This window comes from Centruroides sculpturatus, unplaced genomic scaffold (genome assembly GCF_000671375.1).
Source record: "Centruroides sculpturatus isolate CEXI.00-Female unplaced genomic scaffold, Cexi_2.0 scaffold896, whole genome shotgun sequence".
Lineage (NCBI taxonomy): Eukaryota > Metazoa > Arthropoda > Arachnida > Scorpiones > Buthidae > Centruroides > Centruroides sculpturatus.
In genome coordinates this window covers 190,875-262,963 of record NW_019385166.1, presented here as the reverse complement: position 1 = coordinate 262,963, position 72,089 = coordinate 190,875, and the positions used below count along the sequence as shown (strand labels likewise).

Genomic DNA, 72,089 nt, shown 5'->3' with positions numbered 1-72,089 from the left:
ATAAGCAACGGAATATCCTAAGTACCGAGCTGACATTGCTGCTTCGTTGATAGAATTTAACGAGTCACGCACGATCGGGCAAACTGATCACCATGATTATTCAGCTGTCAAAAGATTGTGAAAAATGTTTTGAGCCTCTTTTTATATTCGAAATTCGTTAGAAAACGTAGACAACACACACATTAATTAAAAGGACACCAGCGCCAAATTTCATCCTAGGAGTAAATTTTATACTAACAATTTTCCCCCAAAATTGAAACTATATACTAGTTGCCCAATAAGCTCAATATTATTGGTCAAATCTATACGTGACTCACTATTGGCCATATAGATAAAACCACCGAATACTGGTGGTCGTGACACGTGAAGTTCTTATTTAATACCTAAGAAGGGGCCANAGCATTTATTTCGGTTTCATACACGTGGTATTTGAAATTGATATAAATCAATTTCAAATACCACGTGTATGAAATTGACACATTTCATTATATCAATTTCAAGGCAGATTTGCACGTGTTAAAAATTAACACAAACGTTTCAGTTTCAAACACGAGGCATTTTATTATTAAAAATTTAATCTGTTTCAAACACGTGTTTAATGTTTATTACATTGTAAAATTTGAATTAAATAAATGAAATTTACAAAGTTTTTATATCTGAAACGGTAATTAAAGGGTGAAACCAAATATATTTATTGATTTTAATGTAAATTTAACAAATTTAATCAACGAATTTCGTGAAAATTTGAAGGTACAAAACGATAATAATAGAAACGCTTGCAATTCTACAGGGTAATACTTTTATTCATCAAGTGTTCGTGTTCAGAAATATGTATTATCCTCCAGAGTGGTCCGAATGCGTCAGGAAACGTCTTTTAATAAAAGTTATGTATCAAAATATTTTAAATAAATTTGAAAATATTAACATAATTCAAATAAATTTAACGCTCAACACACCACAGTGTTTGTAATTAAAAGCAATTTTCCTCTTTTAGAAACTAGCAACAATTTTGTATATAGATATTTGCTAATTTTTAATAAAACTAAAAAGTAATTTACTGCCATCTGTTGAGGGTTTCTGTTACTAAAATTAAGTTTGCTGATCCTTTCTAAACAACTGAAAACAGACTTTTACCGAACAGTACAAACGTAACTTAATGCCATCTGTTGAGCGTTATAGTTACTAAAGATAATTTTACTTCCTAAAACAATTTTGCTCCCTTCTAGTAATCTGTAGTTTGCTGTTTATTATAATTTATTTTAATTAAAAAATAATTGTTAATATACGAAACGGGTAAGGGGCTGCCCAAAATTACATAGACGAGTGAGTAAAGTAATCGTCACGAGGCGTTACAAGGTGGGTGAACAAAATCATGTCCCTTCATACAGGAAAAAAAAATCCCCAAATTTTGCATTTCCCCACGTTTCAAGGTCCCCAGTCCAAACATCGAGAGCTTCATTATAAACATTAATTTCATCGCGTAATATCCCGTTTCACAGCGCAATAAACTATTAAATTTTTGCTTGTTATGGTCCATTATTCCAACTTTATTAATGTGCAGCTTTAATGTAAGCCACACCACCGATAAATATATTATTTAAGAGCAACGATAACGAAATTAGATAAGTTGAAGTGCATTAAGTTAAAAGGTGATACTCGCTCCTAAAATAAAAATCTTAAAATGGTTTTAGTGGACTATCAGTTCGTTGCTATTTTAATTCGATTTTATGCAAATATTTGATGGGATTAATTACTACTTTTAAAACAGTTTTCCTGAAGTTAATCGCTAGTTACTTTTGTGAAATGGAATTTAAAGCTTCCTATGAACGTAGTTATAAAAATTCACGTTCCTATGTCCTATAGAAACGTTAATTTTTCCTATTTTCTGTGGCGCGTTTTCATTATCCATATTTCATCTGTTGTTATTCTGTATTTTCGTATCCTTCAAAGATCATCTTTCCAAGTTCCTCCAATATCTCTTGGTATTCAGAATCCAACTTTCTCTGTCTTTTCTTTCTTTTTTTATGTTCCCAATTGTCAATTTTCTTCGTCCCGTTTTCTTTTTCTTTTTCTCCAGTGGCAATCTATTGTTTTAGTTTCTATTCTCCAGTGACTCGCTTTTTATGTTCTCTAGTGATTGGTTTTTCTCTATTGCTTTCTTTTTCATATTCTATTCCATGACCTATTCTAATTTTTTATATTCTCCCATGAATACTTTTCCTTGTCTGTGTGTTCTGCTGTGACGTTTTCATTTCGTTCCGTTCACAGTGAGCATCTTTCCCTCCACGTGGATAAGTATGAAGAAGTTTTTTTTTCCTATTTATTCTATTTTTCCTTTACCGTTTCATATTTCAAAAGTCATGGTCGTACCATAATACTTTAGTTAAGGGACAGAGATTTTCCCGAAATTTTTCACAAACAAAATCATTAGTAGTAATTTTTTATCTGTTAACCAGTTTGCTTTCATCGAGTGTTTTTTCCCCTCGCTTTCTCCAAAATCTGGGAAGGGAATTGTCCGATCCCCCAATTCGTATAATATGCCGAATGCCGACTTTTCTGTTCTTTATTTTCCAGGGAACAGTTCCCTAATTGTTTCTTTTTTTTCTCTCTCTCTCTATTTTCCGGTAGCCAGCTTTCTCTGACGAATAGCTCTCCTGTTCCTTACTCTCTTTGATGACCAGCTTTCCTCTTCCGATTTTGTATTCACCCATCTTTTCTCCTTTTCCTTTGTGCTCTACACTAACCAAGTTTTCCAATTCGTTTTATTTTTCTGTGACTACCTTCCCTATTTTCTTGCTTTTTTTTATCTACTCATTACTTTTCTCCTATTCCCATTTTAAAAGCAGACTTGCTCCATTGCTATTTTCTTTTTCGTGTTCTCCTCTTGGCCATTTTTTTCAATTCACTTTCCAGATTTTCTCACAATGTAATGACCAATTCACCCGTTATTCCCCAATTTTATGGATTCTCACGTTCTGTAATTCCTCTATTTTTTCAAGTTTTCCTATTTACCATTGACCAAATTTTCTCCACTAACCAATTCTCTAGTTATAGCTCTTCTGCTTCGTATTTTTCATACCTAAAAGATTAAAAAATGTTATTAACCAACAACCTGAAAAGATTTACTATGAGAAGTTTAATCCCTTATAGATTTAAGGTATTATTGAATAAGTAAATAAAATAAACCTTGATTGTCTTTCATTGATTATCCCCAAGATAGTAATTTGCATAATTTTGTTTTATAGAATTTTGTTGTTTCTTCCATTCCAAATGAATCGTTGTAACTCTTTACCCGACCAGTTTTTTTGTTTAGAATCTAACAAATTAAGATAATTACATTTCTCTTGAGCAATTTTGTCTTGTTGTGCTATTTCTTTTCCAAATTAACTTAACAAATAAGCAATTTATATATAAATTAATGAAAATTTTATATTGAAATCACTTTTCATATGATCAGAAATATATATTTTGTATGAAAAACGTTCCTTAAGATAAGAATTTTGCTTGCTCCCAACACTTAGATTGATTTCTCTTTGAATATTCCTGGCATTATCACCATTCCCAAGACAGATTTAAATTACGTATGCATTCGTTTTATCCAATCAGGAATTTGAATATGTAAATGAACTTTATGTAACACTGAGTTGCTAATTTAAGTGAAAGATGAAAGTTCAAGTTTTTGACATTTTCTGTGGGGTGAATATTTGTTTGATGACATTTTCACTAGAATTAAAGGGTAAAGATCCAATTAGAAAATCATTATCTGAACATATCTGGGCATTTATAAAAATTTTTATAAAAATAGCCATTAAAGGCTATTTTTATAAAAATTAAATGGTAAAAACAATTGATATTTAGAAAATCTGGCTTTAAAGATTGAAATTCTGAAAAAAAATAACATATTTCACATAAACAATTCATGTTATGAATATACACTCTTATAAAGCTAGATGTAATGATACCACTCCAACATTGGGAAAAATAGTGATAGAGATGTACTAATTTCCTGTGCGCGTAAAGTCATATTGAACAAATGAAACTATAGATTTCGGACCACTCTATTCATGTTTGATACTCCCGAATCAATGTGATTTCAGATTCTAATAACATTGCAGAATCATGAATCAAATCTGATTCATAACTTCATGATTTTTGGATTGAATTGATGGATTAAGATAATGTAACACTTGAATGAAATGCCAACAGGGGTGGGTGCCTTCTAAAATAAACTTCTGTAAAAAAAATAGATTCCTATGTGTGCTACATGTGAAGAAAACCTAGAAAATTTCATGCAGCCAGTCCATTGATGAGGTGTAAATCTGGTGTTCAACAGTTTTATCCCATCTGCCTCCCGTTGGCTCTTTACAACAGGATCAGATCGGTTTTGTCTGGCTTCCCACCATGCAAATAAACCTTGCCGAGAATCAACCCACTTCTAATGGGCAAAAATAAATGAGAAACACCGTGCGACACATGCCGCTGCTTTACGTAACAAATCCTTTGGTCTCATAGAAAAACTTGTTTTCTCGAAATTCCAAAAGAAAGTCTTCTCTTTTCTCATCTTTGTAAACTTGTCATTACACAAATCAAATGAGATTAAGATTGCATAAATCTGGATTAAATTATTAAGAACAAATGTGAAGAAGTAATCCTGCTCAGTACAAGAGGAACCGCAGGTTCGGACACTTGGTACATGTGCTTGGTTGAGCGGCCAGTGGTGCGAAGCTACCATCCGTGGGATTATGACTGAACGCCTCTAAGTCAGAATCCTCCTAGCCGCGGCAATGATAGAATGTCAAAGTGAAGGAAATAAAATTTTGTATAGAAAAAATATAAATAAAAACTTCAATACATCACATTAATATTTTATTCTTTTTCCATGATGAACATGCACATGACTAGATACAATGATAACAAGAAATGTTGCATCAATGAATTAAATTAAAAAAATTTTCTAAAAATCTTTTTGTTTTCAATAAAATTTTGACACTGCTTGTGCGATTCTTAAAAGATTTCAAGCTTTGTGTAATATAGCTACAAACGTTTTCTTCCCTCTTAACAGCCTTTGTCTGACATTCAATTCTTTATTTTCAGATTAAATTCATTATCTCTGCATTTATTTTAATAAATGCATTCCCAAATCAATTGTGGAATATGGAGATGTCACTGGCAAAAGAATTTTTAACATTCCGTTTTTACTTATTTAATAAAACGCTTATTTGGTAAGCGTTTCATTAAATAACTGGGGTGTGTCGGCCATTGAATGACCCAGAATGCAACCAAAAATTGTCATTCTAACTTTCGGAATGGGAAACTTTTGCTTACGTACATGAAAAAATGCTACTAAAAACAGTAAAAAACTGTTGGGGTGATGAACTGTACAAATTTTTCTGATATATACAAGATATTTAATGATAAAATGAATGTTTCAGTGATTAATTAATGACATGTATCTGGATAATGTCTTATTCAGTCTTCGTTCAGCCTACATTCAAAAGAGAATTAATATGTAATTAAATACACTACGGATAAAACTTTCGTAGCTCGTATCACTAGTTACCTGTGTCTTGCCTTCTTTGCCGTCTTCTTTATCCTTTGACCTGTTTTGGGTATTTTTGAAGGAGGCTGACTATTAGAACCGACCGGATGTAACTGGTTACCATTTTGAGTTGTCGCGTTTGTATTACCGTTTGACGTGACTGCCGTGACTGGCGTCGAACTGCCTTGACTGGAAGTGTTGTCTTCGCTTTCACTGTTGGCATTCTGAGATTCGACTTCGCTCGTATGATCTACAATAAGAAAGAATAGGTTATTTGCAGAGAAGTGACTTATAAGTGAGATAAAGAGCATAAAATGCAGTAGAGAATTGTATTGACTAATTGATAACATGAGATATGATACACTATGGGTCTCAATTAATTCCTAACTTATGCAAATATTACCTATAATGAGTGAGGATGGGAAATAACATTCTGATAGAAATGTGGCTGGATATTAGCAACAGCAATATTGATATTTACTACCATAAGAGAAATTAAAGTTCTAAATATACCATTTTTATGGTACATTTATAGTATGTTTATGTTTATTTAAGTAGAGGTTTTGACTATTATCCACTTAAATAATTCTTGAAAATTCTGTAATCCTGCATCTGCAGGTGTATAGGGATGCTACCAGTAATTCAATTACATATATATGTAATTGTCTGAAATGCATCTATTAATGTATGTAATCAAGGTTGATTACATACATTAATAGACACATTTCAGACAATTACATTTTACAGCCCCTCATCAGTAACTAAAATTATTAACAGCTAGCATGAGGTTCTAGACAGAGTCCAAACCTCTTATTAATCACACTAAAAATATTTTAAAATAGAAAAAAGAAATTTTAAAAATTAAACATGACATGAAAGTAAACAAAGTCAGTCTCAAGTGTGACTCCAACATGTGTTAAGCAATAGATCACTGTGAGGCTGGAGAGTTTGAACTTTGACATTGACGCTCATATCCAAATGATCAAAGTTAAACTGAGTTGGAAAATGGACAGGTTTGACAAAAGGAAAATGTTGCATTCGACAGTTAACATTCCAAAATGTCAGAATACAGAACATAACGATCAAAAAGGTAAGTGTAGGTTTCAAAGTTCCACCATCTCCCAGTCAGAGTTGAGAGACAGTGTCAGGTTAAACACCTATGATCAACCTTTCTTGTGAATCGATTTAATCTTATTTCCATCTGGAAACAAAGGAAGAGAACAATCAGGAAATGATGAAAGGGAATCAGAACAAATCAGAGAAGGATATTCGGGGATGAAATCCCTTAAATACCCCCAAATTTCTGTCATTTGTGTACCTTCCAAAGTGACCCATCCAAAGTGACTCCTCATCTTTGTGTGCCATTAATCCTAATGAAGTTTCATCGTTCCTGCCTGTACTTCACTGTCGGCCTCCGTCCGCTGAACTATTCAGGACACCACCCCAAGGCTCCAACGACTCAACAAGATTCCAACAGCTACAAATTAGCATTCGTGGACATTATTGATTGTCAGAGAAGATCATCACCCGAAACACTCTGTAAGCTCTTCTTATAGAAAATAAACAAGTTTCATTTGTAAAAGTACCTGAGTCAGTGTGTGTCCACTACTACCCACATACAGTTCTAAATCCCTTGTACATCCTAATGCGAGTTTAAATAACTCTGTTTCCGTGTCAGCAAACCTCACACTAGGTACAGTACAAGTACAAAATTAATTAAAAAAAATAATAATAGTAACATCTTATACTGTATTGAATCAACCGTCTCCTTAAATACAAAAGTACAAGAAATTAACATTAATATATCAGTGTGAAATATGTTTCAACAAATAATAAGAACTGGTACTTTAGATTATAGATGTTTCATTCTATTGTAACAGACTTTAAAAATAAAATTCATTTATTCTTCTATTGATTAGTTCTATTCTATTATTCTATGTTTTATTTTCTTATTGATTAGGAATCCTATACCTATGCTTTTCTTAATATCACATTCTTCACAAATCACGGTTACTCTTAAATTGTATTAATTCATCTTCTTTGTCTCAGAGAGTCGTGTAATGTCCCATTTTATATTTTTTAATTTGTTCTCTATTTCTATTATTTCATCTTCTCCTTGTATAGTGAGAGTTGTAGGTAACAATATAAAGTTCCAGTCCAGGTTTTGCCTTAAGATTTAGTTCTGGCTTTATCCTCTTTTGCAGGTTTGAGAACGATGCCTTCATTTTCTTGGGGTCTATTTATCAATTCCAGGACGTTATATCTATTTTGGCCTTGGTTAATATGATCCTTCTTTCTTCGAACAGTCATAGGTGGTTGTGTGATCTAATCTTCTATAGGCATATTGGAAGATACATTGTATACTTTCTGCCAGTATTATGGAATTATCAAGAATTAACTAATTGAAATATAGGCAATGATCCCAACAACAAAGGAAATATTATCAAGTTGTTAATGGCTGATACTGAGACAATAAAGGTACAGCTTGTTGCTTGTGATGCTCATTTTTGACCAGGCCTAACCATGGAGGTTATGATAAAAAGCACTCTTACACATCTTTTCCATTCAGCAGAGGTATGCTTAATGGAAAAGATACTTCAATAGAACTCTCATATATTAGTTATAAATAAATAAAATAAATTAATTTGATTGAAATTATTCAGATACATGTTAATTTATCAAAGAAACTAAGCCCAGAATACAATTTCTGAATATAAAACACAAATATAATGCTGAATTAATCAATGCACCTTTAACAGTAATAGAGACGTTAATCCAAATGAGTAATTACAGCAGTTAGTTCATCTTTATTGAGCATATAATATTTTTGTAAACAACAATGTTTCTAAATACAAATTAGCATCATAATGAAAGGACAAAAGCCATAGGCTGAGGAAGCAAAGAGAACGAGGAGGACCTTACAGCGAAGTCGAACTTTTTCTCTATATATGTTAATTAATTTTTATGATTGTGTAGAAGCCAGAGAATATTTTTACTGTTTTTACATATTGAGGCAAGGAAAGTAACCCATAAAGGAAGGTCGACTCCGCGATATGTACTGTTCGTTCCCGAGAAGTTTAAAGGATGCTAGAAATTAAGACAACACTTTTTCGATACCTCTGTGCATTAAATTTATAATGTATCTATTGTTCCACTTTCTTCAGATTCTATGCCCTCTATTCAGATTCCTCGTTATTCCTTACTTTAGTTATTTTCACAGAATCACATGTCTAAACTATATATTGAGTGCAAGCATACATACCTACTGATGAACAGGCAGATTTTTTAGTTCAAAGTTAATGATTAGTCAGATCCTACATCTAGATAAGTATATTAAAACAGTTGCAATGCTTATTCAATCTGAAAACGTGTGGCAACAAGTGACGCACATGCTCAAGACTACAAACTGTACTGCATTATTCACCAAATACAGTAAAGAAAAACTCAGCTGCACTTTATTTATATAAATATTTTTAAGAATTATTTTACAATTTAATTTCTGATTTGTTTATAGAATTAAAAAAAAAAAACTTACACTTACCACGTTCTTCCTTCTCGATGATTCCACTCACGGCCTAAATTAATAAAAATATTATTATTAACTGTTCGAAAATCATAATTTAATTTATACAAAATTAATTTAATCTAAACTAACAGTACTAAAAGAGTATTTAACCTTTTCCTGTATAACTTATTAATTTTTGACAAGATACCTTTGCACTAAAATACAGTTGACCCCCCTAAACACTGTTGATAATCCTGTTTTATATGAATTCCATGTTGTACGAGTCACATAGATTTTACAAATACGTGAGCCGTTGACAGCCTGGCACACGTATTTGTAAAATCTAAGTGACTCATACAACATGGAATTCATATAAAACGGAATTATCAAGTGTTATAGGGGGGCCGACTTGTAATAATAAATCTCTGACTTATCGACAAGCCACTTTTTCATCACTTTTATCCAATTTTTAAGTGAAATTTTCTAAAATCCTTATAAAACCATTAAAAATTACCATAGTTTTATAATTTTTTAAATTTAAAATAGAATATTATTCACTTAATTCTAATCTTCTACAAGTATTTATTTCTATTGTTATTCTGGAATGAATATTGTTGTTGAAGTCCAGTATTTGTACATTATCTATGTCTATTCTACAATTATTTACTATACAATGTGCATAAAATACTGTATTTATTCCTTGTTGTAGTGTGTCGTTTAAATCCACAATTAGCCATTGTTATGTTTTTCAACAAACAAAACAACAGCTAAATTCAGTATTTGCAGAAATTGTACAGTAAATAATTGTAGAGTAGATTGAGATAATGTAAAAATACTGAAATGTGATGGGATATTTCACTACTTTGGGAATGATTTTATTTATTATTTTTTAAAAATTACATTTAAAAATCAGATACAAGTGTAGAAAAAGCCAAGCCAAAAGAGTTTTATGTAATCCAGTCAACAGTATATTGTAACATTGTTTAAAATGAGGGAAAAATACCATGCTCTGAGGGACATTGTATACAATAGAAGGGCATTTCCAATTACTTTACATTCTCGTTATATAGATACAGAGTAATACAAATGTAAAGAATATTAGATTTATACATAGATGCATTTCTCAATTCTATAATGGTCAATTTTTTAAAAAAAAGTATATAAAAATAACGAGAAATAAGAGACGAATGATTCCAAATATTTGAAATTTAGGCTGTAGCATACTGCAAGCCCTATTACATTTAATTAAAACGCTGTCTGCCAAGAATAGGGTAACTGGATTGGTGAGGGTAAATTTATTATTTTTGCACTGTTACAATCTGGCATAAAACCTCCTAAAGGTGTTAATCATGCCTTATGTTCACTGACACAGAGGTCTAGCAGTGGCTCTGATGTAAACTATAGTATTGTGACTTTTGCCAAGTACACTGTACATACTACATTTTTCTTTTGTGACCCATGTATCTATCATTAGAAAGGACCATTTGTAGTAATGGAGATGGAGAAACAGCTAGTTTTAACCGATAAGAAAGTAACATTCCAGCTAAACAATACATGAAATACAGGCACCATATGCATTCACACAAGCATTACCTTACTTCTGAATGCAAAGAGAGAAGTTTAATTTGCAGGAATGCATTTCTAATTGCATTTTTGTTCTCTAGATAATGAAATTTGGAACTGGTAAAGCCACTATTAATAATTGACCCTTGATAATATGCAGCTCTTATTGTAGATGACGCAGTGTAGAACAGCACAAAGTTCTTCAAAAATGTGAGGTAATAGTTAAATTAATATACGGACCATACTGAAAACAATTTCTTATTGGTAATACAATAGATTTTGACTGTAAACACTCCCAGACCATGCACCAATTCTGCATACCATTATTGGATGACTGGTCTCAAAGTTTAAGAGGATTGAATCATGCTTGGTTCAGTGTATTTGGGTCAAAACAACAAAAAAAGGCAATTGAGCCATATGAATAAAAACAAGCATTTACTTTCAATTATAAACATGTCCTTCGAAATACACACATCTAGTCAAATGTAGACTCAACTGCAAGAAGTGTAGTTTATTGTTGCTTTTATCTAAATTTAACTTTAACAGATTAAATTTTATCTAAATTTAATCTGTTAATGTTTAACCATGGCTGTAGTTAATCTAAGGAAGATTAAATATTATAAGCTTCATCTTCTTCACAAGTCAGTGATTTGAAGGAGTTATTTAGATTTGAGAAAGAAAGTGTTGAATGGTTGGCGCACAATTTTTTTTAGGAGTAATGACAATCACGTGGTGGTGCCCTAACTTCTTTACAAAAAATGAAAATATGTTTATGACATTTAACTGATCCTGGATTCCAAAAAGGCATAGAACTGGGTATTTTCATATTAACTTCATATTTGATTAACATTTTTTGATGGTTTTATGTTAGGTGTTTAGGATTCGGATAAAACTCCCAGATACGAGGCCAACTTGTCTACGATAAACTTTAGTTCATCTCCCACTGCTAACTTCAAGTTACATTTCTTCTCATTTAATAAATTGCAAAATATGGATATATACACTAATTAGCAAATACCAACATGAGTACGATTACTATGAATTGAATATAGCTAACAAAATAGAATATAGGAATGAGATTAAATGCGTCGTAACCTTCGCATCAAGAACCATTTACTCGTTTACCAAAAGCATTTGCTCGAAAGTATAAGGTAATCATTATTCATACCAAATAGAAAAAATGCTTTTGCTTCTACCTTATGCTTATTAGCATTTACTTCATTTTAAATCATGTATTAAAATATAATTGCTCCGTGCATTACATTATTCTAAGAACTGCATGTATTTTGAAGAGTTATGTAGTAACAAGCCAAAGCAATATAGAGCATGTTACTATAGAATAATATAATAAAAACAATCTCTCTATGAAATTAACATTCATTAGATGACAAAAATAGATTATAAACAAGACTTTGGACAGAGTTTTAGAGGCCCAAAATACATAAAAAAAACTTCAAATTAACAAAAGCTATGCTACAAACACATTAAAAGTAAAGTTTTAAATGCTACTCAATAATCCTAAACAACGTTTTAAGCGTGTGAAATTTCATTTTATTTCTCGCCTTACAATTTTACATACATTCAAAACAAACAATGGTGGATATTTCTTAAAAATTACACGTGTTTAACGTTAACATTGCTGTTAACTTACTGCCATAGAGGTGATAGAAGACTTAGAAAATAGGCGTTCAGCTTCTTTGAATTTCCGATTCCTTTTGTCCGCTTTGCTGTTTGTACTCCTGAAAAGAAATGTTTATTAATCACTTTTACATTCTTAATTCTAACAGAATGTTGCATTTAATGCTTTTAAAAGAGAAATCATTTTCTAAATAAAAAATTAGCTATAGAAATTTCACATAATGAGCAAAATAAATAAATATACACTGTCTTTTCATTCATCATAAACAACCAGCCAGCTTTACGCTTAAAGAAAAACCATTTCTGAAGTTAAAATTGAGGATAAGATTCAGTAATCTTATCTTTATGAGAAAATAAGGAAGCGTTAATTACAGATATTCTATTATCCATAACCAAGATGATCGAATAAATCTGCATCAAAGTTTCTTATGACGACTAATTTGGTAATTGATATACATAGAAGACATGTTTCTATGGGGAAAAAAAGTTGCTTATGTGCTGAATTGTACTGTACAGTGTTTTCCAAAAAGAATGCTACCATTTTAAATTACTGTAATTATGATAATTATTATCTGAGAATGCTGTAACATTCATTAAAACGTTGGAAAATTGTCCAAGTTTTACATTTGCCCATTACAATTTCTCAGTATAACTCGCATCGCACAGCATGTATCTAACTGATGCTCGAATTCTTTCTAAGCTCACCTCAGTAAATCCAATCACTCCTCCAATGGCAGCCACAATTCTACAACTCCTGCAGATGACACCTTTTGCACAATGACAAGGTGATTCCGACTTTGTGAAGAGCAGAACACAAAATGCCTTCTCTGTTGCAAGTGGCCATTTTTGTTTACGACACTTCCTAGAGATGAGATGTTTGAATGCAGATGAGAGAAAAAACTTTGACACTTGTTTTATTTATTAATTTATGTTACATACTTCTGTGATAATAATTAACATAATTTAAAATGGTAGTATTCATTTTCAAAGATCCTGTATAATGACAATCTTCATTTGCATTCTTATTTATTTAAACAGTTATTCAAAGGATTTGAAAAGCCTCTTCTGGAGGCTTATCTATTCTTTTTTATAATCCTTTATATAGTCCATCCTGTAATATTTTAGATGAATAAGACACATGCGTGCAGTACAACAGCAAAAAATGGAAACCACGGACACTTTGCTTCAATTGCAAAGTGTTTTACACCTGCAATTCTTATATCCACCGTGTTCGTTTTAAGATAATATCCTTAAATTCTTACTTTTTCTTGTTATAAAGATGATCATAGAATTATATCATTTAAATACATGTTACCATATTAAATGACATTGGACAAATCATTTTCTTTTTTGTGTTCAGATGACTGATATTCTCTCATTGAAGCTTTCACTATCAAAGTAGCGTGCAACTGTAATTTAGCACATAGATAAACGACAGCTCGTTATTGGCCGTTATAAACATGGCTCGGCAGCAAATGCTACAAAAGACAGTCAATTCTTGGTTAAAATGGCACGGAATTGAGTTTTAAGGCAAAAATCAATGCCATTGTCTTGCCACTTTTTGTGACACAACACATGCATGTTGTCACTAACTGAAGTAAATGGGATCGCATACAAATCATCTCCACGTTGAGTGGAGACAGTCATTATGCAATTCGCCATAAACAACCATTGACTTATATACATAAGAAACAATACTTTCTCCCACAGAAATGGATCCTATGAGGAGGTCAACTACTAAATTGCATTTAAAAGTTAGCACATTTATGATGGCTTCAAAGCAATATTTCTTAACATTTGGTGATAAAATCCATAACAAACTTTTTATAATTGTGGTACACTTGACTTTGGTTTTGTCTACACAAAAATAAGTATGAGAATTTGAAATAAAGTTTGCAATTCATTAGACGATGAACTACATGGTATGAGTTTTGATACCACATGATATCAGCACAGTCGGGACATACATTCGGTCTCAATTTTACCTATTTTCAGTAGGCACAACTCCAATAGTGTGCCGAATTTCAGGAATAAGTCAGGTCAGTGAAATGTTCCATTAAAACAGATTTGTTCCTAGAAACTGTTGTTAAACTAGTAATCATGTTTTCCATATAATCAGAATTATAAAATTATTATATTCTATGAAATTCTTCATTATGGGCCTGGTCAATAGGGGAATTACAAAGGATATATCCTGTCCATCTCATACTTTTTCATTTCCATTCCTCATTATCTGACTCATACAGGGCGGTTCATGATATTCAGACATTGAAAATAATTTATAAAATTCATACTTTGAGTTCTGAACTTTAAAATTTTTCAACAAGCAGCTTTAGTTCATGTGTGATAGATGGCAACACTCATTGATGTTGTGTGTAAGCAACACAACAGACTTTTGTTTGTGAAACATGAAGAGTTGTCTATGTTTGAAAATAAAGGTAAAAACAGCGTTATTTTACATGGAAACAAAAAGTGTAGCCAGGACTTAAAAACGTTTTTCTGTTTATTTTGTTACACAGTAGGTTTTCTACAGACTGACCAGAAAATCTGAAACTGACAGAAGTATTTTGGACAGAAAACAATCATAAGTTGCCATAATCCATACACTAGAGAATATCAAGGCTGTGAGAGTTCAATCTAAATCCATTAGAACTACATCTGTCAAGCTGGGCATCTCCCATTCTCTTCAGAGAATATACTCCATTCAGATATGCACTTGCTCCCAAATAAAGTTACAATGCTTCACAAACTAATAGCAAATGACAAAAAATAGTAGGTAAATAATGCTTCTTGGACTACTGAAGATTATGATGCTTTGCCAAACATGTGGTTCTCTGATGAGGTATATGTTTACCTGAACAGTTTTACGAACAAGCAGAATGTTAGATTTTGGGCAGAAGAACCTCATTATAATGTGGTTGAGATTGAAAGTTATAGTGAAGAAAGTGAGTGAGTGAGTGTTTAATAGTGTGAGTTACATTAACATATTGCAAAACAGTTTCCTGGATTCTACAACTGTTGGCAACAGGAGTATCAATAGAAACACATGGGTTCATGCAATATGAAGCTTGTTATCATGCAGCAAACTCTATTCTGGATTTTGTGCATGATCAATACTCAGAATATTTTCAAGGCAGTTCAATATGGCCATTACACAGCCTTTGCATTAATTCCTGTGACTTTTTCTTTTGGTGGTATCCAAAGGAAAAAGTCTATCTTGAGAAACCAGTGAATGCAGTATAACTGCAATGGCCAGTGTCTTTTGCCTGAGAATTAACAAACGATTTGTAACTGTCCACAAAAATCCTTTATCAGTGTTGTGTTCCTTACAATATCCACTAACATTTTCAACTCCACCAAGGTCTTCTGCAGGAGCTGACTAAGTGTTGTCTCTCCTTGACTGTTAGAATGATGTCATCCGAGATGTAAATATTGTGAGTGTCACATTTCACCCTTCCACTTGTCCCCATTTGAATTCCTCGAATAGTTATCTCTATGCCTGCGCAATCGTCTCTCTGTCTAAAGTTGATGCAGGTGCTCCCAACACTTAATGGCGTATGTTAGCGACCCTAAAATTCGGGCAGACTTCCCAAACACTAAATTAATCAGACAGACATTTCAAATTGCTCACATCTTTCACCTTGAGGCCTGGGAGATATACAAAGCCAACGTTGGAGGCACCTGCATCAACTTTAAAGATGGAGAGACGATCATGCAGGCATGGAGATACCTATTTGAGGAATTCAAACGGGGACAAGTGGAGAGGTGAAATGTGACATGCGCAATATTTACATCTTGGACGGCATCATTCTAACAATCAAGGAGAGACAACGCTTAGTCAGCATTTGAAGAAGACCTCGGTGGAGGTCGAAAATGTTAGTGGATATTGTAACGAACACAACACTGATAAAGGTTTTTTTGTGGACAGTTATTACTCAACACAGTGTTATAATTAGAAGATGTTTGTGTCAGATGATTTGTGTCGTAAACTTATCAAAAATGTAAGAGTGTTTCAAAGAGGTTAGATACCAAGAAGGTGCATAAACTGGCTAGCCATGCACATTCCACTGAGTATTTTAATTAATACTAATTTTTCTGGAATATTTTGACCATTAAAGATCTTAAAAGACATTGTTACAGTATATTTCACATCTATCCTATATGAAGATTTCCTAAATACACAAGCATTTGGCCAAATGCAAATAAAGAGAGGACATATCTAGGTCAAATATCAAAATTTTTGAATGTCTGAATTATATATGGAGTCAAATGCATAAGAATGACAGGTATACCCAATAAAACCTCTGGACCTCTCATCCCTCTAACCATATTTCTGCAGCCATCCCATCCGAACCAAATTCCCTCATCTCAACACAATATGTCCTTGCAAAGAAACAAAGAAATTTGTTTAAATATAGCTTCTTGAGCTCCTCTAAAAGTCAAGCCCCATGCTACAGCAATGTTTCCCCCTCTTGACAGGGCTAGTGATGGGTCAATGTCTTTCTCACATTGGCCATCCACATCACCGAAAGCAGGATCCAATATATTTCAATTAATTCACACTTATTAACTATATTTTATACAACTATCACTAGAGTAAATAAATACACAACTTACTTATTTGCAGTTAGATATCTGTCCCATCCTCTGATGATGTTTCCATAGAGCTGCGTATCTTCTAGATAACTTCCTTCGAAAGCATAGATCTGTCTTTCTAAGTTGGCTAACGTTTCCTAAATAAAATAAGAGAAGTTCAAGGACTCTAATTTGTGGCTATTGGAGATCATTTATCTAACTTAATTCTGTCAAAAATCAAATATAGAACTGTATTTGCTTAAAATGAAATGTACAGATCTTCTAAACAACAAACAATTACTACAAGCTAATTCGTATAATATGGCAAGTTTATATAGGGTGCATTTACTTTTAGTTCCGATCTCTCCCCTAGCACACTCAGTCTGTATACTTTTTGTAAGCTACCAATGAGCACGGCGTTTACTTTTCGCATCCGTGACGTCATTGCTAGAATTCCTAGCGTGCTCGGAGAATTTACAACGAGCTTGGAGTTTGTTCAAAGATGGTGGCGTTCATTACCGTGTATACTTTTACCAGTGTGCTAGTATGACGTCAGGCTGCGCTAGGTGTCAGCCGGCGACCTTGGAAGCAAGCAAAAAGTAAACGCACCCATAGCCAAAACACTGTTGGTAATTCTGCATTCATTTCTGTCTTGGACAATTATAAAAGCTATTATAAAGCCTACCTGAAGACTATTTTAATCTTTTGATTTATAAAATATGGGGGTGGCACAAGATTCAATTATAATAACCAGGACATATTTTAAGATCATTCAGGTCACTTCTGATACTGCAAATGAATTGCGAGAGAATAAGCAGTGAGCATGAAAGAAGTTCTTCCTAAAAGACAATCAAATTATTTTGCTGCTAATAAAAAGCTAACCTTAACACACTCTTTTATGTTGTAAATAAGGGAGTTAACGTAAATAATTTAGTTAATGACTAAGTTACACCCTATAACGGTCAAGTATCAACTTTACTTCAAGGTCAATAGGTCAATTTTATAAAGTTACATAACCACACTTTCAATTAAAAGAATTTTAAAAATTTTATCGTATTTACAGTACATTATTTTGATGTTTATGTATTTGATAATCATCTTTTTAATGTATGATCGTGGCTGCATTAGGCCATAAAGTTATTTACAACTCCATAATTAAACTTACTTTAGTAAGTACTGTAATTACAAAAGACAACATTCTGATTGTGTTTGCACCACAGCATTGCTGTTTCTAATGCAGAAAAGTGTCAATGTAAGGAAACTGGCCTCTATTTTAATGTTAGACATGTGAAAAAAACCTGGAATACTTCATATAGCCAGTCCTTTGTTGAGTGCTAATTGGTAACCAAACAGACTATCAACATTCACTGGTTCAATTCACACTGTTGCTGGTGGGAGGGAGAAATAGGAAAAAGAGATGTTTGGATATTTGACATTCAGATAATGAACATTCCATCATACTTCTATGTGGATTTGTGCTTTAGTAAGTATGGATTTTCTTAATGCTCTATGTTTTTCTGGAGATTCTCCCTCTATCAAAAGTATATTTTGGTTAATTCAAGACAAAATAATTCATACTTGCCAATCTCAGATTATAGAAGCTAATTTGACAAGTAGTAAAGACTGATTTTAGTGTGCAAAGGTTAACAAACAAACCAAGTTTAACAAATGGCACTAAACAGCTTACTAAAAATACCAAATTGATAACATAGGGTTTAATTTCGGATTTTCTTTCTGTCCTATGGGCAATGGTGCTTTTTTTTATCAAACTCATTGTGGGTTTGATAAAGTCGAGCCCAAATCGGGTGGCTAAGTGGTGACAGACCAAGCCCAACATATCCAGGACACACCACCCAAAAATATTCCAATGGGATTAGTGATTTATTTGGATTAGTTTTCAGGTTTCTTAGAGTAATAGGTCATCACCTTAACCACTTGGCCTCTGGTCATCATCATCAACATTGGTTATACTATTATCCATGCAGCAGCGGTGTTAAAAATAACCAGGGCTGTGGAGTTGGAGTCAGAGTCGGAGTCGTGGAGTTTTGGTGTTTTAGCCGGAGTCGGAGTCGGATGGTAAGGAAAAGTCAGAGTCGGTAGATTTTTACGCGACTCTACAGCCCTGGCAGGGCTGTGGAGTCGGAGTCGTGGAGTTTTGGTGTTTTAGCTGGAGTCGGAGTTGGATTGGTAAGGAAAAGTCAAAGTTGGTAGATTTTTACGCGACTCCACAACCCTGAAAATAACTCAACACTCCTGATTTTCAGATCAGCTTTCTTATACCACAGAGTGAAAGATCTTGTGTATCTATCACAGTTTGAAACAAGAATTTAATTTTTCTTCATTTAATCAGGAATGTAAAGCATCCATTAAAACTCTCATAAGTATGAGAATACTTGTACATCTGGCAATGTCGAACACAAAGAAAAAACATTATTAAGACCATAACAATAATTGTGGCAATAATCCTTGTTAAATTCGAATAACAATAACTTAAGACATAAACAAATCAATAGCTATGTATCAGGTTTAATGTGGATGTTTATATTTACACATAAACAAATCTTTCATTACATCAAGTAATCTGCTATAATTTAACCAGGGCTGTGGAGTCGGAGTCGGGAGGAATTTCTGGCCAGAAGAGTTGGAGTCAGAAAAAATGTCGACTGCAACTCCAAATTCCGCATTTTAAATTTACTTTGTTTTTTATTTATTATCTCTTTTCTAAATAAGTATTCTATTTTTGTGAATAAGCCAGATTAATTCATCAAAGTGTATATTTTTCTTTTCTGAACAAGGGGATGAAGTAGCTAGCCAGATCGCACACTTTTTAGTTGGACTAACTCTTCTGGAAGAGTGAAATTGAAGTGCAAATGCTATCGGATATATGCAGATGCAGAATTTTATCGCCCCCTTTCTCCTCTTATTCAATATTCGTTAAAAATTAATTTTTTTATACAAATAAATATTAATGTAAGTTAAATATTAAAAATAATAACTATAAAAGTATTTGAGTAAATGCCCCAGGCTCCTTTCAGAGTAGGGAAACCCCTATGAGTGCCTCTACACCCATAAAACGACTTGGTATTTAATTTTGCTGGAGTTGGAGTCAGAGTCGAGTGGTTTTTTACTGACTCCACAGCCCTGAATTTAACATACATTTAATTTAATTCATAATTTCTACTTGAAATGATTTAATTAAATGACTTAAGTGAATCTTTGCATTTCTTCTAAGTGTCAAACAAAGATTATGTTTATGAAAATACAGTTTTAACTGTAACCTATTATTATAATTGGACACTTATAGAAAGTCAATCTGCTTGACACTAACATTTTAAATTAATGATTATTTACAAATTTCTTCAAACTTTAAAAAAAAACTGGGTCACAACAGACCCTTCTCTGTAGGCTACTGTTTTTTTTTATTATTTGTTGAAATTTTTAAGATTTTAAAATTAGTTTGTATTACATTTTGTGCTAAAATGGATCTTCGGACTTGGAGGAAGTTCAGAAGGCTGCAACTAATTAATTGCAATTGTTTGGAATAATAATGTCTAACTTATAATGCAAGATACGGTGCAAAAAAGAGTTTTTACACAGCCCATGAAAAAATAGAATAAGTTTCGATTTACTCTACCCTGTTAGGTTCCATCTACAGCTGTTACATACATAATAAACTCCTAAAGTGGGCATGTATGTATGTATTTATCTAGCATTTAAACGTCTCCATTGGCATGTGGCAATCCTGTCATTACCATTTCTTGAGCTTATATATAATTCTGTCTGCCAACATTGCACATTGCTGCCGAGTATGCATCATACACCACAGGTTTTACGTGACCTCACAAGAAAAAATCAAGTGCCCATAGAACTGCGTTATCCAGCAGTTGTTAAACCATCTTGCAAACTACCAACACACATCTGGAAATGAGGTATTGCACTATCATGTTGGTATCAAACTTGCCATAGTTTCACCAATGACAAGTCATCAAGCCATTCATCTACCATCACATTCAGAATGTTCAGATATATATATATATATATATATAACTATTCAGGATACACTCAATGCATACAGGACCAATAAGCTTCTCACCCCAAATTCCACACCAGACACTTAAAATAAAACACACTTGCTGTCATATAAGTCAAGTGCATCCTGGAGCATGTGGTGCAAATTGTGACAGTTATATTCTATTCTAGGGAAACAATGCTTCATAAGCCCATAATAGAGAGTTTGCGGCTGCCGTTTTCAACGCGAAAACGTGTACGTTGGATGTTCAGCGCCGCTTTCCTATAAGTCTAGAAGTTTGACAATGGTGTTTGGATAGTCAGTGGAATCGTGCTCGACGTCCCGAACATCATTGGCAAACTTCTAGGCCTTTAGGAAAGCGTCGCTGAACGTCCGACGTACACGTTTTCGCGTTGAAAATGTCGACCTCTGTAATATGTGCCAAAGAAATTGTGGTTGCCATGTAAATTTATCATCATGATACATAACTCAAAATCTAAAGACTCTCAATGTCTGTGGCACCAGGATCCTAGCTCCGTATCCATCAAATGTTCAATTCAGGCCAACAATAAAGACTGATAGGTAATGCAGGATGGATGTTAATGGGCATAATGGATTTAAACTGCACATCAGTGTGTAAAAATCATATTTATTAATCAATTAGCATTACTTCTTAATAAAGTAAGCTCTTAGCTACTTATTATGTAACTTTAAGGACCCATAACATAGAAATAACTTGAAAACTATGCATTATAGCATAGTAATAACTCGAATGAGTGTATAAAACAGGCAAAAACAAAGAAATTTAGTATATAAAAGATACACTGATTCATATTTAAACAAATTAAACCAATAATTGAAGCATTAATGAAGATATAAGGTGTAAATTAACCCAAAATTGAACATAAAAACGGGTCAATACGCGATTTACAGCAACACGAAACACAAACACGTGACCAGAACCCTTTAAACAACACAATCTGGAGCCAAACTTTATATCACGCGCCTATTACGTCATTCACACCGCTACTCAATTAGCACCCTACAGCTACGTAACGGGCGACACTATTGAACAATTCGAAACTATTACAAAAATCCTACCAATCGGAATGAAATTCTGTAAAACGAATTAAGAATAACGCCCAATAGCTGATCGATGACGTCAGAACGCCAAGTTAGAGACGTAGTTGTCCGCCATCTTGGATTAGGCTAAACCAAAAGTAAAGTGACGTTTCCGATAATTAAAATACGGTTTATTGTCAAAAACGGAAGCGAAAATGGGACTATTTTGTTATAAATACACGAATAAAGATGAACTTACCGCAATTTCCGCTCTCCTTTTCACTAATTCCGCTAATTCTGCACGTGTGTCGATCAGTGACGAACCCTTCGACGCCATCTTGAGACAATTTTATTCCGAAAAATCAATCGAAAATGAGCCAAAGAAAATAAGGCAATTTGAGTATAAAATATGCATTAAAACAAACTAAAAATATCTAAAACTCAATTATTCGGCACGAGAAATATTAATCGAACGTTATAAACGTTTTTTATTTAAAAAATTTAAATAAATTTCTGTAGACTTTTGAAGATAAGCAGACATTAAATAAAAGTTTATTTTATCCTTTTTATGACTTTTGCTTTCGTGATTGGACGCCAAAAAATATTTAAGATATTATTTGATGATGAAATTAACTCGCCGATTTAAAAATTTAAATTAATTTTTTTCGGTGAGATATTTTTACCAGTAGATGGCGCTATTTAAAAATTTTTCCCTAGTGAAATTGATAAATTCGTCACGTGACTTGGATTTTCAAATTTCATTCGCTATTTTTACGTTTCAAATTGATATTTTTCAAAACAAAATGGCCGCTAAATCGTTTTTAAAACCTAAAACTAAGTAAAAAGTCAGCTTGTATATTTTAAAATGAGCCATATTTTATGTAAAATTAGCGATAAAAACGTAATTTTATCTTAAAAACGCGTATGTCAGTGTGTCTGTAAGTGTGATTTTTCACAGTTCCTGCCTTCTTGTGAGTCGTATAAAGTGCTAAAATTTAAAATAAACTTAATATTTAAATAATTTTAACTTTAAATTATAAAATTTACGACAAAATACGAGTTTTTCTCGTGTATTTTAAAACAAATTATACAAAATATTCAGAAAAATTTCATTTTTCCGTGTAAAATGCGTTAATTTTAATGCTTAATTAGGTGAATTTTAATAAATTTAAGGCATTGAAATGGGTAATTTTTCATAAAGAAACAGTTCGAATAAGCGTTTTTAACAAATTTTCAGCAATAAAATGATAAATTTTGAAATTATATATTTAATTTATACACTAGAATAATGTTGTATTCGAGTTATAAGTAGGTTAGATATCTCGTATTAAGGTTTTGACCCAAGGGTGACATTAATTTTAGTGATATACCCTTTTATTTACGTATAATTATACTCTTTTAACGTGTTAGTAGGCCAAATTTCTGTATTTTTTAATTTTTAATATTAAATATTGTAGACTTTTTTGGGCATTTAAAAATACGTACATCTTGATTCCTTGGGGACAATATTTTAAGCTTCTCTGGACACTTGAGAAACCATTTCATTGCATGCAAAGTATCCTATACCAGTCTACCCCACTATAACACCGTAATTCCGTTTTATAAGAATTCCATGTTGTACGAGTCACTTAGATTTTACAAATACGTGTGCCAGGCTGTGAACGGCTCACGTATTTGTAAAATCCAAGTGACTCATACAACATGGAATTCTTATAAAACGGAATTATCAACAGTGTTATAGGGGGGTCGACTGGTACCTTGGTTCCTTAGAGTTAAAATCTGTTATTTCTGGCAGTTTAAAATGGCTCTAAAATGATCGATTTCTTGGTTCCTTACTGTTAATATTTTGGCCATTTATTAAATGAAAACAATAAGTTAAGTAAAAGTTATTGAACATCTTGCCTTCTTAGAGTCAATATTTTGGCCTATTTTGGTGGCTCAGAAAGTCAAAATAATGGCCAGAAATTTTACCTATATTTTACCTTTAAACCACTCAAAAACTTTTAAAAATTTCGAAATTTTAAACACAAAATAATAACAAATTGAATTTTTGAATCATTTTACAATAGAGCAAAGTTACAGCGATCTTTTTTATTAATGGCGCCTATAAATTTCGTACTTTAAACTACTTAAAGGGTAGAGCATTTAGCATTCACGTTTCTCCATCTGGATTGCAAAATAACTCTTTGCACTTACTCGACAAGTCAGACAGCGGTCACGTGTACAGTAACACCACGTATTAAATCACGTCAGTGGACAAATTAAGTATACAGTGATAAAACCTATCGAGATAAACACGGGTAAAAGAACACAAGATTTGACAGATGGTTACAGGTATCGCTATGGATGAAAGTACTAAACATAATATCAAATTTCTCGATTTTATAACAACAAAAGGTAAAATACCCAAAAAGATATTCAAAAATAGGGTAAGTGTACTTATTTTTATTTTGATTATTAATTTAAATATATAGAAGTAAAAACCCTAAACTATTTTTAGTAATAACCTAAATGGGGTTGCGCATCATCAATGCCACTTCTTTTGTAATTTTGAATTTATTAAATTATTTTGAAGAGTTATTTTTAATTGAAAATAGTACTGGGGGTTGTTTTTTATTGTTTTGTATATGTAAAGTGAAAAAAATTCTTAAAAATTATTTTAAAAATAAATTATTTGCGTGGTACCTGAATTGGGTTGCGCTTCGTCAAGGTCACTTCTTTTGTAATTTTAAACATATTACATTACTTTAAATTGTTATTTTTAGTCGAAAATGATCCGCAGACTCATTCTTTATTGTCTTGTGTATTTAAATGTCCAGAAATCACCCAAAAATATATATTTTTAATTCATTTTCATTGGTATCTAAATGGGGTTACGCATCGTCAACGTCACGTCTTTTGTAATTTTAAACAATTTTTTATTATTAAATGGCTTTGAATGGCTGTTTTAAAATTATTATCAATTGAAAGTAGTCACATGAACTCGTTTTTACGATCAATAATTCGAAAATAACGTGACAGAGAATAATATTTTTAACATGGACTTTAACAGGTGTTTGGTAAGCCATAAATGATTCAGCAAGGCCACCCCTTGTTTTATATAAACATTCTTTTTGTAATTTTTAAAAAAATTAATTACTAGATAATAATTTTAATTTTTATTTAACTATTAAAAAATTAATTAGAATTTTTATGATATTTTTCGATACTTTAACGACTACTTTTTAACACTTAATTGGCACTCGTCGTGTTGCACGTTAACACTTAATTGGCACTGTTAATTGCAATTTTAGTGCATAATTAGTAAAAAATTTGTATTTTATGACCATTTTAATTAATATTAATTAAAAAAAGGAAATTATTAATGATATTGTTAACTCCTTACAGGTATAGAGGATTAAAGTTTATATTTAGGGGTTCGCATACGTTGGGCAACTAGATCTTACACAATATCAATTATTGTATTATATTGCAGGGCATTGCACAATCCAAAACCCACTACCAGGCGCTCACAGGGTATGAGTGTGTATGAGTAATTGATAATTAATAGTTGTGTTTTAGGGGTGCCACGGCTAGCCTTTGACTGATGCTGGTTGTGGCATTCCCTAAATGTTTGCTCACTAGGTAACTGTTTAGTGTGCCTATAACTCGGACCTGCTTCCTTGTATCATATACTGAGGCCTTCAAATCTAATTATTCAGCATTTTAAACATAATACAGGGTATAATACTGCATATTATTCAGCCTTATATATATATAGACTGAAACCGTGTATAAGCCTTTTTCTCTGAAGCATGCCTTGCTTAAGCTTGCATAATGTATAAATCAATGCAGGGCAGCCTTTATAAGATATATTTCATAGGAGAGCCTTATGTGCAGGCTAAATAAGTCTATAGATTGTTAATACGAGGATCTTCTACATTGTATAAATGGGGGAAGAACAGTATTAAACATAAATAAAGTGATTTTTTTTCACGCAGAGGCTTTATTTTCATTTTAAACAATGACAACGTGAAATATGCGCTATACTCTATAAAACAAGCAAGAAAATTAAAAAATAAACAGGCAAATTCATGTATATAATAAAGAAAACAAGCAAATTGTCCTTTAATTGATCCATAAAATGTCAGATAAGCGATTAGGTAATTTATTTACTTAATGGGAACTTGATTTAATTTTATTTGTTTAACGCTTAAAAGGGTGTTTGCGGCACGAAATATAATTTTGTTTTTGCAGCTTTTTTGAGTAAATAATATTTTAAAAAAAGATTTAAAGTTATAGACATTGAGTAACCCTAAAAGTGGTTATCATTTACACATCCTGTCATGTGTTACCGGTAGACAAAATGTCTTCCTCTGCAGACAGCAACACAGAGGTGAGGTCGGTTTGAATTCAAAATTTTTTTGTATAATTTACAAATTATTGTTTATATAATAGTATAAATTTAGGGAGGATTAATAACGAACGGCTTAAAAAATTAATTGTAGTGAATAGATGAGTTTTAGAGGATTTTCTTTGAAACTAGAGGATGTTAGGCACATCTGACGATACTCTGAGGAGTATCCAAATCCTCCGAATATGCTGTAAAAATCTTCTGAATATAATGAGAAAATCCTCTGAATATAAAGGATTTAGACATTTTAATAATTTATATATTAGATAGGATCGACTTTCACAGGAATTCTTTCTAAATCTAGAGGATTTATGGACACGCCATGATCCTCTGAATCTAGTGTCGAAATCCTCTAAATATAAGTTAGTGTTGAACTTGTATTCAGAGGATCATCACGTCCCTAAAACCCTCTAGATTTAGAAAGAATTCCTGTGAAACTCAATCTTATCTAATATATAAATTTTTAAAACTCTATAAATCTTTTAGATTCAGAGGATTATAATATGTCTCTAAAACCCTCTAGATTCAGAGAAAAATCCTCTAAAACTTTCTAGATTCAGAGAGAAGTCCTCTAAAACTAAACTCCATCTAATATAAAATTTCTATAAACTCCTTTAAATTTAGAGGATTTTCTCACTAGATCCAGAAGATTTTAACAACATATTCAGAGGATTTCAATACTAGATTCAGAGGATCGTCAGATATCTTAAAATCATCTAGATACAAAGAGGAACCCTNCTAAACTCCATCTAATATAAAATTTCTATAAACTCCTTTAAATTTAGAGGATTTTCTCACTAGATCCAGAAGATTTTAACAACATATTCAGAGGATTTCAATACTAGATTCAGAGGATCGTCAGATATCTTAAAATCATCTAGATACAAAGAGGAACCCTTTGAAACAACCCCATCTAATATTAAAATTTGAAAAATATCTATAAATCCTTTATATTCAGAGGATTTTTACACTAAATCCTCCGAATCTAAAGGATCTAGAACATTTTTAATTTATACATTAGATAGGATTGAAACTCAACCCTATCTAATGTATAAAAGGAATTCTCTCTAAATCTAGAGGATTTAGAGGATAATTCCTACAGGAATTATTTTGGATTCAGTAGTAAATGAATTTTAATTATGTAACCTTGGTCCGAATTTAAAAATTAATGCAAATGTGGCCAATTAAACGGCACTTAAAGGGTTTAAAAATTTCATCCCCCTTAACTGCTGTTTAATTGGCCAAAACAGCACGATTCTACATACCATCCGGAATACTGAGTTACGTGATAGCTTCACATTAGGAACTCATCGTGGTACTATTTTTTGAAACTCCATTTTCTTTCCAAAAAATGTGTGTTTATTTCTTTTTTTTCCATTAAAAAAACACGAGAAAATGCTAAAAATAAAGTAACCGAAATACGATAATTAAGCGCTTTTTGTGCTAACCCGTGTCATGTGACGTTACGATTAGCATCTGTGACGTCGTTTTCACGAGATTAATTTTGTTTTTGTAACGTATATTTTTTTCTTGTAAGCTTCACTTATAATCATTTAACTATTGTGACGTAACAAAAGTCGATAACAATCAAACGTTTTAGATACCGGAAATCGTGACTGTTCTGATGTCATACAAATTGCGGAAGTTGCTGATGTCACACTAATCGATTAGTAGAGAATTTCGTTTATACGATAACACTATGTGTTAAGAGAATTATGACATCACACTACACAATGCTTCTATTGTGTACTTATTCGAACGTAAATAATGTGATTGTAAAATCGTTGTTACGCTAAAATTGTAAAATTGTTTACGATGATAACGATATGAAGTAATGCCGAACAAAACAATCAACACGCCTTCGATGTAACACATGAGAAATAGTTAACGCGTGACGTCACAAATCGGTTTTGAAATGGGAGCTTAAACCCTGACGTCATTAAGATGTTTGCCACTCGTGTTTTTCGATAAGCTACTACTCGTGTTTGGGTGTAAAGAGGAGTGAGTATCGTATCAACCAGAAGGGAAATAAAAAGCTGACGTCACGTCGGAAGCGTACTACGTCACACGTCCACACCTCCTCAACACAAGTATGTATTAGCTGCTAATCACAATAATTATACCAAAGAGCGTATCTCGTCTCATTTTAAAAACAGAGAATGACGTCCACTTTTCTCTCTCAACATAAAGAAGGGTATGTAGACGCTGACGTCACAGATTTAAGTCAGCTGTGTACATTTTACGCTACTATTTGACCACTCGCTACTTTCTGTAAGTAATTCGAAGCTAAGCGGGATGCCGAGTCAACCGGAAGGCGAAGAAGAAAGAACTGACGTCACAAGTGGGTTATTCTAACGTCACACCGTTCAGACACTTCTAAAGACTTGTAAATTAGGTACTAATTGCGAATAAATTAGCGCTGACACAGATTGAAAGCATAGCGAAGTCGACTAATATTAGCATTAGAGTAGAAACATAACGCATGAATTCAAGTGGGTGTTCCTTATACCAAATTTAAGTCCGGATTGATTTTCACCTGTTCTTGCCTATCACATATATTTTTGACGATTACAAAACACACTTGGCAATGTTTAGTTTCTGTTTTACTTATCTACAAACTTTACTTAATTTGCCTAAGAAAATGTAGTTAAGGATGAATCATTGTTACGATCGTAACATTTCTTTTTTTCGTGTACACTTTGCCAAAACTCGTTACCGATTTATCTCTAAAACTTTCATTTTAATGTTTCCCAATTGTGACATCACACAGAAATTTACGTTAAATTTTTATTTAAACGTCACAATAAATATTCATTACATTGTTGCTTCATAAATGTTTCGTAACAGAAAGAAAAAAGTCGTTATTTTTTAACGGTTATTAATTAATTCAAATTTCTATTATTACGTCACGTTTTCGTAATTGAAAATGTTATTTTTAACGGTTATAATTCAAAATTGTATTATTACGTCACGTTTCGTAACAACTTAAAACGTTAAAGAAAAGGACCGTTATTTTTGTAATAGATGATTTAAAAAGCGCATTATTACGTCACGTTTCGTAACAATTGAAAAAATTCAAAAATATTTTCATTGTTGTAATCGATTATTTTAATATTTTTTATGATTATTTTTAAGAAGTTTAAATATTTTGTCACCCAAAAAAGTCGTGTACAAACGTACTGTGGACCTACATTCAACAGAACAGATCAGTCATTAGAATGGGGACTTGGTTACACTTCAGTGTGAATGTGGAACATGCCGAATGATCTAAAACTGGTTGAAAGTTTAAATTTAAGGATTCCATATGTTACAAGATGGCATTTAATATAGTGAAAGGATATACACGCGCGCGTTTATCTAACCAGGAAATATTGGCAGATATCCAAAGAGGGGAGGAAGCTTTGGCTTTGTGCACCTGCAATTGCCAGAGCAAGTTTCATTTTCTAGATAACTTCACCTGATTTAGCTGGTGACAGATGAATTTAAGTTTGTTTAACTGGTGATGTCAAATCTTCCCAAATCCCTTGACTCATGTTTTGGAACAAAACTACTTATTTTTGTCCAACTCTCCAAATTTTTTTCGTTAGGGGGGTCCTCTTCGCACGTGAGCATTAGCCACCGGCTTTATTTGTAACATATTAAAAGCGCCACCTTCTATTTCGAGATAATTATCTTTGAAACTGTCATATTTTTTTTTTAGTTATAAAGGGTTTAATTTGAAAAGTTTTGATACTTAACTCTTAAATTTGTAACTTGTTCTGGGCATCATGGCGCCATTTTTCCTGTTATTATTTCATAATCGTCGTTTAAGAGCTTGCGTTAAAAGATTGTAAAATCCTGTTTAAAGCAGGATGTTTCGTTAAGATTAAGGTTATATAAAATTGCCAGTTTTTACCTATGTATAACACTAAAATCCCCTTTAATTTGAATGGCGGCAATGGGTACTGATCGAAAAATTTCAAAAATATTGTTATGAGCATAATTGGAAGCATGAAATTTTCCCAAACGATTTATGAATGTTTATTGCACTATTGTTTTTACATTTTATTTTAAAATTGAAGCCTGAACCCCTAGAAGGGAGGAAATTAATACTTGTATGCAAATAAAACACGTGATGGACATTAAAGTAGATCCGCAGTTAGAGCTGTTTCAAATGACTCTTGTATCAGTTAAAAAGCGATTATTCTTTTAAAAACAAACTTAACTGGTTCGTAAACAGAATACAACAATAAGTACAAAGATCCCTCGTGTTTTGACTTGCTACAACAAACGTCAGACGTTTTTAAATCTTGTGAAAACAACTTTATTTAAACTTGGCTAAAGTACAATAGCTAAATATATTCCTCTGCGTATGCTGATAAGCTAATAATTGCCTAAATATATAAAACTTTTGTATTTATTATACAGCAACAAGGAATATACAATAGGTATTCAATTAATCTTATAAGGATCTATATACGGAGCCTCGTACGATCTGAATGAGAGCTTTCGAGAGACTCCTTTGTTTCTAGTTGCAAAGGGCATTATTCTAGTTCCCCGTGAAGTTACAACCAGTTAAAAACTGTTCTCAGTTGTTAAATTTCCAGATCTTCAGCCAGATGTTCGTAAGGCGCAAAAACAGTAGATATTTTGGAAACATAAGCAAACGTCACGTACAGCTTCCAAAATATTCCATCCCGCGCGGTATTTAATTTCAATCATAATACGCTAGAACGAATTGAAGAGATTCCAGCAGTGGGTCAACGATTTACCAAATTTCTGATGTGGCTCTGCTCCGACCGTGAAATGTAAACTGCAGTGAAACTGTTAAGAAGCATCCCCCTTATCTGACGTTGCGCTGCTCTCACATCTGTTTTACCAAAGCATGTGTAAGCACCTCATCGCCATGGTTACTGCGGGATGTTAAAGTGAAGTTATGGAGAGCTGGGACTCCACATCATGTGTTGTCTAAGGCCGGCCCTTCATAGACTGGTGAGTTTTTCATTGATCCAAAGAGCCTAGATATGCTTTTTCTATGTTGGGGAAGGAGCCGAAAGGTAAGAAAATTTCATTTTTTTTTAAAGAAATTTTTGCTTTTCTTGAGGGGGGGTTTAAAACAGTGTTCATTAGTGTCAAATCTATTTTAGTTTAGTTTTGTTTATTGTATGGTGGTGTAACGCTCGGTTGCGGTTTCAGCAAATTCTTTACTCCTTCCTTCCAACCAGAACAGAATGATTATTCAGCCTTTTGTACGATTCCAAATCTTTGATCTTCCATCAGCCATCAAAGAATGACCACGTGACAATGTGTATAGAGATTCTTCCGCTCATTCACTCCTCTTTAACAATTCAAATTATAGAACTTGATTGTTTATTTTCTCTTGAAATTATTCGATTTTTTTCTCCGTTAAAATGGCAAAAAATATGTCTCTCCCCGTCCCTCCTTCCTGGTTATCTTTGGATTGGATCCAAGTCGAAGATCTCCCTCTTAATTACGTATGCTGCCATCTATTGCAGAAATAATGAAAATCCTGTGGTGCTACGCGCTGTGATCTTATCCTATAGTAGCTCATGCCAACTCATATATCACCCGTGCGTGGAATACACTATCTGATGACTTGCTACACGTGCTGTAAATTATATAAACATATAAATAAATATATTTTTTAAAATAGGTTCCTAAATAATGCTTAATTTATAATTTATACTTATGATTTAAAATCGAGTCACTAGATGGCGATACACTAATTTAATATACTTCGTTACGATTGATCAGTTTAAAATTTCAATTTCAAATTACGTCACGCTTATTCGTTAATTTAAAATTTGAATTTGTAAACGCTATTGTTATCCCGGGATCGAAAATTTGTCGACACGTCATTGGTTAATTTAAATTTGAATTTTTATGCGTATTTTATAATTGAATTTTTTTTTTATAATTTACGTAGCATAATTAATTAATTTAATTGACTAATTATATGCTACTTTAAAAACTATTTAACTGCGTTATATTGTTGTTTTGCTTGCTAGCAATTTTTTAAATTTTAAATTAAATTTCCTGACACATCATTGCTTATATTTAAAATTTAACTAACGTTATGACTGTGTTATTTTTGAAATTTGAATATTTCTGGCAGCTAATTGGTTGTTTTGGAAGTCACAATTCGAGGAAGTTGACATGCTAATTATGTTGTTCAGTAAAATATTGTGATTGTGCAGGGAATAATAGGAGTGCAATACCAATCTCCATGAGCAAACTGTACCTAAGTTGTTGTCGAGTAATTATCATTTATAGCAATTACTCCCTTAAGGTTTAGTACAGTAGTTACTGAGTATAGTTTACTTAGTATACAGTAATAACGGTAGTTATCCTTCTGTTATTTAGTAAAACAGAGTTTTCTAGTTTACTAGTAAAGCAGAAGTTTAGTTACTACTGGTACCAAAAGCGCAATTTATGTGAAAGTCTATATATTATCTTTACCTTTCATGCTAATTCCTTACATTTATAAGTGCATAAAGTTTGCCTGAAGTAAGAAGCTACTTGGCAAAATCGATATTCATTAAAATCCTGGTTGGTAGTATTAAAAATAGAAAGCTAATAAAGCTTAATGAATTTTAACTTTCATTTTGTTTCTAGATAATAAATTAAGTTTAGAAATTGTTTTTTTAAGTTAATTTACCTCCGAAAATATGATTTTTATATTTTAAAAGCACGTGTTTTTAGTTTTTAACTACACGGAATTAGGGATTAAAGCCTTTTTAAAGTGTTATAGAAGAGGCATGGATTTACAATTTACGTAATTTTAAGAGTGAGAAGGTTGACGCGTGTTGCTCTCTTTACTTTCAGGGGGTTTTGGTGCAAGAAGTGGAAGAGGGACAACCATGCGGAAATTGCAAAGAGAAATGTCCGGGTTTTAGCCCTCATTTATGGAGGTAAGAATAATATTTCGAATCATAAAAATCTTAAAACGCAGCAGAAAATAAGCAAAAAGTATGGCGTACGAAGCGTTTGAACTTTCACACATCAACACATTCGCCGATTGGTTAGGCGTACTGACGTCACAACTTTTGTTGGTGCGAAAAAAGCGTCTAGTTGTTCTGCCGCCAGGTGACAAGTTAATAGGGCGCCGTTGAAGAAACGACGTACCCATGTCATGGCACTCTGTGGCATGCCGAATGTTTATTTTAAGTAGTTGATTCGCCTGCCAGCATCTCCATCTAGTTGTCCAGGTGGGTGCGTCGTATCATTAACATGGCCGTCAAGTCAACAAGCGGGCGAATACGTAAATCCAACCCGTAAGTACCTTTTTATAAGTCAGTTGTCTTATGGGTCCCCACGCGTTGCACGAGATTTCGGGCAACTTACACTCAGAAAGGGAAAAACGTTCTGGCTGGTTGACTCTGCAAAGAAATATGGCAGGGTGTGAACCCGTGCCCATCCAAATGTTAAAAAAGTTAATATGTTTAAGGGGCTAAACACAAACATCCTCCTTTCAAACTCTCTCTTATGTGTCATTCCGGAAAACGAGGTCGCTTCCTGAAGACTGCGCGCAATCCCCTTCGGTTGGTTTCCGTTTTGCCCCGTAGATGGCGTTTAGAAAATTTAGGACCTCCGAAGAGCTGCCAGCCTTTATTGAAACGGAAGCGATGTTCTTAATGACCAAGCCTTTATCTAAAAGGGTGGAGCAGCAGGAAGATAATCAGGTGCTAATGAGATGGATTCTGAAGGTCACGAGTTATTATTCGCCATCTTCATTTCGGACGACATCCATACTCATCGGTCCGTGCGGAAATTGTCATTTCGGTTAACATTCTGCAGTCGCTAGTCATTTCCGCTCTATGGGACGTGGCACGTTATAACGTCAGCGCTGTCGCACGCAACGGCCATCAACGTTGATTGACCTATATTCGTTCTACGTAGTGACCCGAAAGGTCATAAAAGGTCAAGGTCAGACATCAGCAGCAGAAGAGCGCTTCTCCTCTTGGCGGGGCGCTCGGAGGTAAAAGCTAATTGACAGGATCTGGCGGAACCACCGAGCGACACTTAGCGGGTGGTTTCGGAACTAAAAGCCTTATAGCTACGAGTTTACTTTTTTATTATTATTAGTATTTTTTAGTAATAAAAATCTTATATGTAGAAAATCTTATGAGTAAAATTTATTATTATTTTGCTTCGTCTTTTTGACAATAAACGACAGTAATTGGGGAAATTCGAAGGTGAAAAATATGATCGTAAATTACCCACGCGTCAGTTGCGGTGTGAACCGAGCCTTAGAGAAGCTTCTCCCCCCTCTTTAGTATCTAAATTCAGTAAAGAATAAACAGCCCCACATTGATAAAACCCGGATGGTTGTTAATGACGTCGTTAGTTGTAGAAAGATAAAGTACAGTATATCCACCCCAAATGGCTGTTAAACGGTAAAAAAGCGTTACTTGCTGCTTAATCTCCCTATTGATTATTTATTAATTAAAATTTCTACTTGTGTTTGCCCTTCAGGAAGGTGTGCAACCACTGCAAATGTCCACGCGAATGTCACGATGTATATAGCGAAGACCTGATCAACGTTCGTGATAGGATCGGTTTGAAAACGGCAGTCGACGTTCTGAAGTCGCCCCTTAAGGAGAACACCGAAAATGGGCACTCGTGGGTACCACCTGGTTTGTCTACTGACAAGGTAGGACATAACTTTGACTAGCTACGTCATTAGTGAAAGTGAAGAAGTGAGGCAGATGTAAGTGATCGTTTATAAGATGCTTCTGACAGTAATAAGTTGACTTCGAGTTGGGGAGGGTCATTCTTAGGTTATTCCCATCTACACCAATTTAATCTGTTTAATTCTAGATGTTAAAACTTATAACCTGTTATTTATTAATATTTATAGAACTGGGATCGTTAGTTCTGTATTAACTAACGATATTAACCTCATTAAATGAAGGGTGCGCATTATATAAGGTTTAATATGTAAAAGTTTAATGTTGGATTAATATAAATCAAGATTTTAATAGTTTTATTGAATAAAACTTCTATACGTATTACATTTTTTGCATATTTTAATACTGAACCGGAAGGTAAACATAAATTTCTATAGACTCATAAAAATTAAAGTTGGCTGTAACGTACTTTTATATAGTATTTTTATATATTTATAAGCATAAATATCTAAATTTATTTAAAATTTAAAGTTATTTTGATCCTTTTACTTCTATTTTAATAATTTTTTTAGAGGTCACACCAGGTTGTACATGCTGTGAAATGCGATATATATATATAGCCAATAATGTGAAAGTTTATGTACATAATTTTCAAATTTTACACTCCAATACTAAAATTAAAGTATCGGTTTACATATTCATTAGTATCAACTTTCCTCGTACGACTAAAGTAGGACTTCTCAACCAGTAGATAAAGAGCTCCAACATAATATCATTTTAATACGGTGTGCTTGGAGGTTGGAGAGTCTAACTGGTCATTTATTCTAAATGAGTTTTATACTTTTAACCAGGAAGTAGAATTAGAAATTTGGCACCCTCATTTAATTATTACGTAGTCTATTAACGGTTCAACGGGAAAAGTCATCAAGAATATTCCTAGGTGCTCCAAAATGCAAATAAACTAGTTGACAGTTTGCAAGGGTGTATCAGGGGATAATTATGATTAGTTAATTATATAAATTGTTTGAGTTTTAAATGCATAATTTAATTATAATGAAGTTGAGCTATGAAATTGTTTCTTTTTTTTTCATTTTCAGATAGAAGAGTACTTTGCCCAGTTACCCAACCACAAAGTACCCCGGTTAGGTACGCCTGGTGAAAAATATCGCGAAAAGCAATTAATCATTCAGCTACCCAAGCAGGACTTGGCTCTAGCTTATTGCAAATTTCTTGAAAGTGAGTATCATAGGAATTTCGAGGATTTTGTCAATGCCAGAAACGAAATAGCACTCGATATCGGCTACGTCAGAGAAGCTTTGGATTACACGTTAGTAAGTAAAACCCATTTGGATTGGGTTTTGGATTACGTAATCAAGTGACAACTGACCAACGAGGGCTGATATCTTTCAGGAATGCCATAAGTGCCGAGGAGTTATGCCGGTTGGTGAAGTAGCCGTCATTGCACCGAAATTTGGCGAAAGGATCGCGTGGCACCCGGCCTGTTTCGTATGTACCACGTGCGATGAATTGTTAGTGGACCTTACTTATTGCGTCAAGGACGGGAAATTGTTCTGTGAGAGGCATTATGCCGAACAACTAAAGCCTAGATGTTCCGCCTGCGATGAAGTAAGTAAAATTCTCCTGAGTAAACACTATAAAGAGTTTACTTTACGACACTCGAAAGCAAAAAAATAAACAAAGAAAAGTGATGCTTTTATAACTTAATTAATCATCCTCAGCCTCGTAAGTGTTAAATGTAAATATTTTCGAAAGTATTTCCGTTAAGGCGTGTCCCAGTTTTAGAAAAACGAGTATAGAAGTAATCTTCTCAACCGGTAGATCGTGATCTCTGACGGGGATTCTAAGAATATCGCATTCTTTTAATACTCTGAAAGGTTGGGAAGTGATTTGCTAGAGTGGCACTCTTCCTCTGGAAGACATTAAAAAATCAATTATCTAGAAATAAACTTTGTCATAATTTAACAAACAATAGAACTGGAGTAAGTTTTGAATATTTTCCATATTTAATACCCCTTACACTGCCGAATAAACAAATTTAATAACAAAATAATCACGTGTGAAGAGAAATGTGTTACAAGATACAATAATTGCTGGTATTAAATTTTATCAGTTACATTTTCATCCGGTAGATGGCGGCAACAGGGTAGATTATTAATGACGTCGACACTTCAAACACCTCTCAATTAGGAAACTGAACAAATTGGCTGTTAGTTTGGCGAACGTGAATGGACCGTCTTAGAGCTATTTTTGACGTCATTGTAACAAATTGGGACTAATCAATTTGAATATTTCCTATTTATTTATTTCTATTTCTTTTGGAACGCTTCCATAATTAGCATTAAAAAATGGGCAAGATATGGTTAACCTCGTACCGTAAAAACCCAATTCTTGAAAATATCTGGCAGCCTTTACCATCAGGGCGATTTATGATGACATCTGGTGTATAAATTTCGAAATTGTTTTCGGGAAGAGACAAATATCCCTTTAATGATTCTTGTGTTTTAATTGATCGAGTTGAAATGAATTAGAAAATGATTGGTTTATTATATTCCCAAAGCGTATTTTATGTCGATTTCTGATGATAGATGAATTTAGGAGTGATTTGTTTTATTCAGAACGTATCAAACACCCTTTTTTCTCGATGCAAATGGATATAAATTGCCAGATAAATCACGTGGGGGCGGGCGATGTAGGACATCGCCTCACGTCCAACAATTGGCCTTGATCGTCGTGCCGGCGATTGGCTAGTTGTTTAGTGACGTCGTCGTTGGCTATCTGTCCGTCTAAGGTGGAGCGTGTGTGTCCACTTACACACATGTTGCACAGGTTTGTCGCTTGCAGGTAAGTGTTCAGTTTAGTGTAGTAATGCGGTGTGTTACGTACATGCGTGTTATCGAGTTTCGGCCCTCTATCGTCGGTTATCGAGCGCGCGCGCTTGTGTGTGTGTGTAAGCGTGCGGTGTATTTGGGGAGGGTGAGGCGCGTCGTCAGCGCTATTCTTCCTTCCTACGCTAGAGGAAGTACTGACTCAGCAACCTTGTCGCGACGTTAGAGACGACAGATCGGATATCCGTGAAAAAGTGTGGGAAAAAAGGGATTATTTTACCAAAACCTATTCTAACTCTTTCGTGTTTAGAAAGGGGTCATAAGAAAAATTATTCTCGTAAACAAAACTAGGACGTATCTTTAATTAGAAATGAATTTGGAAGAATGACAGCTCCGCAGAGCGATAAGAAAGATGCACGCCGATCAAAGGGTACAATATTTGATCAAAAGGGCCCCACTGCAAGTCGAAGGTACTAAAAAGAAGTCGCGTGCGATTTGTCACTCGGGAGTGTCTAATGATGCTATTATGTGTGTTTTGTAATACTGTCGAGTTAGCAGACACCGAATCCAGGTCACATCCTTTCATTCGCGCATCACGCTCTAAACACAGACAATAACAGGTCACTTCCGAAGGGACTGGATGCTGCACCTATCCAAGAGGTCATTCCCTTCTCGGCATTCTTTCGTCGCCGAATTGTTAATGGTTGGCACGCGTGCCTTCGTGCTCTATGACGAATTATCTGACTCACTCTTAGATCTGTCCAAAAATTCCTGCAGAAAATTGCACATTATGCCTCATAACTGTCTCGCTCCCTGGCATTTTCCATCCAGTGTTTTATTTTTGGACTCACCTGTCTGTATCTCCCATCTTCCGCTTAAATAAATATTTATAGTAGTAATGAATCACCCGAAGTAGCGATTGAAAGATATAAATAAGAATGAAATCAGCGGGATTTATACATATTTACGGGATCGATGAAACAAATGGCTAATTTGGCAAGTTGCACTATCGAAAGCTCTGACGTATCGTAAACGTCACAAGTTAGACGTGTTTCTCTATTAGCGGCGAGATGAGAGTAATAACGATTCGCTCGTAAAACTGCCGACGTATGGTGGATTACGCACTCTAGCAGATTGGAAACCTCTCTCGGTTTCTGTCTGGAATCTTCCCTTTTTGTGACGTTTCACTTTTATTTCAGCTTCTGCGCTATCCTTCCTCATACTTTCCATTTATGGTTGGTGCCGGGTTGCCCGCTATTTGAAAACTTAGACAGGGCACGTGTAGTCACGTCCATGGGTGTTTTGCACCCGTTACTAAATTGTTATTCCTGTCGTAGGGATAAGGAGGAGTAATAGGGTGGGAACTGCAAGGAACGACGGGAAAATCAAAATCTACCTTTCCACCCCTACCTCATTTTCTCATGGTTTGAGACAGTCTGTGTTTGGGAACGGTTCGGTATCGACATGTCTGAAGAGGTAACCACGACTGAGGTTAAGAAGGTTAAGAAAGTGAAGAAGAAGACTAAAGTTCAAGTCGAAGTCGATGTCGACGAATCCAGAAGAGATTCACAACTGCAAAATGCAGAAGAAAGAAACGAGGTAAAATCATTCTTCTGTAGAAATTACCTTTTAGTCTATACCAAGTGTCGCTAACCAGCCGAATTTCTTAGAGGGCTTTAATCTCAAAGGGAACAATCGGGCTGTGATCTTTTAATTAATTAGATAGCGCCGAATGTCTTTGATTCATTCAACACAATGAATAGATGGGTGTCAGAAATGCTGATCTTCCTTTTCTATCATTCAAGGTTGCTGAGCTAGACGTTCCATTTACATATCAGTAAATGAATGAACTGTCGTAACTGATTTTTTTTATTGTTTTATTTTAGCTCATATTCTCTGGCGAATATACGAAAGCCATGTCCAAGGATTGGCACACCGGTCACTTCTGTTGCTGGCAATGCGACGACACGTTGACAGGACAACGCTACGTGCTGAGAGACGAACACCCCTACTGCGTGCGGTGTTACGAACAAGTGTTCTCCAACACTTGCGAAGAATGCAGCAAAGTGATCGGAATCGACTCCAAGGTATCGATCGTTTTTCTATTGTAATTCTAGCGTAATTACCGTATTGTGTGATTAAATCACGTGTAACGTCCCTAACCAATGACTGGGAATGTGACGAGGTCTGCCGACATCACTATATTTGGCACGGATAGTAAACGATCCCGGCTATATATAGAACGTGTCGCGACTAGACACAAATATGCCTCTGAAACGGCTTCAAAATAATAATAGTAACGTAAAATGTGCAAATTCTTAATAGGAATCGAACACGCCCCATCTTTTCGATCGAAGTAAGGCAATAGAAAATTGAAATTCCTGCAGAGTTCCGAAGTAGCAGAACTCTAATAAGTGAAAACATAGAAGCCTTCTTTACTCCCACGTCACGATAGCTATCTAATGACGTCATGATACGGACGTGACAGGAAATAGCTTCCATTTATGGAGACTTATAGAAATGATATCAAGCGATTTCAATAATTTTATTGTGTTCTATTTTCAAAAATACCTTCCGAAGATACGAGAAAAGTTTATTTTAGAGTATTTAAGTTACTATACGTATGCTAAATGAACGTGTTAATTAACATTTTAACTATGCAGATTCGAAATTAATATAGTTATACTATATTTAGCGTGTAAGAGCTCGGGAACGGGAGGGGAGAAGAATTAAATTTGATACTTCACCCCTTCAGTTCGTGTTAAAGACAAAGCGGTTTTTAGTAATGCTTCTATCTTTATAATCTGTGTAGGATTTATCATATAAGGAGAAACACTGGCACGAATCATGCTTCCTGTGCAATAAATGCCGTGTTTCACTCGTTGACAAACCCTTTGGATCAAAAACTGAAAAAGTTTATTGCGCTAATTGCTACGATGCAGCATTTGCCACTCGCTGTGATGGATGTGGAGATGTCTTTCGAGCAGGTACGTGTTAAATATACTGTGTTTTAAGCGTAATCCATGACTGTGCTTTACCGTAATGAATTCTTCTTAACAGGAACCAAAAAGATGGAATACAAAGGCCGTCAATGGCATGACCAATGTTTTTGTTGCTGCGTTTGCAAGAATCCAATTGGCACACGAAGTTTTATCCCACGAGAGACTGATATATACTGTACTACCTGCTACGAAGAGAAGTTTGCTACACGATGCATTAAGTGCAACCAGGTATGAAGATTTCTTGTATTTAGCAGGGTAAAGTTTAGGAAAGAATTTAAATTTGACTTTCTTTGCCAGATTATTACCAGCGGAGGTGTGACTTACCGCAACGAACCGTGGCATCGTGAATGCTTCAGTTGCGCTAACTGTTCTACCTCACTTGCAGGACAGCGTTTCACATCTCGAGAGGACAAGCCTTATTGTGCCAACTGTTTTGCTGACTTATTCGCCAAGAGATGCACTTCTTGTAGTAAACCAATCACAGGTAAGTCCTCCCTTTTGTATTATGGAGCGGCAACACTTGGATTCGCATCCTCACACCTCTATTTATCCGAACAGGCATCGGAGGAACTAGATTCATTTCGTTTGAAGATCGAAACTGGCACAACGATTGCTTCATCTGCGCTATGTGCCACTCTTCTCTGGTTGGCAAAGGCTTTATCACAGATGGATCAGACATATTGTGTCCCGAATGCGCTAAACAAAGACTCATGTAAGGATCCTGGATCCTTTTTGGGCCCAAAACTGCGCCAAGTCTAGGAGTCAGTTAGTAGCCTTTGATAACTGTACCAATATGAAATTTAACTTATATTACTGGAATTTTTCCTAATTTTTCGTCTTTCACTGAATTCGAAAGGTGCTATGATAATCGACTCTATGACAGGCATCCTCCACTTCCTCTTCCTTTATTATCTATGGCGGAATAGCTTCAGAATGATCTCTAAGCCACTTATTCAAATTACCTTCTGTCCATCTTTCTCGATCTTTTTACCCAATAATTTCCCAATATTTTATGCTGTTTAAGTGCGTCAACATGCTCTAATGTCTGTCTGTTGGTGCGGACGAAACAATGTAAAACAGGTAACGAAATAATAAATATTCGTACTTTGGAAAAATGATTATTTGTTGGAGAAAAAAAAAAAAACATTTGAAATGCCATATTTTTGGGAACAACTTTTATAATGTCTGCTTTATATAGTTGATATCTCGTGGGACAGTTCAAGGGTGGGAAAATCTGAAGATCTCAAGAGCATTGCTTCTTGAAAACCAGAAGGCCAGGAGTCTAATTTAAGCTCTGGTATCTGTAAAAATCCTATTATAACCTATATTAGGGCTATAATTACAGGATTATACTTAAAAGTAGAGGAGTCAGACATGTCTGGATGTCTATCCACGTAAATTAATAAAATACTCCAGTTTTTCTGATAATTCCATTCTAAGAAATGCAATTAATGCCTTCTAGAATATAGAGCCTATCCTTTTCATACATATATATTGTCGCCTTGCTAATACATATCACTATTTTTCATTTAATTGCATAACTATTTATGTAGTTCACATATCGTATATCTCTTAGAGATCACAAGGGAAAAAAATTTAATTTTTACACATAAAAAGTGGTTTTATTTGTAAGTCTGCCCGTCCTAAATTAGAACAATCAAAAAATCTAGTCAAGTCTCAGGGCTAAATCAACAAAAATTAACATTTCTCTATATAGGAAAACAATATATACTGTATATATATATTGCTTTCTAACGCTACTATGACAAATAATTGCTTCGAAGTGTTATTCAATGGCAGGATGTTAAGTGCAATTACATACCATGCATGACTAACATGCCAAATAAAAAAAATGGCGGAGCGGCTAATGAAATTAACATGTTCCAATCGGTATTTTACGCGTTTATTGCTAACTGTATAAAAAAAATATATTTACTTCTAACAGAAAATGTGTGCTTTTTTTATTCTTTATGTACTGTATAGTTTACAGTGTATGTGTGTAGTCTTTTAATTGTAAAGGAAAATCGATTACGTCAAAACGGTGCTACCTGTAACACGTGTGTAACAATGTGTAGTCCTATGGCTATACTGACGCTAATGTTAAATAAAAGCCTTATTAATAAATTAAGTTCTACGCTTACTTACTAAATAGCATTTCAATTGGGAATAGGTTAAAATGTAACACCTCCTGTTATTGGCAGTTTTTCAAAAAAATATAAAGTCTGTGGCTAAATTTAAACTTTGTAATTTTAAAGAGTGATCGACATACTTACTCCATTACTATAAATAATTTCTTAACATAATTCAATATTAATAAATCGTTTCTGAAACGAGTTTCATATTAAATTTAATTTTTTTATACCTTCATTAAATTATTCTAATTACAATTAAAGAATATTTATGATTAATGTCATTCAGTTACACTCCTCTTACTTATTAATTCACAGTTTATAATTTGATTTTTTTAGGTTCTTAAGCTCAATTAGAGTAATTTTTACTTAATTATACAATTTATTACGTTATTCCGTAGCCAGTCGACCCCCCTATAAGACTGTTGATTATTCCGTTTTATATGAATTCCATCTTGTACGAGTCACTTAGATTTTACAAATAGGTGAGCCTTTCACAGCCCGGCACACATATTTGTAAAATCTAAGTGACTCGTACAACATGGAATTCATATAAAACGGAATAATCAACAGTCTTATAGGAGGGTCGACTTGTATGTATTTTTAGAAGTTATTTTAAAAGTTAGTTACTTAATAACACTTTAAAATATGAGGAAACGTAACAGGATCTTCGGAAGCGAGAGAAAAAAAAAAAGTAACAAAACTAAGGAGCAATTTTTAAATTTGAAAATAGCAAACATCCTGGCACATTTTTAAATCCCTCTCCCCTTAAACTTAGCTATTTTATTGGCACAACTTCAGAGTAATGAGAGTTTTAAAATTAATTTCCCACTTTCACTTTTGAAAAATAGATAAAAAAAAGAGTGTTTATTTTCATTCTAAAAATCACTATAAAAATTCTTCAGTTAACAATAGTGACATTAAACAATCGTGTGTTTGGAAAATAGCCGAGGATTCAATTTCTGTAAACAAGAGGATCGAGTAAACCAAGAGGTAAAAGTGTCTAAAACCGTACTTTTATTGCACTCAATAACTTTCACTTTGTAGCTTTTGGAAAAGCAAACAATTTTATTTAATTACGTTTTACTCGTTAGTTACGTGTTAATCACTTTCAAAATTTAAATTATAAATCAACTAATTTATCAATTACCCTTTAATTAACAATACATCTCGTTTACAAACGACACACGTTAATTTAAATCAATTACAAGAAATGATAATGATTGGTCGATTTGAAATTAAAAAAAAACGGTTTTGTCGATCGTCGTCCAATCAAACTCGTCGTTTTTTTTTGTTAATTTGATGTCGATGAAATTAAATTAATTAAAACTTCGTAAACGATGCGTTAATGACATTTAATTATTAATGCGGCTTAATGAGGTTACCTATAAATAAATCAATATTTATTTATTTATTAAAAAGAAACGTGTAAAGGAACATCATTTCGTATCTGTCGTAATCGATCGCGTGACCGAATTTTACACTTTAATCACGTGACAATGCTTTCGAATTAATCTTGACCTCTAATTTTATCGTTTGGAAATACAAAAATTCTGCAAGCGTTAGTAAAACGTGTCACACGATATTATACACAGTTAATTATGAAGGATATAATAAATCATTGATGTCTGGTGTCGTCCAATGTGGCCTCCATCTGTACGAATTATGATAATTACACGTTCTTTAGTTGCAGTTGCCAATTGGCCTAGTTTTTGAAACTTTCAAATAAATATATTTGAGACTGCGACTAAATTAATGTTACGAGACACTTGTCCACACATGTTCTGGATGTTTAGGCTAGAAAATTGGCAACAGACTAACAATTCAACCATCACTCTCGCTTATTGCATAATATAACACTGCATAAAGGCTTCTGAATCATCACAACCTTTGACAGTGATTCTGCATTTTATTTTTAACTATATCACAAAATAATTTAATTTAAAATTATTAAATACAGATGAACAACAACACTAAAAAGTGTTTAATGTACAACACTGGCTAGTTTATTTTAAAAAATCAATTATGTAAACCGAAGAATCGACTTTTAAATATATTAAATTTTCAATGGGCTCTTGATGTGTTTAACGTTTACGTCGAACATGCTTCAAGCCTTACAACAATTTTATGATCGATAACTGTCGCTGCTCTCGAAGAACTCAAATGTAAGTTATTTTTTTCTACTGTTAAATAAATTTACCTGTTATAAAACAAACTAAACATAGTTAACGATTTAAAATAATAAATTTAACAGAATATCACGTGTGATTATGAGGTGTTCTGGTTATCTTTCCACGTCTATTCTATTTATTTTTATGGAAAGTTTGCTTATAGAATAAAATGTTGAACTGTTATTGCTCTACATACAGTTCAGGAACACCCGCAAGGTACTATAATCTTAAAATAAATCAATAAATTTAATACTTAAACAGTTTAATACCTATTGACATGTATCTGCAACAGTAATTAAAATTTGATCCAGCTATCGTTGTGACAATTTGTAATACAGTCGACCCCCTATAACACTTAATTTTTCCGTTTTATATGAATTCCATGTTGTACGAGTCACTTAGATTTTACAAATACGTGTGCCGGCTGTGAATGGCTCACGTATTTGTAAAATATAAGTGACTCATACAACATGGAATTCATATAAAACGGAAAAATTAACAGTGTTATAGGGGGGTCAGCTGGTACTGTATAATCTACTCCGCGTTTAAAGGAATGATATAAACGCAGGTGTTTCAAGAAACAAATTTTAAAAAATTTATGTTATTTTATAAATTAAAAGATATTTTATTACCTTATTATTAACACATAAAAATTAATAAAAGGAAAAAAATATTATGAAAATGGCGATGCTAAAGGCAATCTTTTACGCCATCTGTTGTACAGAATCGAAACTAAAAATAATCTTAACAAATTCTTAGATTCGGTGGCACGGACCAATTGAAAGCTTTTAATTTAGTAATAGAAAGATTTGCCCCATTCGTCTGCCCCACGTGAACTTGGTCAAATCCATTATGGATACAGAAAAAGCTTAGACTTTAGTAAGGAAGGATGCAAAGGAATATAAGCCGTAAGTCAAGTGTACCATAATATATGTCGTAACAGATTTGTTACTGAAAAAGTAATTTAGTAGTTACGCGAACATTAGCCCATTACCGCTATAAGATCGCCAACTGTTACGAGCATTACGACTGTCGCGATCCGCAATGGGGTATATGTGAAAAGGGGAATGATTTTAACAATTAATATAGGAGTAACAAGGATTTTAATAAAGGTAGAATAAAGGAACATGCATACTTTAACGTAACGCTAATACTTGCGGCAATCAATCGAAGCAATAATTAAAAATGTGTATAAATCATTACCGCCATATTTAAAGGCAAGTCGGCCATGTTTATAGGCAAATCGGTGTTATTTTACTCGAAAATAAGTTAATTTACTATCGTTAAAATAAATAAAGTCGACATAAATGGAATTCTTCTTCATATCGGAGCGCCGAATCATCCGATTAAATTGATCACACACGAATAAATGAATTTTACTTGTTTTACACGGAAAATACATCTTTAACGTCACAATGAAAAAATGGCCGCCGAATAAATAATCGGAGAATCTGCGAATTTTAATTGAATTATTAAGAGAAACGATTACTTAATTTCCGAAAAAATAACAAATAAATATTTCGAGCAGACGAATGAATTTTACATTTTCCGAAATTAAAAAAATAATTAAGGTATTGCCATATTTAATCGCCAGAGGGCACGGTAAGGGAAAAAAGATGGCGGCAGTGTGGTTGATCGATCGTGTGATTTATTTTTAATTAAATGGTGGAGAGGAATGAACTTATCAAGTGTTCTCATCAATTAGAAATGGCAAAAGCCAAGGGAAATGCTCAGGTAATTCCCGGAGAGGCGTACGAATCGGACGAAGATGTGGAAGTATCGCATTTTATGTCTCCTCCCGACATGAGAAAGGTCAGTTCAGTTAAATAATGGCCTTAAAAGGCTTCTGTAACAAGTAATAAAGAAGAAAATTGACGGTAAAGGCGTAAAAATGTCTTATTTGGGATTGATTCCAGGCAATATCATTTATGAAAGTGGGTCGGGATGATTACGTCTCCATCACAAGATAATTATGGCCAATGACTATAAAAAATGCATTAGTTGGTCGTTTGTTAACTTCTTTATGGAACTGAAGTTAAAGAGAAAAAAAATGGATAAGATGTCAACTCCACGTGATGAAATTACACTCCCCGAGACTTGTAGACCCCCCCGTGTATGAATAAAACCGTCAAAGGAACCGTATTTGTATGTACGATCCTTTGCTAGAACGTGCCGTTGCCTTTGAAGGTCGGTTTTTACCACGCGTTGGTACGACCTATTCTCTGCGCTCCGAGTCTGAGGCTTGCCTTGACTGATGTCGCGCATGTGGAGCGAGCACCCTTCCCCTCTAAAACTATATAATGTCCAGTACTCCGCCGACAATAAAGAGCCGAAATAGTTGTGTGGCCTAGATAGTTAAATGCAATAGTCTTAGTGAAGTGACATTACTTTGGAGGCTACATCTTGATATAGAGATGTGGTTTTTTTGACTTTTTTGCTGCTTTTGGTGTGGTCTACGGCTCTGGTAAGGTCCCGACCGTCTCGTCCAGAAGTGTAATTGTACCAAAAGGAATTATTTTGTGCTCTGAAATGTTAAAATGAATTTTTATCGATTATGCACCGTTAATTAGTGGTGTCGTACGTCGTACGACTTAAGTTTTAAATTGTTTTTGTTGAAAATATACGTTTTTACGGTGCCGTATCTTTCTTGTGTAAATGCGGAACTAGACCGAGCTGTTGGGACCTTGTCAGAGCCATAGACTTGCCCTTGGAAGTAAAAAAGTCGAAAAAACCGACGGTCTGTCTGAGTTCTTTCATTGGGCCAGGAAATGTACATAATACTGTACCTAATAAATTAAAATGAATGAAAAAGGAAAAAAAATGCATTCTTTCACCAAATGTAGTGGTGTAGTACATAGTATATACCGTAGATAGATGCTAGAAGTAGTCAGTGCAATGGAATTTCTCGTGTTTTGTGAGCTGTTGTTTGTCTTTATTAAAGTAGAAAATGGTCGATTTTTAACATTGTTTTCAGAAGTAGTTCTGGATTTTTGCACTTTGCACTTTATCCCATTCTGGAAGATTTTGGTATTCCAGATAGGCTGACTTTGCTAAGGCATTGCATCAACCTTGGTTCCTTTGATGTTTTTACTCCTAAGGGCTTGGTCTATGGCAGTGATAAGTCTCTATTGCTTTGATTAGAACTACGTTTGTCTAGTGGAATTTGCATAGTTTGTTGGTGTTGTAGATTTGAAAAATTGTGTTCCATGTTTTGGATCAAATTATTGCTATATTAAATTCAGAATTAAAGGTTTGAGTCTGGTGAGTTTAAATGAATGGTTTCTTTTCTATCTTGCTAACTTAAATACTTAAATAACTTTGTTTCTATATTACTGAGTATAGTAATACTTTAGGCTGAAGTGAAGAAATTTTTCATTTTCTTATGACGGAAATTGTTGAAAAATACTAATCTAGAGTGACTTATCTGCCAATCTACATTTAATTATCAATAATAAAATAGTAAATTTTAAACATATGGGCTCACTGATGAAGTTGAATGTGCATCAACTACACTTAACATAAAAAAATATATACTTATTACTAAAATATTCAAATTATTTTAGCTCATCACCGGCTGAGTGGATGAAACTGCCAAATAGTTGATTGTGGGCTCATCCCTGACCGTGTGGAGTTTTACAATTCTTCTTCATGTATCTACAATTCTTCTTCATGTATCTACTTAATTACGGACTAAGTCGTTTCAAGAGGCGTTCTCCTTAACAAATCAATTATTTGTGTTTCATTACTTTAAACCATTGATTCAATTTAGTCTAATTGCTTTAAATTTTAGGAAAATTTATAATTTGTAATTACATAACTTAAAACTGTTTATTTGGTCAAAAACTCTTCAAAATGACTGGTATTTTAATAATAATTCACAGATGAAAACCTCCCTGCTGGCCATATGTCTACATTTGAAAATCCCTGTTCTATACTTGTGCTCACACTCATTTGTGCTCAGTCAGCAGTAATGATAAGCAATCATAAAATGAGTATTTATTGAGCTATTTATTTTCTTATTCAGAATCCATTATACAATGCTGAACCCTGTAGACACTTTGAGAATACAGAAAACAAAACCCTCCACATGCAACTTTGTTTAAAGTTATTAATTGCTTGCTTCAGTGGCAAGCTTTACTGAATTTCTCATTTCTGAACATAGTGGGATATTATGAAACACACTATGTCTCATTTGCATACTGTAAATGAGACATAGTCTCAATATCTTATACCCGGGGTGGCCAAGCTCCTTGATAGTCCGAGCCATTTTTCAAAATTTGAAATTTTTCACGAGCCGCAATTAAATACGTATTAAAAAGGTATGCAAAAAATTCCAGATTACAAATTATATCCGTAGCAAGAGTGATACTGTACAAATTGTTTCCTCCAGAGCACAATGTCAACTGTCCATTGCAATGACAGTTTACAAATTCAAAATTGGTCTGGAGTCGGTCGATAACGGACGATTACGCCACTGTTTATGTTCGTTCGCGCAGTTTTCGATGAGTCATATCATTCTTGGACGAAAATGAAATTTGTTACAACGTTGCACTTAGTCTTTCATATTTGTTGTTAGTAATTTAAAAGACATTTTGAAACACATACGGAACGCTAATAGTTTTTTAAAAATATAATAACACAAAAATGAAAAGGGAACTCGGGTACATTTATCAAGAGCCACAAATAATCCTTCAAAGAGCCGCATGTGGCTCGCGAGCCGCAGGTTGGCTACCCCTGTCTTATACTTTTTGTAAAAATATGCTTTGTACACAAGTTAAATGGAGAGAAAACATCAAATATTTGATGAATTAGTACAACAAGAAAGTGAATTCTGTAATTATTCTGACTGCACTTTCTTGTTTACTCACGGCAGGTTCTTAACCCAAAACTTATCATGAAAGAAGTCTCTGCTGAATGAATATAGCTTACCACTCTTTGGCTATATTTGCCTAATTCTTTAATGAGGCAAAAGTAAATGGGTTGACCTTCGCATCTTCTATATCCAGCAGTTTGTACTCCCTCATAGTGGTAAGGAGTGAAACTTGGTTGCTTATGAATAGTGTGTTGCGTGCATAACATGATAGGAAAAATATAATAATTGTTCAAATTTTCCACTTATTCCTAATTCTAATTAATTTTAGAGGATTTTATTGTATTTTTCAGACGCCACTCTTTTTACAAGGAATTGTAGTTTCGGGTGAAGCGTCCGAATCCGACGAAGAGATATGTTCGGGTCCGACCAGTGCTTCTTATGCTACAGGTAAGAAAGTTTGTCAATTATCTTTAATCTTTTGTGATGTTTATAGGGATTTTTAGATTCAAACCCCACTCCCATGACACCAATTTGTGAGTGCTGGGGAAGTCTGTGACCTACTTTCTTGTCAAGGATGGCATTTCATTCAGTTACGCGTTACGCGAGTGGAGGAGAGTCGGAGGGGTCGACGATAAGACGTTGGCAAAGTCGAGTAACGACACCATTTAAAAAAATAAAAACAAGAGTTTATTAACCTAACTAACTAAATAAAATCTTATAAAACTCCTTAGACTTTGCGGATGAGAGAGAGAGTTTACAATAATATTTCATACCTCTGGGATAATATCGGATGGATACTTCTGACTTAAAGGTTTCGAAAAGCAGGTCTCGGTGTGGCACAAGGTCTTCCAATTAAGGGCGTACAGTAGGTATGAGGGGAAGATATGGCCCGTCTTTGTCATTGTCCGTTCGATTGCCGACTCCCCCGAGAGGGGAAGGAGGATGACTTTTATACATTTTGTGGTGGGAAAATTTGTCAGGTGACCAATTGTTTTAGCAGGTGTGGGGTTAAAGGTGGTGATCAAATGACAACAATATGACAAATTTTACCTGTAAGTGTAAACTATGCACGGTTTGATCGTGAGAATGTTTATAGTTAAACAGAAAGAGTTATAAATTTCTCATGCACTTTCTATTTTGTTTCCGTAGGTCCAAATTCCTTTAGTTAAAGGAACCTATTATAAATTTAAAGGATTAACTTCTTTTATAAAGTTATATGAACTTTGAATTTCACACTTTTAACTTTAATCTTGTAATCACTATAATACCACAAAACCTTTTTATACATTTTGTTACTATTTTGTTGTATAATATAATAATTATATGTATATAATTGTACAAAATCGTTTTGTTTCAGGAGAACAAAATTTTGACTTGCGATGTTCTTCCTCTGAGAGTGTCGAAAAGATGGACATACCCAAATTTGAAGAGCGGCTTAGATACAACACGTAAACAATTATGAATATTAATGCTTTTTATTAATCATTTAATAAGTATCATATTTTAAATGCTCTACCGTTTCTTTGTAGATTACTTCATCGAAAGCTAAGTAAGTAACGTTTTTTTTTAATACCAATTCTAAAATAAATATAGGAATAATAAGTTTAACATCTTTATATATGTAAGACTTCATTTTTACATTGGGTTTACAATGAAACTAAGATTCTAGCACTACAAACCATTAAATATCTAGTAATAACATAACGGGGACTTTCCCCACTTTCAAAATCAACGGCTTGTATGTAAAACAGTGCGACAAACAGATTTGGAAAATGTTAATTAAGGTTCTGTTAATGTACTGACAGTTCTCTGTACACTTACATTCACACAAGTGCACATTCAGTTACAACTTTTTTTACCATCTGCTATTCTGTAGAGGATGATAGTGATGGTTGAAAGTAAATAATATGGAATTTAATCATTTAAACTTAATTTCAATTAATTTTCTAATGTTAAATAAAATTACTTGCCCTGACTGACTGAATGACTGATTCATCATCGCCCAGAGCAAACTGCTGAACCTAAAGAGGTGAAATTTGGTACACGGTTAGGGTATGTCATAAAAACGCACACTAAGAAGGGATTTTTCGAAATTTCGCACCGGGGAGAGGGAAAGGATTAAGGATTAACCTGAAGAACGGCTTCTACCGTACTAATTTAGATGTGATTTTTTGTTTTCAACTGCGTTTAGTGTTCATTGAGCACTTAAATGTATTAAATTGATAACATTGCAGACATTGTTATAAATATTTTTATCTATTTTGATTTTATGAATAATCTGACAGTATAGTTTATTATTATTATACTATACGACTGCAGTGTTTTCTTGCTTACAGAGTATTCTCTATTAAAATATGACAAGCACAAACATCAATATCTGAAGCAGTGCTTGAATCCCTAATGTAATGAATTAGAAAGTTGCAGCTGAAATTAGTAACAGATTATTACTTAAATTATAATTTATTCCAATTTAAACTTCTATGAATTTGCAGTCTGCAATTTGAATAATGATGATGATGATACTCCGATATTGCTGTATTATTCTGAAGATATACAGTAATTAAGTTTCTTATCGTGTCTCACCACGGCTTGTAAAGGGTGTGTCAAGTGCAGTGCCTGAGGGCTTGGCTGCTTGATATAAAAGCTTAAAAACCATGGCTCCCTTCTCTTTTCATCATCTCCTGTACTGATAAAAATAGATAGTGAATGAACCTGTAATAATGTTAATGACTTGTATATCTATTTCCTTCCTCAGACACAAATCAATAAGATACACAGGAATCTTGCATTAAGGCTAATGTTGATATAGAAATAGTTGAATATAACAATTATATTGCAAGTCTGGATTAATATATACAGTCCTGGAAAAAAGTTTAAGATTAGAAACATTATTAAATTGATGTTCCATTGACATAATCTACTCTTACTAAATCATCCCGAAGGTTTACTATTGGGCTACACTGTGGACATGGCAAAACATTGATATTATTGCCAGACAACCATATCATTGTTGAGACAGCATTACAAATAGGAGCATTATCTTGTTGGAAAATAAAATATTTGTCCATTACTTTGTCTTTTAATGGTAGAAGATAATTTCCTAATGCATATTGATAGTCAACTTTGAACAAGGTGAAGTGAAAGTACTAGCTGATTTTAACTGATGAGAGAAAGCTGCCCATACCATCACGGATCCCCCATCTTGATAAAATAGGAGAATGGTGACGTGTAACATTCGAATAGTATCTCCCACCATCAGGGCTATCCAGGTTCAATTTCTTCTTATCAATAAAAGCTGTGTGAGTTCATAAATCTGAATGGCCAACATAATGCATTGCAATGAAACCGTAATCTGACTAGATGACATATCAGAGGATGTAGCTGTTCTCAATATTTCCTGTCTTCTCTGGCAGAAAGTTTTCTTGGCCTGCCATAATTGTCATGGTCCAACATTTAAGTAATTGTGAATTGTCTTTTTTCTACCTAATAGGCCTGCAATAACACATTCAGATTTCCCACAGATTTATTTTATTGGGGAGCTTTTCTTTTTTGTTATCTGGGGGTGAAATCCAATTGTCTCAGATGTTAATATATATATAAATATCTTGCCTTTTTCTTTATCCGGTAATGCTTATCTTATTGTTTATCTTATAATTAATAACATTTTTGATATATATTGTATAAGATTTTATAAGGTTTTAAAATAACATCATTACAAGGAAACATTTGAAAGTGTTATAAGATTATATGATAAACAGATATTGGGAAAACAATTGTAAAAATCAATTAAACAGTAACTGAAAAGTCTAAAATGTATTTTAGATTTAAAATAAAAGATATTTTAAGAAGTTAAATTAGCTGTTAAGCTAACACATTTAAGTAAAAGTAAATGAATACCTCATAAAGACATCAACGAATTCCGCTAGATATGAAGCAAACAATAATAATTAAATTGTGTTTTATATATAAATAATGATATACTTTTATAACAGATTTAATTACTTTTGGATTTTTATTGTGATAAGTTGGAAATTCTAATTAACAAATGTTTTTTTCAGGAGAGAAAAATCAAAGTTTACATAAAAATTTAATTGAAATGGCTTGCCAACCGTATCAATCTGCTGCCAAAGAGATAGGAAGCATTTCTCAACAATTAATAAAATCACAAATTCTTGTCCAGGTAAATGATTTTAATTAATAACTTTTAACTTTTAGGCTTTCTATGGAAGTTTCTCTTTATTAGGGTCAAGTGGAGTAAAATAGTTATAAAAAAGAAGTTTAATTATTGCTTTTGAAAGCATTTTCAACGTACTGTATATGATATTTTACTGTAATTTTTAACACTAATACTCTGGATTTAAAATAAATATAGTCCTTACATGTATTTCAATATTGTAATATAATGAAAGTTTAATATTACAATAATATGGATTTATTAACTGTTGCAGTAGACTATGTACATACATTTTTTTTACCACACAATCTGAGCGTAAACTCCGTCCTCACGTACAGACAGAATTCCCTATCACTTCATTAATTTCCTGCATCCCAGGAATTTCTAGCAAACACAAATAGAGAGTTAATGGATGCCCCTTTGGGGGGACAAATTGCTGATACCACCTGTGAAACAGTCAGACTATATGACAATTTAACTCAAAAATAACAAGTAATAAAATGCTTTGGAATATTGCTTTATCCGAAAAATTTCTGCAGTAAACTTAATTCCACTGAATCCAGAAAAAACAATGGATGTGGATTAATCAGAGACAATAGCTTATCTTCGTATTCTTTATTTTCTTACTTACTATGCATTTCGGGTGCAATATTTTCGTATCACTTGCACTCCTCTTCAGGTTTTTTTACATTTCTATTTTTAAGTTAAGAACCACATCTGCCAAGTGTTGATGTTGTGTCCCCTGAGGCCATTTAGTATTGTTGTTGATAAGCTAATAGTTATTTTTCTAAAACTATTTTAGTTGCTGTTTTGTTATATCTGTCCCTAACTAAAATACTTAGTTATTACTTTGGAAGATATTCCAAGACACTATTACAAAGTTATGTATAATTGAGGGAATATGAGTCAGGACCAGTCCAAATCTGCATTATATATCACATGTTGGGGAAATAATCCCCTTTTTTTTCATCTAGACTTGCCAATTCTATAATAGATGATGGAATTGACCTACTTCATCTATGCCTATTTTTGCTATGCATCATGATAATGTGACTAGCGGTATAGATGTAAAACTGTGTGGTTCAAAAAATACCTTTCCTTCATCTTGAAAAAGATTGTTTACAAAGTACATTTCGAGGTTATATTAATTGTTAAGAAACTAGAGAAAGTTGCTGTGAAACCGATGTGATTGCTGTAGGCACATCTGAACAGTGTTGTTGCAAATGTGCAGAAATGCATAGTTCAGTCACTAGATAGATTTTATTATGCTTGGGTGACATATAATACTTTGTTGTAAACCCTACAGTCCTATCCTACACCTTCTGCTGATGGACAGGATGAAATTTGGTCTTTTACAGAACCCATCAGACCTTGTGAATTATCTGTATTTATTGCAATAGCTTGGTGCTGGTAGACAGATGTCTCATAACATGGTTCCACAAGATATGTTTCTTAGCCTGAAAAGAAACTATGTCCCCACTCATTAATAAAGATCTCAGTACTTGCACAGCATACCAAATACCCATTCTAGGGACCAAAGTTTTTGTCTTATTTATGAACAAACCTTGGTGAAGTTTGGCACTATTTTCATGTAAACCCATCATTCCATATATTGTTTTAAATGATGGATCATCTGATATCATATTTGAGGAATTGGAAGTGGCCATAAATGTTGCAAACACAATTTGTTTGTTGTTGCTTTTGATGTTTCAGAGGATAAATTGAAGATGCAGAAAATCCTCTGCTGATTGTTGGCTACTTCAAATGTTCTCATACCATACATTGCTATTTATTTGCTGGCTTCATCTGGGGATGAAAATGATTGAAGGTAGCTATTGTTTTTTATTGTATTCTTGAGGATGTTGTATGTGAAATGCTATTTCAAATTTGTTTCAGACTAGTTCATTGTAAGGTTTTCACTCTCCCTTTCTTGACTTTTAAAAAGCAACAATACATTTTGATTTTCTCAAAGTAATATGATAATTAAAATAGTCCCAGAGTATACTGTTTAGATTCCTTACTACTATTGGTTTTTAATAATTGTAGACCAACCTCCACTTACTTTGTTCCCTTATACCCCATTCGCACTGAGCATTTCGATCTAGATTGTGACTAAGGTCGGAGAGAGTTCCGTGGTGCGAACGCTCTCGACCGTTTCAATCTCGACTGAAACGAGGTTCTATCGCGATCGACTGGAGAGAGTTCTTGAAACTAGATCCAGTCATAAGAGAGATCCCACAATCCCACGCGTGCGAGAAAATACAAGATGGTTGCAGAACACGTGTCAGGCTATCGACAGAGAAATAAAAAAGACAGCTGGAGAGATGTTGACATCTGTCTATTATTAGATGTACGGCAAGAAAAAGTATTTATTTCTAACCAAAACTTCCATTTTGTTTTGTTGGTGTTTGTGACTTACCGCGTAGTTACGTCAGTTTTATGATCGCGTGTAATAGCCAGGTTCTTCTCGAGCGGACTGCCTGTGTGAACGGCACGACGTTCGACTAGTGACAGTCACAATCCAGATTGTAGGTAAATCGAGATCGAAGTGAGTCGTGGATTGTGTGTGAACGTAGTATTAGTCTACCTCAAAGCAAAGTCAAGCAAGAAAACTTGTCTTGCTTGCTTGTCCAAAAAATTTTGTAATGATTCATTGTTTCAGGTGCTACCATTCTTGTTTTATTTTAATGATCGATTTTAAGCTAAGCATTTTATATATAGAATAGACATTGGTTAAACTTTCAAGTCAGTTGAGAAGCATGATAGCAGTTAATCTGGGGTATGTGTGCATTTGTCATAGGCTAACATATATTTGTTTATTGTTAAAAAAAAAATCGTTCTGTATACATGCTACTACTTTTGTCTTTAGTAAATATGTTTGTCGGTATTATATAGAATTTAACCTTTAATTTCATTTATTATTTTTTTTCTAGGAAGTCTCCTCGACTCTTCGCAGATTGACGAACGATCTGTTTCAGTTGGAAGACAAAGTCCAGACTATTCGAAGTTGTACTTTACTACCGGATATTAATATTAGTCCACCCGTAAGCCCCGATATTTAGAATAGTCCGCATATAAGAGTATACTACAAATCCATCTATTCGGACCATTAATGAATTTTTAAAATTTGTTTAGCAATATATTTACAATACAGGTCGAGGCCACAATCGTCGGAGTTTTCCAATGCCATTGTTCGATTTGTCGTTTTAAAATATTTGATCCATTCTATGTGAGTTGCTTGACTTACAAGATAAATTTTTAAGTATTTTGAGAAATTTCTTGTTTAGAATGTTATATACGGAGAATTCGGAAGAATTCCGCAATTTGCAATTGCTACGGAGTGAATTTTGTTTGTGAGAAATTGAAAAGAAACATTCCAAATTCCAACTTGATATTTAATTATACATTGTGATTATGTAAAGTATACAGATGTAAATTAATAAACAAAGAAATAATTTACATATATTATTATTTTTACTGTAAGTAAGGTTGGTTTGAGCCTATTATTGACACATCATCACTTTGTAGTTAGCATAGGTTGACTAATTATAATAGTTTAATAGTAAAGCATTAAAGCAAAATGGATATAAATAGATCACTATATAATCTAGATTACGGTTCTCGGCCTGGTTTTTGAGCCTTTCCATGTTGTAATCTAAGTTTGGTGTTAAAAATACTACAAAATTAAAACTTAAATAGGAATTATCACCAATATAGAAATGTGAATCCATCAAATTACTTCTATGAGAAAGAAATAAATAGAAATGGAATGGATAATCATAAGGGAGCATTTCCGTTCTGCATTCCTTGTGCCTAACAGCTAAATTCATTGCACTCGAAGCCCAATAATGGGGAAATACCATACTAGTTACATAAACTGTTGCATGGTATTATCCAGCTTAAAATTTCAGTACAATTTTGTGTTTTCCATATGTTCAGATTAAACAATTTTTGAGAAAATGAAATAAATAAATGCTTTCTATTTGTTAATTTACAGGGTAATGGCTCCAGCCAGTATACAGGATTTAACTGGTTCTGTGCACAAGGAACAAGTCGCAGTTGTTCCAAGTGCACAGACACTTCAAAACGGTATATTATTTACAAAGGAGATTAGGCAAACGAAAGGGGTTCGAGTCATTACAAATTAATAGTTATATTAGGAAAAAGTAGGCAAAATGTTTTTGAAATTGAGCCACCTTAAGCAGTGGTCCTAGCAATTTCCAACCGTGCGAGTTGCATGCATCTTCTCGTGGTCGCATTGCTTGTTGGCGTTGCAACTTGGGAACACGTAACCTTATAATAAGTCAACATCCACTTTGTCTGCTATAGTAGTCATTTTTTTAATGCAAAGGAATGCCGTTTGTAAGTGATAGTACTTTTAACTTAGTTCTTTAGCTGTATTTAAAATAATAATGATAAACTAAAAGCCAATCAACATTTCATATTCAGAAATCTAAAAATGGTACAGTACATACTTACATTCAATACTGAGACTCGCTTATCTCGCCCTGCCTGTGCTCTTTTATCTTTGATACAGACGAAAAGTAATTGCGTGTTAAACAGTTTTCCAAACCTTAAACATATCTACCACGAAAAAAGTCAATTGGAATATCATTGATCTCTGTTTAATGCCTGTCTGAGTCATTTCAACTTCACAAGAAGCAATGTCATGCAGTTATTACAACCGGAACATTTTGTTCAAACCGGATTGATGATGTAAAGCATTGCAACATCTGGGCGTTCTGCCAAGAAAGGACTTTCTATAGAAAACTCAACCTTATTTACATGCTAGACATGAAGGAAACGGGAAACCACGTAATAGCCTGCGACAAGTGTTCAGTAGTTTTATCCCTCAATACTCAACATGCATAGATCAGAGTTTGAAGCTCTTTTCATGATGTACCATGCCTGTTTTTATAGCTCGTTCTCCACTTTTCATAGTCTATGATCGCCGCTGAGTTTGACTCCACTGGAGATATGGCACAACACGACCCTTATCTCTCCACTCTTCGACCTTTACCAAAATTCCTTATATACAGAAATAATCTGTCAGGTTTCAAAATTTTTGGCTCATACATTCATTAAAAGACACATTGAAAAGAATATATTCGGCAAGTTTTACAAAAGAAACTGACTGATAGCCTATGACAGCAACTTGTCTACATGACTTTTAATTTAACTTTTAAGTTAATTTAATACGAAAAATAATTCCAAGATTCTTATATCTATTGACGTATTGCAATGGTGAGTATTTTTAAACGGGTGATAAGAGCGGATTCCCGTGTCAAGAAAAAACATTATTACAGATTTTCCTGTGTGGTTTCGCGAGACAGCGGTTTATTTAAAGTGAAGAAGGCGAGAAAAAAATAAATTATTGACTACTGAAATTAGAGATCCTCAACTTAAAATTAGGTTAGAGACTCATAAAATTGTAGAAATATGTAATCCATTAGTAATTTCAAATATACAGTAGAATTATTTATTAAAAATAAACTTAATACATCGTCATAAGTAAAAGGCGAAGACAGCTCCGGGTTAGACTTTAAGAGCACGAAGGCGCCATCAGCTTAAAAAACAATCATTCACCGTGGACGGATCATTGCGAATGTGACATTAATAAAACTAATGTAAAGGTATTTTATAAAGAGAAAGTTATTAAAAGTTTTAAGAGATTAACAATTGACTTTCAGACTTCACTACATCTAATTTTTATTGATGTGCCGGTACTTCAGTTCGTTGCCACATTTATTTGATTTATTGACAATCGAAGGTAAGCATATAATAATGGCGGAAAATCGAATTTTCGTAAAAGTACAATAATGATATTCTATAACTGAGAAACAAATTTCTGTGGAACGAATCAAAGAGGTTTGAATGTATATACCAAAATATATAGTCAAACCTCCGAACAACGATTACCCACGTGAACATAAAAATGGACGTTGTTAGTGGGTTGTTCTGTGTGTATTTTATTCAGGGGTTTCTCAAACGGGATCCCGGCTGATTTTTTCAATCCGAGAAATACTTCTCATCTGGGAAGATCTCGCCAATTTCTTAAAAGTTCAATTTTTCTTTTTTTGTGTTAAGGTTGAGTTAATTATGCAAATAAAAAGTATAATTCACTCATAAACTGTCAGAATACATTTGTATTTATTAATTTTCAATCTACTTATTACTTTTTTACATTTAGCTTGTTATGACATCCCATAGATTGTCTTAATTTTAACTATGCCCAGTAGCTTCAATAACTGCTTTATGCCAGGTGTGCAAATTGAACAATGATGGATACGAGTACGAAGTCTGCCAGTATGGCGTTTTTCTTCATAAACCCGATTATTAAAGCCAAACCAACTGCGGAATTATCGGGTTATAAGCTCGATACCGCTATTAAAGCGGCCGAGGTAGACAAATTAACAATAAGTACTGCAACGCATCTCGAAAACGAACTAGAAATTATCAAAGCTACGGATAACATTTAATTAAGAAATAATAGAATGTCTATTAAAATTATCGTTGATAATATATAACCTGTCTTAAGCATACACTAAGAAAGACATTACGGAAATGTCCGCTATTTAAGGAGTAACTCGTAAAGAAAACCGGAAAAATTTACGTTCCGTGTCGTTGGTGAGAGGTAAATCACGAACCCCCCACGATCGATGTTTTATCCACTCCACCATTAATGATATTTTATAAACCTTTAATTACTAAATAGGTTAACGAAGTAAAGTACAATTAAATACGTAAAAATAAAAAGTCATCCATTCATTATATAAATAGAATTAGTGTAGTGTTCCAAAGTGTGGGTAGTGGAGAAAATTTATTGCACACCTTTCCTCCAAGATTCTCCAAGGTTGAGGTCGGGTGATTGTAAAGGACAACGAAGGTGTCGCGAAATTTATTGTTCCTGTCAAACCACTACTGGACGCGTGTATAAAGCGTCGTATCTGTGAAGGAAGATTGTTTGTTCCTGCGATTGAACACGACAAAAGTATCAAGAAGATTTAGTTTCTTCCATGTGTTTTTATTGCGTGAACACGTTCAACTGTTCTAATTAAAACGATTTATTAATATTTTACCTACAGGCAAAATCGTCATTAATTAATATGTGTAAATTTTTTGTAGAAAAAAGCTGGCAGAACTACTATTTAATAAAAAGTAAAATACATCTGGATACGAGTCCAATTTTGCTTGCCATGTCCAATCACCAGGAACAACTATTTCCATTGCAGAGAACCTTTCTTTAGAGGCTATTCCTCTGCACAAATATGTAAAGCAGTTTAAAATGTCTACAGGTGACAATCCCGACACAATTAAAAATATAATATTTCTTTGTAGAAAAGGGCTCCTATCCACTCTTATATAGTAATACTAATATATATATAGTAATACTTATATAGTAATACTTATATATAGTAATACTAATATTGAATATTTTATAATACAATTACTAAATTAATCGACAGTTAAATTTAGTAAACAAGTTAACATGTATTTTACTTTTTATTAAATGTGTAAATTTATAACCGAGCGATAACGAAGACAAGTAGCAAATATTTTCTGTTTGTTACTTGTTTACTCAACGAGGTGTTGTGACCTCGTTGAAACAACTACCACCTTGAAGACGGTAACATTAACAACTGGCGCGACTAGATTATTTAATTATGTTTAAAACGTCACGTGTGTAATATATAATTAGTGCATACAGCAAAAAATAGAACAAATAAATTTTCAAATTCACTAATGATAAAGTATTTTTAAATTGAAGTTTTCCAAAAAGAATCGTTCTTAAGTACAAAGTGCCTTTTCCATTATCTTAGATAAACTTTCTGATGGTATTTGCTGATAGTTGGGTGCTGTAAAAAACAAATATTTTTGAAATTCATTCCGGTCATAAGCAGTTCTCGGCAATAAATTATTATTTCGATTTTAATTCAAGTCTATTTGAAATTTAAATAGATAAAGAAATGGTAGAACGACGACATTGACACACAATTGGGTCAAGAACAGGAAAATCGGTAACAAATTATTCTGCTTCGTACGGTATCATACAGTTTATCTTATTATTTGTATACATTTTACAATATCTTCGCTATTGAAGAAACCTGTATGTTTCCGGTTTTTTTTTTCGTATCGACAGTTAAATTTAGTAAACAAGTTGAAAGTGTTCACTTTAACTGCAGTCATTGCTATTATTATACATTTATTTTTTGCCAGAAATAGTCAAGTAAAATTACCAGTGAACACTGAAGATTTCCAAGGTTTCTTCACCTGTGAATATCTAAATACGGTAAAGTTTTCCGTAAAATATCTATTCTTGGTAGATCGACATCCTCCAGCATCGTATGAGGGATCGACCTTCTTACAATATCGAACGGCCACAAAAATACAATTCTTCTTATTTTGAATGCAAAACGGGCCACGGAGTAGGAAAAAATTAATTGCTGTATTGACAAATACATGGGTGTGAAAGTGTGTGATACGTAGATAAAGGGTTTATATTATTAAAAACGCTGAAAATAAAATCTATTTAAATCACAGGCTATTGTTGATACTGCCAGTCAATGGTGCAAACTGTCGCATTCCGAAAAGGTGTACAAATTTCGTAAATGTATGGTCTAAAGAAATTCGGTCGCCAATTCTAATTATATGAATCACTCGTATGTTATAACGTCCATATAATTTAATATATATAACAAAGAATACATTACGGCATGTAATAATGCCTCTATAACAATAAAAAACGAAAATAACTGGAGTATGATCTGACTTTCTCGTACTCTATAAAGGAAAGTCACGAGATTTGTGGTTGTCTTCTAATTTCCTTTGCACATAAAACAGATAACACGCGACGTCACCCTCCCGTAACATTGCACGAGTCAATGCAAATTACTTAGATTACGCGGCATCCCTGAATTTCTGTTACATATTTTCTATTCGAAATGTTACCGTAAAATTCGATTTGAAATTCGGTACTGATGCCGATAAGTATAGAAATATTTGAAATTATTCGAAATTCATTTAAATCTTTGCAATAATATGAATTTTAGATAAATATAAAAGAAGTCCTCTGCCTTGAAACAGAAATTAAGACACAATCGCGAGAAGTTTTTTTTCAATTGGAAAACTGAATATTTTATAATACTTGTTATATTTATTAAAAGATAACCTTCTACGTAACGTGTTACAGTGAAGGTGACACAACTTTTTCTTGTAAATGTAATATTTCAGTGACAAGAAGCGTAAATAAATCGTATTACTGATAAAATACTCGAACACACGAGAAATTGGGTCAAGAGAAGTAACGTCAAATTAACAGAAAACATTCGTAATTTAGAATTTCTAAGCAGCACGCTTCAGGTAAGTATCACTCATTTTACAGTAACTTTACTTGTATATATCTTAATACTTTCGTGTCTTTAAATTTATATTATCGAATAGACTTGCGTACTTATAGTAGTCTCTTTCTTTTCTATTTCTAAATACTTTTATTTTATAAGAAACTAGCTGCAAGTTTCCGCTTCGCTGGGTTTTTATTTGTGAGCAAAAAGCAACGATAGTGAAGATTAAGATTATTACATTATAACTAATCTTATCAGTTTTCACAGAATGCAAGAATTAGGTCCACCGTTTCCAGACTAATCAGAGACCTGATCCCGATTCTATTTCTGAACGTCTCCTGTTCACGTCAAGTCAAACGAACTCTTTTCAACGTTTCTGAAACGTTTACAATCGTTCTATAATCGAACCAATATTCGAGTTTTATGTTGAAATTCAAATTCGAATATTTTTCGAATTAAATTCGAACATAAAATTCGAAATAGAAACCACTTTCAGCCCCATATCTCCCGCACCCTTATAGCTATCGAGATGCGACCCGAATATTGGAGTCTAGGGGCTACCACCACATACAAACACCATTCACGTGCGATGTGTAGTTTTTGCGGAAAAGTGAAATATAGGGAAACACACGTCCATTTATATATATACATATATATAGATGAAGTAAAAGTGAGTTGTTTATATTTATTTTAATTCAGTTTTCAATGTAAATAATGAAAGTACATGAGAAAAGAAAAGGTCCACGTTATTAATGAAAAGTTTTTAATCTGGTATTTTAGTTTTAAATAAGATTCGTTATCTTTTAGTTAATCACCGCAAACAACTTTCCGTCTTCCAGTTTTAGCTGAGATAAAGTTGAGCAAGTTCTTTTAATTCCTGAGTGTAAAAACCTGTTTAATTAATTTTTACGGATTTTATGGTTATAAAACTTAATCTACGAACAATTAGTGTCACGAATTGGAGAAAAACTTCTAAAAATAATGTTAGAAATTATATTTTTAAAAGTTTTTCTTCGAGTCGCTTGCTGTTTATGGTTCCTGGATGGAATGAAAAGAATTCAAAGAGGAAAAAGGCTCAAACATTGTTTGTATTGCCATAATTTTTAATTATGAAAATAAATTACTCAATAAAAATAATTATCGTTCATTTCGATTACATAGTGTCGTTTATTAATTGAATATTAAATTATTTTATTAATTTGTGTCTTTATCCAGTGCAGCGATGCTTAATAATACCACTCATCACAGTTGCAATATGTTTTAATGTAAGTTCATTTTGAAAAAAATCAAAAAACAGGTTTTATAATTAGTTTTTTTTTTACCCGTAATTAAATTGTTTATACTTTTATGTACATGTTTTTGTATAGATGTATGAATTCATATAAGATTGATAATTTTCATTCTTCAATCACATGAAATACTTGAATGCACGAGTGTGTTTTCATTCACTGTTATAGCTAAATGGAGTTTTTATATATACCGATTGATACGCTCTACACTGAAACACGATTGTTGTGTCGTATTATACTGTTAGGCAGATTGTATTCTTACGGTTCTAACGCGGTTTTTGAAATTATGAAGTACAATTACAACACAAGTTTCTCTGTTTCTACAGTTTATTCTCTTTGTTTTGTATTCAGGATATATCCCGATATGCGTGAAAAGTACGGAATATCTGTATTTCTTCCAGCTTTAGCTTCACAATTGATTGTCTTTGCTGGAGTAGAAATTATATTGATGGTATAAGCAATACATTAAGTGGTTAATTTGCCAAGCAAGGGTACTTTCCTTGGGATCTAATTTAAGGTACTTTTTTTGGGGTCTTTCTATGAGAAACTGGCTCCTGTTTTGATGGTATTCGCATGAAGGATTTCACGTTAATAAGAACTGAATAACATATGTCCGCTCGAATCCGCGGTCGCGTTACACAGGCGGACGTTTAATACAGGTAACTTGTACGAAGACTATGTATAAACTATTCCGTGCCAGAAAAATTTTTGCCTGTTTTGACAGGTGCCCGCCGAATGCAGGTAGTCGCTTAAGCAGTTTTCACTGTATATAATCGAAGCTAACTAGAATTATCTCACTATTTTGCCCACTACTTTATCAAACTTTGAATGTTGTGAATATGTATAAAAACTAAAATACTGGGAAATAGATAGATAGAGACAGAACCATTTTAAGCATTTTGAAGAATTCCGGACCAATTTCTTTACAGACATTAGACACATACCGAAGAAAAAATATTAATAACGTGCAGTGAAATAAAACCCATAAGAAAGAGAGTCCTTCGAGCCCTAGTCGAGTATACCCAGGCGTTAATATGGATATTAAATAACCCACATGTCTTTTATTTTAATATTGTGAAGCTCGAAATTCATACTGTAAATACTGTATTTATTTTTACATTTAAACACACTGAAAAATTATTGTTCACATTTTGAAAAAATTATAAATGTTAAATTGGTGTAAATTTTATATAATGACTTTAAAAAAATGAAAAAAAAACAATTGATTTTTGCAGAATTTATTTCATTTTAAATTAGCTTACAATTGAAAATAAACGATTCATTTTAAATTAATAGACCAATCGACTGACCTTCCTTAGGAGTAGGTCAATTAAAACATCTAAAATGAAAAGAATCACCTTAATAAGAACTGAATGACATATTAATTTTTTATAACACTTTATTCATTTTTGTAGCAAAATATTACTCATAATGCTTTAAAAAGCAAGAAATTATTTATTGATAAAATTTATAAATAGTTGAAATTATTTTTCAGAGATTTGTCAACAATGGAAACGTGTAATGCAACGGAGCATGTGATTGAATCGTATTTCTTCGAAACGATTGTAACTTTGAACCAGATAAAATATTTGCTGCAAAATTACTGGATTTATTCCATTTATACATCCATTATGTATATTATTATCATTATAATTCTTCAGCATCACATGAAAGATCGACCTCCTTACGACTTGAAACGTGCATTCACAATTTGGAATGGAATCCTGGCAATTTACAGCATCTGTAGCATCACCAGAGCAATTCCAATTTTCTATAATTACTTCAATGGATTTTCTTTCTACGAAATTGTTTGCAAGAAATGTGTGGTGGAACAGGCACCACCGATCTTATTTTGGGGATTGATCTTTCTATTTTCTAAGGTTTGGGAATTGGGAGATACAATTATGATAATACTAAATAAACGAAAGCTGTTGCTTCTTCACTGTTATCACCATGTCGTGACCATCATTATGACATGGTATGGAGCATATAGAGAGGTCAGCTACTTAGCGATCATTGGTTATGTCAATAACTTTGTACATTCGCTGATGTACAGTTATTTTACTCTAAAATGTTTCGGGATTAAGATTTCTCCGACAATTGCCATGTGTGTCACGGCCATTCAAATTACACAAATGGTATTTGGCGTTTTGCTTTCGTGTTGGATTTATTGGCTGCTGATAAACGGGCATCCCTGCGATACTCCATTTGATGTGTTACATATCTGCTTTGTTATAGCTATGTCATACGTGTATTTGTTTAGTGATTTGTTCTATAAGTCTTATATTCGTACATCTAAGACAGAGGAAAAGAGAGATTAAGTTTAATTTGTAAAGGTAAGGACTACGCTAACTAACAGTAAATTTCGTGTAAGGCTTATAGTTATTAACAAAAATACGTGCATTGTACGTAAAAGTTATAAATAAATTGCATCTTTGTATTACATATAAATTACTTACCTGATTAACTGTTTATACTGTTGTTTCTGCTTCTCTGGGCAATAAAAGGGACATTAATCATACCCATTCTACATTCGGTCAGACCATTAAGTGGGAGAATTGAGTAGTAAAAAGATGTAATACAGTGGTTCTCAACTGGGGGTACATGTACCCCTCGGGGTGCGTACGTAAATCGAAGGGATACATCTAACTTTCATTATAAAATGGCGTATGTTAATTAGTTTGCTGCAAATTATTACAAGAAATGAAAAAACTTGCTATAAAATATCCCAGTATGAACACCGATTTCCCTTTTAACAGTCCAAACAACTTGTTTATCTTTTCGATTTACCTGTCTACTTGTGCCGTTAGTGCCGTGTCTAGTAAAATTTCGATTTAACCGAGCATTAATTTTAGAATAGATGAAAGCACCGATGTCAGCGGATTGACAGCACTTTTAGTTTTTGTGAATTTATGCACGTATTGAAATGACTTCTGTGATTTTATATAATATACTTATCAAATAATAATAAATAAATGAATGTACAGTACCTGTTAAAATTGACTATTATTTACGTATAATAACTAATCCACTTTTAGTTATAGTTAGTAAGAGTTTTTTTTATGGCGCTCAGTTATAAGGGTGTATACATCTAACGCAGTAATTATAAAATGTACAGACGAAAATATAACGGGTACTTGAGAAATAACTAATAGGCTAATAAAGTACATCGACAAAAAATGTTGAGAATCATTGTTCTAATATATACGAGACATCGTTCATTAAAAGTTCATTATATTGTCAGCAGGGAACCATCTTTATGATTTATGGTTTGTTTGAATGTTGTTGAATGAATACCCGATGAGGATTTTTGTAAATGAATTACAACGATTAATCAATTATTGTACTGATTGTATGTCATTCCATTAATATGGCTTTCAAACATACAAATTTGTCAGACTAACTCTTATATTAGGAGATTGTAACTCGGGAATTTTGAAATAGACCCTGAACTTGAATAAATTTACATTTATGATTTGTATTCTTCATTAATTAATGTGTAAATTTTTTTGTATAAAAGGGCGGGCAGAATTACTATTTAATAACAAGTAAAATACATCTGGATACGAGTCCAATTTTGTTTGCCATGTCCCATCATCAGGAACAACTATTTCCATTGCAGAGAACCTTTCTTTAGAGGCTATGCCTCTGCACAAATATGTAAAACAGTTTAAAATGTCCACAGATGACAATCCCGACACAATTAAAAATATAATATGTCTATGTAGAAAAGGGCTCGTATCCAGATGTATTTTACTTTTCATTAAATGAGTAAATTTATAATCGAGCGATAACGAAAACAAGTAGCAAATGTTTTCTGTTTGTTACTTGTTTATTCAACGAGGTGTTGTGACCTCGTTGAAAAAACTACCACCTTGAAGACGGTAACATTAATAACTGGCGCGACCAGATTATTTAATTATGTCCAAAATGTCACGTGTGTAATATATAATTAGTGCATACAGCAATAAACAGAACAAATAAACCTTCAAATTCACAAATGATAAAGTATTTGTGAAAAATCGTTCAGTACAAAGTGTCTTTTCCATTGTCTTAGATAAACTTTCTGATGGTATTTGCTGATAGTTGCGTGCTGTAAAAAACAAATATTTTTGAAATTCATTCCGGTCATAAGCAGTTCTCGGCAATAAATTATTATTTCGATTTTAATTCAAGTCTATTTGAAATTTAAATAGATAAAGAAATGGTAGAACGACGACATTGACACACGAGTAATTGGGTCAGAAACACGAAGATCGGTAACAAATTATTGTAATGGGAATCTATACTGACAATGTGAAATTCATTTCTGCTTCGTATGGTATCATACAGTTTATCTTATTATTTGTATACATTTTCAAAACAATATCTTCGCTATTGAAGAAACCTGTATGTTTCCGGTCTTTTTTTTTTTCGTATCGACAGTTAAATTTAGTAAACAAGTTGAAAGTGTTCACTTTAACTTTAACGACGTCACTTTCGCGTAACAATGCACGAGTCAATGCAAATTACTTAGGTTACGCGGAATCCCTGAATTTCTGTTACATATTTTCTACTCTTCCGCTTTTTCACAAACAGAGCGAAGAAAATTCAATTGAGAATAAACTGCAACGTATCTCTAGATGCCGTTAAATAGGAGTATTTTAATTGCATTCACCCTCTATAACGATAAACAAGGAAAATAAATGGAGTATGATTTGATGTTCTAGTGGAACAAAATTTGCAGTTGTTTTCTAATTGCCTCTGTTCTTACCACATGAAATATACATCATACGACGCCACTCTCCCCTAACATTACATGGGTCAACACAAATTACTTTGGTTACGCGGCATTCGGAAATTTCTCTTACGTATTTTCTACTTGAAACGTTAGCGTAAAATTCGATACTGATGCTGATCATTTTAGAAATATCTAAACTTATTCGAAATCCATTCAAAGTTTGCAATAATCTTAATTTTAGGTAAGTATTAAAGACAGAATCCGCGAGAAGTATGGAAGTTTTTCTCCTATTTAAAGGCAAATTTTTTAAAATACTTCTTATCTTTATTAGAAGATAACCTTCGATGTAAGGTGTTATAGTGAAGGCGACGTAACTTTTTCTTGTAAATGTAATGTTTCGGTTAGAAGAAATGTAAATAGATTATTTTAGTGATAAAATTCTTCAACACATTAAAAATTGGGTCAAGAGTAGTAACGTCGATTCCAAAGTAATTAATAACCTTCTTTGTTATCCAAGATATTACTCATTTCAACAGCTTACTTTCGGTAAGTATAAAACATTTTATACTGTGACTTGTATATATAGTAATAGTTTCTTGTGTTTATGTCAGTGAATAGAGTTGCGTTTTCCCATTAAAGTTACTTTACTTTGCATTGCTTTCCCTTGTACATAGGAAAAGTATTGGAATCGTATCCAATTTGACCTTCCGAGATTCATGTAAATTCCGAAACGTTTTCAGTCTTCCCGAATCCAAAATATTCAACAAAATTTTAAAAATTCCGTGTATATGTAGGTTTATGTATTCCTGTTTGTGCGTGTTGGCGTCTATTTCGTTGAATATCTCAGGATGGGGTAAAGATTGAGAAAAGAAATTTGGAGTGGTGGCTTAAGTTTCGGCGGTGAAGAGAGTAGACAGAGATTGATCATGTATCTTGAGTGACGTTTCGCATAATAGTACTGTAATTTTATTCGTTACTAGCTGCAAGGACCCGCTTCGCTGGGTTTTTAAAAGGTAACGACAGTGAAGATTAAGATAATTACATTATTGCCAATCTTACTCGTTTTCACAGAATGCAAGAATTAGGTCCCCCGTTTCTGATTAGAGATCTGGTCCTGATTCTATTTCTGAACGTCTCCTGTTCACGTCAAGTCAAACGAACTATTTTCAACGTTTCTGGAACGTTTACAAATGTTCTATTATCGAACCAATATTCGAATTTTATGTTCGAATTAAATTCGAACGAATTCGAACAAAACGTTCGAAACACAAAGCCACTTTCAGCCTCATATCTCCCGCACCCTTATAGCTATCGAGACGCAACCACCCCTATGCACGAATGGAGGAGACTTGGGGGCTACTACCACATACAAACACCATTCACGTGCGATGTGTAGTTTTGGCGGAAAAGTGAAATATAAGGANTTGTTCCTGCGATTGAACACGACAAAAGTATCAAGAAGATTTAGTTTCTTCCATGTGTTTTTATTGCGTGAACACGTTCAACTGTTCTAATTAAAACGATTTATTAATATTTTACCTACAGGCAAAATCGTCATTAATTAATATGTGTAAATTTTTTGTAGAAAAAAGCTGGCAGAACTACTATTTAATAAAAAGTAAAATACATCTGGATACGAGTCCAATTTTGCTTGCCATGTCCCATCACCAGGAACAACTATTTCCATTGCAGAGAACCTTTCTTTAGAGGCTATGCCTCTGCACAAATATGTAAAACAGTTTAAAACACATCTTCATACTTCCATCATGGACATGATGAAAGTATGAAGATGTTTTAGTTTCTTCCATGTGTTTTTATTGCGTGAACACGTTCAACTGTTCTAATTAAAACGATTTATTAATATTTTACCTACAGGCAAAATCGTCATNTTTCCCTTGTACATAGGAAAAGTATTGGAATCGTATCCAATTTGACCTTCCGAGATTCATGTAAATTCCGAAACGTTTTCAGTCTTCCCGAATCCAAAATATTCAACAAAATTTTAAAAATTCCGTGTATATGTAGGTTTATGTATTCCTGTTTGTGAGTGTTGGCGTCTATTTCGTTGAATATCTCAGGATGGGGTAAAGAGTGAGAAAAGAAATTTGGAGTGGTGGCTTAAGTTTCGGCGGTGAAGAGAGTAGACAGAGATTGATCATGTATCTTGAGTGACGTTTCGCATAATAGTACTGTAATTTTATTCGTTACTAGCTGCAAGGACCCGCTTCGCTGGGTTTTTAAAAGGTAACGACAGTGAAGATTAAGATAATTACATTATTGCCAATCTTACTCGTTTTCACAGAATGCAAGAATTAGGTCCCCCGTTTCTGATTAGAGATCTGGTCCCGATTCTATTTCTGAACGTCTCCTGTTCACGTCAAGTCAAACGAACTATTTTCAACGTTTCTGGAACGTTTACAAATGTTCTATTATCGAACCAATATTCGAATTTTATGTTCGAATTAAATTCGAACGAATTCGAACAAAACGTTCGAAACACAAAGCCACTTTCAGCCTCATATCTCCCGCACCCTTATAGCTATCGAGACGCAACCACCCCTATGCACGAATGGAGGAGACTTGGGGGCTACTACCACATACAAACACCATTCACGTGCGATGTGTAGTTTTGGCGGAAAAGTGAAATATAAGGACATACATGTCCAATTTAATATATATATATATATAAT

General features: G+C 33.4%; 4 protein-coding genes across 13 annotated transcripts in view; 2 read left to right on the top strand and 2 right to left on the bottom strand.

Moving 5' to 3' along the window:
• LOC111635669 (neuropeptide CCHamide-1 receptor-like) overlaps positions 1 to 1,147 on the bottom strand; it is a 32,429-nt gene extending 31,282 nt beyond the window's left edge. The window contains exon 1 of the mRNA XM_023380699.1: positions 1,059 to 1,147. The gene's annotated coding sequence lies outside the window, so the exon portion shown is untranslated. The remainder of the gene's footprint in view (positions 1 to 1,058) is intronic.
• A 3,712-nt stretch (positions 1,148 to 4,859) lies between these two features.
• Positions 4,860 to 22,437, bottom strand: LOC111635668 (chromatin modification-related protein MEAF6-like). Of its 5 annotated transcripts, none has more exons than XM_023380696.1 (7): positions 22,151 to 22,437; positions 16,863 to 16,978; positions 12,259 to 12,346; positions 9,075 to 9,114; positions 5,688 to 5,789; positions 5,561 to 5,600; positions 4,860 to 5,485 (listed from the first exon to the last, which is right to left on the bottom strand). In XM_023380696.1, exons 1-7 carry the CDS (start codon positions 22,226 to 22,228, stop codon positions 5,470 to 5,472), a joined length of 480 nt encoding a protein of 159 aa, XP_023236464.1. In that variant the 5' UTR covers positions 22,229 to 22,437; the 3' UTR covers positions 4,860 to 5,469. The 5 variants fall into 5 exon arrangements, with proteins under 5 accessions (XP_023236464.1, XP_023236465.1, XP_023236461.1 ...); XM_023380697.1 differs by having other exon boundaries at positions 9,081 to 9,114; positions 22,151 to 22,434; XM_023380693.1 differs by having other exon boundaries at positions 5,561 to 5,789; positions 22,151 to 22,433.
• Positions 22,438 to 24,218: 1,781 nt separating this feature from the next.
• On the top strand, positions 24,219 to 42,023 carry LOC111635660 (four and a half LIM domains protein 2-like). 6 transcript variants are annotated; one of them, XM_023380682.1, is made up of 10 exons: positions 24,219 to 24,320; positions 33,110 to 33,195; positions 34,760 to 34,937; positions 36,012 to 36,245; positions 36,325 to 36,540; positions 39,647 to 39,847; positions 40,573 to 40,747; positions 40,821 to 40,990; positions 41,060 to 41,246; positions 41,321 to 42,023. In XM_023380682.1, the coding sequence occupies exons 1-10, from the start codon at positions 24,234 to 24,236 to the stop codon at positions 41,476 to 41,478; spliced, it is 1,692 nt and encodes a 563-aa protein (XP_023236450.1). In that variant the 5' UTR covers positions 24,219 to 24,233; the 3' UTR covers positions 41,479 to 42,023. The 6 variants fall into 6 exon arrangements, with proteins under 6 accessions (XP_023236450.1, XP_023236454.1, XP_023236452.1 ...); XM_023380686.1 differs by lacking the exon at positions 24,219 to 24,320 and adding an exon at positions 26,222 to 26,266; XM_023380684.1 differs by lacking the exon at positions 24,219 to 24,320 and adding an exon at positions 31,208 to 31,255.
• Positions 42,024 to 46,659: 4,636 nt separating this feature from the next.
• LOC111635671 (biogenesis of lysosome-related organelles complex 1 subunit 3-like) lies at positions 46,660 to 58,373 on the top strand. The gene is made up of 6 exons (XM_023380701.1): positions 46,660 to 46,874; positions 50,226 to 50,322; positions 51,233 to 51,323; positions 51,405 to 51,424; positions 53,934 to 54,055; positions 56,983 to 58,373. Exons 1-6 carry the CDS (start codon positions 46,725 to 46,727, stop codon positions 57,109 to 57,111), a joined length of 609 nt encoding a protein of 202 aa, XP_023236469.1. The 5' UTR covers positions 46,660 to 46,724; the 3' UTR covers positions 57,112 to 58,373.
• The last annotated feature ends 13,716 nt before the right edge of the window (positions 58,374 to 72,089 follow it).

Excerpts from the sequence above, each read along its gene's own strand:
- LOC111635660 (XM_023380682.1), top strand. The coding sequence starts at position 24,234 with ATGGATGAAAGTACTAAACATAATATCAAATTTCTCGATTTTATAACA. Across the intron at positions 40,748-40,820 it reads TGGAGATGTCTTTCGAGCAG|GAACCAAAAAGATGGAATAC; the intron begins GTACGTGTTAAA and ends TCTTCTTAACAG. Across the intron at positions 40,991-41,059 it reads GATGCATTAAGTGCAACCAG|ATTATTACCAGCGGAGGTGT; the intron begins GTATGAAGATTT and ends TTTCTTTGCCAG.
- LOC111635671 (XM_023380701.1), top strand. The coding sequence starts at position 46,725 with ATGGTGGAGAGGAATGAACTTATCAAGTGTTCTCATCAATTAGAAATG. Across the intron at positions 51,425-53,933 it reads ATTACTTCATCGAAAGCTAA|GAGAGAAAAATCAAAGTTTA; the intron begins GTAAGTAACGTT and ends TGTTTTTTTCAG. Across the intron at positions 54,056-56,982 it reads AATCACAAATTCTTGTCCAG|GAAGTCTCCTCGACTCTTCG; the intron begins GTAAATGATTTT and ends TTTTTTTTCTAG.
- LOC111635668 (XM_023380693.1), bottom strand. The coding sequence starts at position 22,228 with ATGGCGTCGAAGGGTTCGTCACTGATCGACACACGTGCAGAATTAGCG. Across the intron at positions 12,347-16,862 it reads AGATATCTAACTGCAAATAA|GAGTACAAACAGCAAAGCGG; the intron begins GTAAGTTGTGTA and ends ATTTCTTTTCAG. Across the intron at positions 9,115-12,258 it reads CTTCTATCACCTCTATGGCA|GCCGTGAGTGGAATCATCGA; the intron begins GTAAGTTAACAG and ends TTATTAATTTAG.